Here is a 72,089-nt window from a genome sequence, read left to right on the forward strand (position 1 = left end):
CTACTCTGACAAAACTTAGGTTGAATTAGAGTCAGTCAAACACTGAGCGGGATTAAGGTGTGCATCTTACTGCACATTGTACAAAAGCTTCTTGCTATCAGTCTATTTTTTGCAGTACAGCTGCTCCCCGAGTTGCGAATGGTCGAGTTACGACCGTTCGCACTTACGACCAAAGCTCCCATGGAGCAGTCGTAAAGGCGGTCCCTGAGTTACGAATGTGACCCACGCTTACAAACAGCGCGGTCACGTGTAACTCAATGGGGTCCAAGTTACAAACTGATCGAGTTACAGGCAAGTGTTTGGTCTGTAACTCGGAGAGAGGCTGTAATGTTTTTTCTGTATTCACCAGTTTTGTTTTCTTGCCTCCTTGGACATGTTGGACTTTGTACATAATGGTGAATAAATGGTATATTTATCATCCTCTCTGATTGTAATGTGTTTTGAGTGATGGCAAATTGTCAAGCCATATTCAGTACAGGCTGATCAATTGATACTCATTAGTGAGATAAGCCTGTGAATTGTAAGCCCAGGACTTGCTAAGGGCAGGATCCCACTACTAATTGCTGCAGGACAGTGTGCGTTGCTGCAGAACTCTTAGTTGTGTATGTGCACATGACTTGTTTTTGTAAAAATCTGGCCCTGGGGCAAATAAACTAACATTCAACCAACGATTCAGCTTTTTATCTTGTAAAATACAACCAACTGATAAGTAAAATACAACCAATTAATAAGGAAAGTTTCCTTTTGAGGATATACTATTGCACCAAGATCTGAATTAAGGTTATATGCTAACTTATGAGCTCCCTGACGTCTGCACGGTGTTTGTGATGACTTTGCCACACACATTGGTGTCCTTAATCTGTTCTGTGGTCCTGGGGTTCTTTGTCACATGCACAAACATTATTCCTATTGCTGATCCACCCATAGTGGACTGATATTGGATGCCTTGCCCTCATGTGAACAGATACAACGAACAAGCATTGTTACAGTTACCTGTACATGATGCGATGTTTTTGAAAGGCCTGAACTTATGGAGCAGGCGTAGACAGTGAGGGATGCGTAAAACTAGCAGAGACAGGAAGTCTCTCTGTGCTGACCATGCCCTTAGCTTCTTGAGGAAGTGGCCTCCTGTGCATGTATTAAATATGGAGTACTCTTGAACTGTACTGCTGTACACTTTCTATCTAGCGCAGTTGTATAAGACCCCAGTTTGCACAATGGTATGGAACTGGGGCTTAGCCACGACAGACCCTGAATCAGGGAGAAAGTTTCCTAAATATGTAGTATTATTACACTAGTTTCATGTTGGTACCTGGTCAAAGTAGGCTTATCTTCTTGCTTAATTATCTTCTCTGTTGTGCTGTGAATAAATATTACTTAATGACAGTTAAGGACCATCTTATTCTGAGTTTGTACAGGTCCTAAGGCAATGAGATTCTGGCCTATGACTGGGACTATGAGGCAGTACCGCAATGCAAATAATCACATGCTGATCTACAGAAATATTTTTCTGCCTTGGACATCCCCACTAACGTGAGAGATCCAGATGGATCAGTTACTGAAAATGGAAGCATGTGAACTTGACAGCTTCAGTTTGAGTCTCCTTGTTTCCTGCACTGAGTGTTTTTTCTGCTCTTTACACTAAATGGTAAGCATGTCCACACAATAGTGTGATGAGGATGGATGGATGGATGGGAGGTTTTGACTTCCTCAGTCATGGCATACTGTTGCAGGAAGGAGGTTTGCTGGGAAGAGATGGGGTGGATCTGACCACAAAAGGGAAGGACATCTTAATGCAGTGACTCACCAATCTTATTAGAAGGGCTTTAAACTAAGTTGAGTAGGGGCAGGTGACAAAAGGCAACTAGGTTCAAAAGGTATCTTTAATAGAGGACTAGTTCTTTGGGGAGAATCAGATATGGAAAATTAGAGTAGAATTACAGGAGCAACAAGAGGGAAATCCCTGGGGGGAATTTGATCAATACCTTAGATCAGTGTTTCTCAAAGTGGTCCGTGAAACCACTTTGAGAAAGTTGCTAACCGGCCGCGCCGGTGTGTTTATTTACCAGCACTGAGGCCACGGAGCCTTGCAGGTCCCTTTGGCTCTGGTTAGCCAGTCATAGCAAAAGGAGCTGTGGCTGCTGCTTCCCATGGCTCCCTTTGGCTGCAAACAGCAAATCGGATCCAATGGGAGCCACGAGGCTTTGTGGCTGCGGCACCAGTAAATAAACACACCAGTAGCCAGTTAGCAGTTTTCTCAAAGTGGTTTCATGGACCATTTTGAGTATCACTGCTTTAGACGTCTGCTCACAAATTCAAGGAATAACAGGACTAAGCAGTCAGAATTGGGAGTACTAATAGACAAGTCATAACTGAGCTTAAGTGGCATCTCAGATACTTGATGGGATAAATCTCATAACTGCAGTATTGGCATAGAGGGGTACATCTTGTTCAGGAAGAGCATGTAGGAATAAAAGGGCGGTGGTGGTGTATTGTACACTTGTTCTGAGTTCCAGAAAGAGGCAAGAGGCAGACCAGTTGAAAGTCTCTGGGTAAAGACGAAGTGGGGAAAACACATCCAAACCAGGAGGAGGAGGGAGATGAGGCATTTCTAGAAGAAATAAAACAAATATCCAGAACACAGGCCCTTATAGTAATGAGGGATTTTACCTACCTAGACATCAGTGGGAAAAGTAATATGGGAAAACACAAACTATCCAATAAGTTCTTGGAATGTCATGGGGACAATGCTTTGTTTCAGAAACTGAAGGAAGGAACCCAGGGCACAGGCATTTAAGAATTGATTCTGACCAACAGGGAGGAGATGGTTGTGAACCTGTAGGTAGAGGCCTATTTGGGTGAAAGTGATTATGAATAAGGCTGTGAATCATTCATGGAGGTCACAGAAATCATGAAACAAAAACCAGGACTATGTAGCACTTTAAAGACTAACAAGATGGTCTATTAGGTGATGAGCTTCCGTGGGCCAGACCCACTTCCTCAGATCAAAGAGTGGAAGAAAATTGACACAACCATATCAATCAAAAAAATGAACACATATGAAAAGGACAAATCAAATTTCATGTGTTCATTTTTTTGATTGTATCCTTTGGTATATATGGTTGTGCCAATTTTCTTCCACTCTTTGATCTGAGGAAGTGGGTCTGGCCCACGAAAGCTCATCACCTAATAAACCATCTTGTTAGTCTTTAAAGTTCTACATAGTCCTGGTTTTTGTTTCAGCTACACGAGACTAACACGGCTACATTTCTATCACAGAAATCATGGATTTTGGGACTTTCTGGGACCTTTGTGATTTCCACAGTAGTTGGCGTGGTACATCTCAGGGCATCCCTGGGGCCAGATGATGTACTGGAGCATTGGTTGGAGAGCAGTCAGGGTACCCTGGGCAGTTCCCCCACCTGGAGTGGAAGTAGTAGTGGCACCCCAGCCTGCTCTCAGAGCAGTGGAGTCTGCTGGAGCGCTGCCTTTCCCCAGCACCTAAAATTTATTTAGGGCCATTTTTAGTAAAAGTCATGGACAGATGACAGGTCATCTTAACCATAGTTCTCTCCAGCACAGTGACAGAGTCCCTGTGTGCCTACCTGGTCATCAACAGTTTATGGAATTTGCTTTGGTCACAAGGATGTCACAATAGTGCTTGTGTAATTTCAACTGGAAGTTCTGGTTGACAGACTGAGAGGCCATCTATCTCTCAGTACTGGAGCTAGTTGGAGAAAGGATTGAGAGAAGGTGTTGAGGAAAGACTAAACCATGAATACATTTGTGAGTGAACAGGAGGTAATTGATAGAGGTAAGGGTCACTATTGTATTTTTTATATCCAACCTGTATCCACACATACACATTCAAGAGCATGGGTGCATAGAAACGTATAATATTCTCCATTTATATGACCAGATCATTAGCTGCTGTAAATCCAGTGAGCCTCTACTGACTTCCCTTTTAATTGACTTGAGTTGAAGGACTGGCCTACAGCCTCTGAACCTGGAAACTTTCCTGACAACCTGTGTCACTATTGGATGTTATGGGGAAGATCTTCTTTCCTTTCTCCAGTTGTTTTATGTTTAATATGGGTCCTTATTTTATGGCTTCTGCATCCTTGGAGCCAAAATCTAGTGGTGCAAAGCATCAGAGATGGGAGAAATTAGAAAACACAGAAGGACTTCTCTTCTAGCTGACTGTGTCTAGACTACAAAGTTCTATCACTTTTCTTCTGAAAGAGGCTTTTCTGACAGTTGGCCCGTCTACACTGGGCCAAATGTCAGAAAAAAGCCTCTTTCAGAACATCCCTTCTTCCTCGTAGAACGAGGTTTACAGAGATGCTGAAAAAACATGTCTGCTTTTCCAATATTTTTTTGGAAAAGCAGACGCATTCCTTGGACGTGGCAGAGCTTTTCTGGGATATCTCTGGTATCCTGGAAAAACTCTGCAGTCTAGATGTACCTGCTGTCTACTTAAGATATTAAGTGGATAGCTAGCATATTAAATGGAGGATAACCAAGCGTTTCTTAGCAACACTAGTGCTCTTAATCCTACACCATTACTATGGCAACTGTATGGGCAATGTAAGTTACAGTTCTGATTCCATCTGCATCTGGGTGTTGGAATCGAAGGGTAAGGATGGGTAATCGCCTAATCTTGAGCAATCTTTCATGGGAAGGGTAAATTCTGATCAATTCCTCCTCCATGCCTTGGAATGCTGTTACAATGGAGACAGATAAATATGGCATTTCAGATTTCTTGTTAAATATTAAGTCTCCAGGAGAATTTCTGCTGAGACACACATGGGAGATAAAATCCTGATTTTATTAATACATCAACTATTTCACAGTTTCAGAGAGTTTAAGGCTGGTAGGTCATTAGATCATGTACTTTAATCTTCTGTATGTCACAAACCATTACGTTTCACCTAGCAACCCTATGCTGAAACCAAAACTTGTCTTGGACTAAAAATTGTCACTCTTGAAGGGTATGTCAACACAGCAGTGTTAATTTGGAATAACTGATGTTATTGCAAAATAACATAGTCCGCATCTACACAGCAAGCCATTATTTCAACATAATGTCAAATAATGTCAAGCTGGAGGACTTCTTTCTCCAACTCCTATAACCCGCATTTTATGGGGAGTAAGGGAAGTAGGAGGAAGAGTGCTCTTTCCCCGACTTCCTGCTGTGTAGACAGCGCCAAAAGCCGAAATAAACTATTTCAACTTAAGCTGCACAATTGATAGCTCAAGTTGTGTAGCTTATTTCTGCTTTAGCCCTGCTGTGTAGATGTGCCCAAGGCCTAGGAGACTAAGATGCTGTGTGCTGCAGACAGAGGATAGGAGAAACTGAAATGCTACCAATGCCTGAGGCCTTTGCAATGGTAGAGAAATGATTAGGTCAGAAAAGCCCTGATGATCCTGGTGGTTGATCAGTGCCCCATACTCCCGAAGAAGACAAATTCCCAACCTCCCAAACAATAATCCCTGCTAGTCTGACCCAGGGAAAATTCCTCCCCACCCTCAGATCTGGAGATCAATTGCATTCTGACCAATGTTCTCTCCAATTCTACGTGTAGAATACATTTTATGTGCATTGAGGCATGTACGGATGTGTACAACCATTAGAAACACATGTCTGCCACCCAAGTGCTCAGTTTACAGGTAACACTGATCCTGACTATGTGAGCAAGACTTACCAAGACTTAATCTCTGAGGCTTCACATAAAGGTATGGGGCAATCACCCTACCCATGGAAAACACCTAGCTAGATAATTTCATGGAGGTTAGGTCCATAAAAGGCTATTAGCCAGGGGATAAAATGGTGTCCTTGGCCTGTGTTTGTCAGAGGCTGGAGAGGGATGGCAGGAGATAAATCGCTTGATCATTGTCTTCTGTCCACCCTCTCTGGGGCACCTGGTGCTGGCCACTGTCGGCAGACAGGATACTGGGCTAGATGGACCTTTGGTCTGACCCAGTACGGCCGTTCTTATGTTCTTATGTTGTGCATTGGGGGAAAATCTTTTAGGGTCTCTAGAGGCAACTGGACAAATACCTAGTCCATGTGTCTTCACTGCAAGTATTTAAATTACTATAAAATAAAACTGAAGCCTTTTTTCAAAACAGAGTGCATAAAGTTTGACTTCTAAATTCATACAGTGGGGTCTTTAAAAAGTGGCTTGATTTTCAAGAGATACTGAACCCGTAGAAGTTCTTTGCACTATCCATAGGTAATTCTGGGTGCTCAGCACTTTTGGAAATGACACCCTGACTAAGCAAAACACTTCAGCATGCACGTGTTTAACTTTAGATTTATTTGTTGGCATAGAGTTAGGCATGTGATTAAGTTGCTGAATCAGGATGTAGGCGTGTTAATATGGATTTAGGAGTTTTAGTTTAGGCACCCAGTTTTAAAAATCTTGGCTATAAATTATTCTGTGTGCTAGCAAAATGCCTAAATTAATAGTAAAGGTGGAAAAGATGATTTTATGTGGGGATCTTATTTAAAATGAGCAGCTTTTCCTTATTATAATCCGTCCCCCCACAATAGTTCTGCAAACAGACATGGTCACCATGAGGGAAGAAAAGGATTTGCATGATTCCCAGGTCCACTTATCACCATGTCTGGTCTCCTACAGAGTCTTTACTAGATAGTGAATTAAAGACACAAGCACCGAATCCCAGTATCAATGATAACCAGCAGAATCCTTTCCTTTAATTTCAGTTGTTTACAGCGAGGTTGTTTTACTCCTGGACCATATGGACGATCAAGATAAGGCCACTATTGCCCTTCAGATTGTCAAGATTGCTGAGACCAAACTGGCTGTCGTTGTGACTGTTCTGCTAGAAAAACTTCAGCAGGATGAGGTAGGGCAGTTTCATCAAATCACATCTGTTTTCCATGTTTCCACTCCAAATTCTGTTTGACTTCATGGAAGTAATTCAATACAGAACTTGGCTCAGCCCACCTTCAGTGTAATCAGTATTTACCCTTCTGTCTTCATGCAAAACTCATCATGCAAAATTCTGTTACAGGTCAGGATGATATAATAAAGACACACTCAGAGGAGCACTGTCCTTTTGTACACACTGGAGTACATGGGCTGTATATTATAAAAGTGCGCTGTAGGGGTATCTATAATCTCTTATAGCAGTATTTTGTCCTCCTTTAGCATCTTCATCCAAAAACCTCAAAGCACTTACCTACTTACTCATGAATTAGGTTTTACAGCACCTTTGGGAGAGTAATAAACATCCCCATTTACTGATGGGCTGTGTCATGGGGAATTAATTAACTTGCTCAACACCACATAGTGAGTTAGTAGAAGAATGGTGAATAAAACCCATGTGAACTGACTCTCTGCTCTAAACCCAAGACAACACTTCTTAATTATAATGACATATGATTGGGATATAGCTTTGAAGGGTTCTTAAATAATCCAAACCCCTTTTTCCTTTATTAATACTCGCATCCAGCAAAGTCCATTTCTCTATTAAGGGTCAACACAGAAGGCATTTTAGTTTCAAGTACCAGGAAGCCAAGACAAGCAGTTCATTTCTGGCTCGCTTGAATAGTGTGGGGCTCATGTATTCATAAGTTATCAATTATGATTTTCAATTGAAAATCCTCCTAAAATTTAAAAATGAATGGAAAGAGTCAGAGCCTCTCCCCACTAGAGCAGTGATAGCAGTTTGCAGCAGCATCCTTTAAAAGCACAACCACTGGAATGTGTAGCCAACCATTGGCTTTGAACATTCCAAAGTGCTTTATGACCTTAGCAGGCAGTTCACACCTTCAGCTGCCTGAATTCAGAGTTATAGACTCACAGGAGACAGATGTGAAAGGCTTGTTGGATCATCCGATTTCCCAGCAGTGCCTTTTTCATTTTTTGGGGCCAAACCAATTTTTTAAAAGCTCCTAGTGACTGGGTTTCCACCACTTTCCAATGAAGACTATGTAATAACTTGATAGATGTCTTATAGCTGGGGCATTTTTTCTGATGTTATAGTCTAAATTTTATGTCTCTGATACTTCCCCCTGCTGTGCAATGTACACGCTGCAGGGTAAGAAATCCTGACTCCTAAGCATCCTCACTCCACAGTGCATGCTATGCAGCAAGGAGGTGGTGGCTGGCTGGAGTAGGCAGTCATGGTTGTGCTGACTCTGTGGAGGAGAGCTGACCTGATCTGAGCCCATGGGAGTCCAGTTGTTTTCCCAGTGTGATGTGATTCGATTTATTTTAGATCCAAGAGAAACCGGGACACTCCAGGGATACTTAACCACTTTCTTATTTATTGCAAGCTTTAAGCAGTTATTACAGTTGTTTAAGTTTTACAAGCCTTAAAAACAATTACTACACAATTGAAACATTAAATGCCATACATTCTAAAGCAATAATATAGTGCAAAGCAATGCAAAAGCAATTAATAAAAGAGCTACTATAATACAATAATAAAGACTAGTTCACTTACACTTCACCCGTATGCTACCTACAGTAGCAGGCAGGAGGTCAGGGTTCCTTTTCTTCCCATCCATTGGAACACCATGCACTGGCTCACCGGTGTGAAGGGCCTATTTACTTCTAGTTACATCGAGCAGTATCTGTGGGTCAATCCTGCTCATTCCCTCCCACTGATTGTTCTTACTAAGCCCATTTTATAGCAAAGCGAGACTTGGTTGTTCTAATAATATTTACCAATTGATTTCCTATTGTGCAGGATATGTAACATGCCCAATACCCTATCTGGAGTACATTTTGTCACTTAGGATGTTGCTGCTATGTGCATAGTTGACAGTTGTATGGCTGCATCTGTAATTTGTGGTTATCAGAAACAGAAGTACCTGTACAAGATTGCTTGCCATGTGTTCTTGACATGGTCTCAGGTACCACGCTTCATCTGCATTGTTATGCAAAACATTCCTTCCTCTCACAGCTTCTCCCATGACCTTGCCTGCATGTTTATGTGCACCAGACTTGAGACAGGCCTGGGTTTTGCTTGTTAGAGATCCGCACGTATTAAAGGGAGACGTGGCCATGTATTGTCAAGGCAGGCTCCCCTACACCCACCCAACCTCACCCTGATGCATGAGGTCAGATCCCATAGAGGTTGCAGGTCTCTATTTAAAAGTCAGTTCTGCTGGCCTCCCTGCACTTTTTAAAATTTTCTCCTGAATTACTTCCAAGCTGTTGATCTTTTCTGGGGAATGTGGTGCCAAAAAAGTGAAATAAGCCAGAAGCAGTCACACCTCAGATGAACAATGAGAAACTGTTGTCTTCCTGCTTTATGACAAGATTCCTGTATGTAACAAACCCAACCCAGATGGCTGACTTTTTTTTTCACTGTCACTCCAGGTCACTGGTTGTTTCCCACTTTTCTCCTTCTCATTATGTCAGTTATATTGACCCCCTCTCTAGGTGCGCTAGTTTGCAGTTCTCTGAAATCAGTCTTGTTCTGCTCAGGTTTCTAATTTCTCTGTGCCCCTCTTTATTATTTCTCTGTCACAACTCATACCTACAACTCCTCCATATTTAGTATCATCTGTGAATTTCAACTTTGATGGACCCCATAAAAGAGACCTTCAAGTGTGCTACTGTCAATGTAGAGGTAACTCCTGAGCTAATTTTCCCTAAAAGCTGCAGAAGATTTACTGCAGGAGTTGGGTATTTTATAATTGTATTTACAAATTCTGCCTGGAGTGGATAAAAAAGGGCAAGATGCTAATAATAATAACAACAACAATAACAATAATCATCATAACAATAATAATAATAAACAAAATTAGATAAGGGGGCAGTGCAGGGCCCTTATTCTGATTAAAAAATTTGTAAATTGCTCATCTTCTTCTGAAGTGCTGCTAGCTGGGGTGATTGTGGAGGGCATAGCAAGTTTTACACAAATGAAGACAAGGGGTTACTTGAGTGAGTATGCAGGCTGTGGAATCAGTGTGGTCTAGTGGAGAGGACTCCAGATAGTGAATCAGAAGACCTGAATTATTTTCCTGGCTATTGATCTGCTCTTTTAGCCTGGGCTAGTTGTTTCGTGTTTAGATTGTAAACTCTTTTGGGCAGAAGCTTATTAGCATAAGTGTTACTATATTGCGTTACTATATTAGCTTATAGCATTACTATATTGTCATGAAGGAAACATTTTCCCCAATTGTTCTTTTATGTTTTGTCCCCAGAAAAACAGAGTAGACATTTACTGTATCCTGGAGAAAGTATTACAGCAGGATGCCCAGGTCCTAGAGAGAAGGCTACTGAGCAAAATAATAACACTTGCCTCAAACCACATGAGAGAGACTCAGGTAAGTTAGACTAACGGAAGTGCTGGAGCATAAGCTTTTGTGGTCAAAGACCCACTTCACTGCTTTTGCAGATTCAGACTAACACGGCTACCCCTCTGATACTCAGGTAAGTTAGTTTTCCCTATATGCTAATGAAAGGAATGAAAGCTTAAACTAATTAAAACATTTTTTGTAAACTATATACTGAAACTCCAGGATTAATGACTGCTAGGGGCCCACAGATCCCCACACCGTCCTCCAGAAATCCCAGGTCCTAAGCAGCATGTGACTAGTTTCATCTTGTTCAAGTTACACATATGCTTATGTGCTTTGTAAGGTCAGGATATTGTGACATATATCAGATGCAGAGAGGCCTACCGTTTCTTAACAAGCAAGTTTTTTGTGAAGTCTACTAGGGATTTCATTATTGATACTGATTTTCTGTGGAAGGTGCTCTGATACTATGGTGTTAAGCAGCAGGCGGAAACCTTAAAACAGAATCTGAGCTACTTCCAAAAGAAGCAGTATTTGGATTTAGGGTATAGTTTATTCAGGAAAATTCTCTGAATATCTTGAAGCTGCCCACCTCCTCTGAGGGAAAAATATCATGTCACTATGATAGCCAATCATCCACCACAAATAGCTAATAGCGAATAGTCTAAGCAGCTTGCAAACAACTGAAAGGCTGACAAGTGTTTAGCCAAACGATTCAATGATTATTTATGACTAATGATTCTGTTCACAGAAAGTTGGGTGGAAAACAGAAATAAAAACTTGATTCATTTGAGCAGCATTGGCTGGTGTAGTTGGCTTTAATCACTTCATTCTCTCTCTTTTTGTATTTTTTAAGGAAGCAACAAATGAACTAAAAGTGGCAGCGAGCAACACATTAGTGGCTCTGGCACGCTGCTATTTCAGTGAGGTGGTTAATGAGCTTCAATGTCATCTGAAACCACTGGAGCTGCCTGACGAGTTCACTTTGATTACACTGGGCAACCTATCATCAGCCCATAGTATGTCAACTTCCATCTTTTGTTTCAAAGTTATTGTCTTCCATTTAAGGACAGAGGTTCACGCTCTGTACAGCTACACAGAGTGCTATTTGGGGGGCATGAGATGAACTGCTGTGGCTGGTTCTAGTTGCTAGACCATGAGCTATCCACACCAAGGTGCAAGCTCTTATGCCCCATTTGAAGTTCTTAAAGGACAGGATTGAGGAAAATCAGGTCTAGTGGAGCTCTTCTCCATTCCATTTCTCATCCCTCCCCAGTGCTCTCTCTCCTACTCTGGGAGAGGATTGGGCATCTGGCACAGCTGCACATTGGTGGAGAATGCTCCTCCTCAGGGTAAATCCCCCACTGATTTTTTACTTCTGCCTTATCATTTGTATACGCAGCACAAAATGACCTAGGAGCCCATAGCATCCGACCCAGCGGTGTTTCTAAATGCGATAGTAAGAAGGCAGATAACAGTCAATTGTCTGTCTTCCTTTTCTTCTGGTCCTTCTTTTCAGCACTCAAGTGCATTCCTTTTGTGGGAATGACCATGTACAGCATGAGCTCCATGCGGATGTTAGTCGACGAGAGCAGGCTGAGGCAAGCATTTTGTGGTGGTAAGTGCCAGCACTTATTGTAGATGTCCAAAATGGATATTTAGGGGCCTTGGTACAGAGTTAAGTGACTGATCGTTTACAAACAGGCTCTGAACTGGATTGTACCAGGGGCTGAGTCCTCATGCTCCTGTGGCACTCAGTGGAGTTGAGAGTGCTCCTTACTTTGCTGGAGGTGCTGAGCATTTGTAAGTTCAGGCCCTTTATGACTTGTGGATATTTTAAAAATAAACAAAAGCTGATGCTGCCCATGTGCCAGGAAACTCCTGGGGGAAAATGTGCAGGCAACAGATTGAATTACATTTAAAAATTTCCCGTTTTCCACCCTTCCACCCATTCCTCCTCTTTAGTTTCTTAATTATCATCTCCTTTCACCCTCTTTCTCTGTCCTCTGGTCTTCTCCACTTCTCTCTTCCTTTGCGTTTTGGTTGATGCTCAAGTAAGGCCACGTCTACACTATGCAAAAGATCAACGCTACTGCAGTTGATCACCAGGGTCCAAATTAGCAGGTCTAGTGAAGACCCACTAATTCGAACTGAGTGGGTGCTCCCGTTGGCACCGGTAGTCCTGCTTCTCATGAGGAATAACACTCCTGTCAACCTTCCACTGTGTGGACAGTCTGAAAACACGATTTAAGATACGTCAACTCCAGCTACATAATTATCATAGCTGGAGTTGCGTACCTTAAGTCAACTTTCCCCTTTAGTGTAGATCAGGCCTAAGGGACTAATCCTGCACCTTTGAGATAAATGGGAATTTTGCCATCAGCTTCATAGAACATGGGATTGAGCCTTAATTTTCCTTTCAAGGGCAGGGGGTGCATCTAATTTTAGGGCAAAATGCTGTCAAATCTCAGTATAGCTAATAGGAGTTAGGGGCACTGAACATCTTTCAGACAAACTGTAACCCAATAGGAAATCATACAGTTTTAGGGATAAATAAGCAATAACTGCAGAGGACATGAATCATTCAGAAAACAGCTGGTCAAAATATTTTGGTTTTTTATTATATTTTTCATATTTTTTTCCAATTTGATGGAATATTAAACTGAAAAATGTCAATGACAGTTTTAATCAGGATGTGTTCAGTGTTTTTGTGCAGCTAAAAAGGTGGCTGAAATTTGTTGATTTTTGAAACATGTGAATGATCTTTGTAATTTGAAATTTTGAAAAAAAGAAGAGTAAACACTTTTAATTTAATTTAAACTACCTTTTCAATCAGCTCTAATTAAGAGGTAACAAGGGAGAAAAAATATGTTTTCAAATGATGGGAATTAAAAAGAGATGTAGAGAGACGAAAGAGAAGAAAGCCTTTTGAGAAACAAGAAAGGGAAAGGAGGGAAGAGAAATAATTCAAAACTGTTATTGGATTTCATCAGCTGTTCCTGAATTGGGCATGGAATTGTAATAAACTACAAGCCTGGGAGTATACACTGATGAAGCAACGTATCCTTATTACTATTGCATCCTTTTCATATTGCCTGTCTTTTTTCCTTCCATGCAGTTCTGGAAAAATGGTCAAGGGCAGTAAATGTATATTTTAGTAACTGGGAAAAGTGCCCATTTCCCAGAATGGGTAAATCTCAATTCTGTGATCAAATTCTTCCCCTCTATCGTCATGTGACAAGCAAATGGACCACATGTGAAGATTTGGAGGTGAGAATTGTAGGCTTTCTAAACCTTGATGAGAAATTGTATTGTTAAATTCTCTGTGTATGGCACTCTTTGTGATGATGGAGTTCAATGGCAGGTTCTTTGGGATGGAACAGAGTATGATGTAAAACATTTAAAAAAGATTATAATGTCACAAGCTCATGGAAATTCTGTCTGTACATAGTGTACATAGATTCCAGTTTTGTCACCTGACATGCAGATGAATATAGGAGAATGGGCTAAATTCATTCCTGGCAGATGTCTATTCAGTTCCAGTAGAGTTACAGCAGGAATGAGTTGGTTTAGTGTGCATACTAATCTGGGGAAATATCCCACTTGGGAAAGTTGTGAGGTGCAGTAGAATATAATTCTGAAACCAACACCATAGCTGTGTCTAGACTGGAAAAACTTGCCAGTTCTCTACACTGGCTGCTTGAATTTCCGGAAAAGCACTGACGATCTCATGTAAGATCGTCAGTGCTTTTCCGGAAATACTATGCTGCTCCCGTTCAGGCAAAAGTCCTTTTCCGAAAGACTTTTGCGCAAAAGGGCCAGTGTAGACAGCACAGTAGTGTTTTCCGCAAAAAAGCCCCGATCGCGAAAATGGCGATTGGGGCTTTTTTGCGGAAAAGCGTGTCTAGATTGGCCACGGATGCTTTTCCGCAAAAAGTGCTTTTGCGGAAAAGCATCCTGCCAATCTAGACGTGCTTTTCCGAAAATGCTTTTAACAGAAAACTTTTCCGTTAAAAGCATTTTCGGAAAATCATGCCAGTGTAGACGAAGCCCATGAGTCTTAATTCTTTACCAGGAAATATTGAGATAGGGCTGTTTCAACAGTGGAAAAGGGAAATTGCACTCGTCAGAAGTAGAAAAGATGGGCCCATTGCATGATATTGAATGAATTTGTAGGAACATAAATTCTGTGTCTCTGTGTAGCTCAAGCAGGCCATCATCAAAGCCCTTGGTCCCATGATGAGCCTCCTCCTGCATAAAGAAGAGTATCAAGATAAGGTGTTCAAACAGATCCCATGGCTCCTTAAGCAATATAAAGAGGATGTTAATGTTTTTCATGCCACCAAGGTGAGATACTTATTAAAATAACTATCAATGTGTGCGCATAGGTGAACTGCACTAGCTACTACAGTGGCGTTTCCTGGTCTACATAGTGACTTGTTAGATAATAGATAAACACACAAGTCTTGATTTTATAGACATGGTGACCCAGGTGACAAGTTTTGTAGGTAAAAGCCTCTCATGAAAAGTATCTTCTGTTTCCTGGAGATGCTAAGGAGGTAAGAAACAAAACACCTGCCCCTCCCCCCCATAAGATACTCCCTCCTTGTGATTTATTGGTACATCCTATCAACTCTGTGTCTCTCTTTTAGATTATAAATAAACTCCTCAGAGCAGGGGCTGCTGTGTGTTGTCTCTGGGCAGTATTAAGTAAACTGCCAGTAGCTGAAAATTAATACTAAGAAGGCCTGAAGTGCATTGCTTTAGATTATATAACTAGATAGATATAAAATCACTGTCTATTTCATCTACCGTTGTGTACAGGGCTGTTGTAGCTGTGTTGGTTCAAGGATATTAGAGAGACAAGGTGGGTGAGATAATATAATTAAAGATATTTTTTCACCCACCTTGTCTCTCTTATTTCATCTACCCTCAGTATCACATGACCAAGGTAATTCCTGCCTGCTGATAGTGAGAGGATGGAGTGAGGGCAGTTGGCTTCAGTAGTATGATTGAGCATGCTCAGTCTATGTGAGCTGGCTCAGTACAAGCCAAGCAGCAAATCCAGGGCCACAACCCTGCTGCCCTTCCCCCCTCCCCACTTCCCCCATGGTTTACTCCCAATCTATGTTGGCTTTCTGGTCCAGAATATGTGGTTGCTTTTGGGATTGGAAAGCCCATGACTTTGAGGGAATCAATGCCTCATGGACTTGACTAAAAGTATCAGAGGACTACACAAGAGCCTAAATGTAGTAAAATATGTAGATTTCATCAGAGATATCCTGGAAGCTTCAAGCAGCAAAGAAGAAAAGTGTGTAGGTACAGGAAGGAGTTAGACTGTCATCTCATTATCAATAGCCTGGAAGAGAACATAAAATCATCATTGATAAAATTGGTAGATGAAACAAAAATTGGGGAGTGGTAAATAATGGAAAGGACAACTCACTGATTCAGAGTGATATAGATCATTTGGTAAACTGGGTGCTAACAATAAATGTGCATTTAAATATGGCTGAATGTAAATATATTCATCTAGGTGATACATACATGTTGAGGGATGCTTCCTGAGAAGCAGTAACTCTGAAAAATATTTTGGGAAACTTGGTGAATAATCAGCTGAACATGACCTACAAATGCGATGCTGTGGCCAAAAAAGCTGAAGTGATACTGGGATGCATACATGGGGAAATCTCAAGTAGGAATACAGTGGGAAATGCAAAGTTCATTTCCACACTAGAACTGACCAACAGATATTGGTAGATACCCCTGATACCGGCTTCCTGTGAGAAGAGTGCCTTCCACACCCTGCCTGGCTTATAGCAATTCAGCAGGATGCCATTTGGGCTGCACAGAGCCTCAGCCACTTTTCAGCAGCTCATGAACCAAATATTGCAAACATATATGCAATATACAGCCGTGTGCATTAAGAATATTGTCATCCACAGCACCAGCTGGGGGGAACACCTCTGACATCTTAGCAAGGTATTGTAAGCCCCAATAGATGCAGGACTCACTGTGAATCCAGCCAAGTGCCATCTTAGTGAACACAGTAGGAAGGGGAAAACTATAGCTCCTTGATAAATAAGGTCTAAGGCTTGTGTGACTGCCCCACCTCCATGACAAAGAAACAGGTGCCACAATACTTCAGACACAGTGGCTATTACTGCTGCTTAGTACCCAACTTCATCACACTGGCCACCCTATTATTGGACCTGATGAAGAACACCCAATCACAGAAAGTCCAGTAATTAGAAAACTGTTAGGAAGCCTTCCAGGCCCTGTGAAAGCAGCTGAACCAAGAGCTGGTCCTATCCCATCCAACTTCACAAAGCCTTCTATCCTTCAAATGGAGGTCTCGGAGGTAGGACCAGGAGTGGTACTATCTCAAGAAGTAGGTGGGAAGGAGCACCAGATCCTTTATCTCAGCTGCAAGCTGTTCTCCTGAGAGACCTGCTGCCCTACTATAGCAAGGGAGGCCCTAGCCATCAAGTGGGTGATCTACACCCTGGGGGTATGTCTACACTACAAAGTTAATTCGAACTAACGGATGTTAGTTCAAATTAACTTTGATAGGCACTACACTAGCACTCCGCTAGTTCGAACTTAATTCGAACTAGCGGAGCGCTTAGTTCGAACTAGGTAAACCTCATTGTACGAGGACTAAGCCTTGTTCGAACTTACTAGTTCGAATTAAGGGTTGTGTAGCCACTTAATTCGAACTAGTGGGAGGCTAGCCCTCCCCAGCTTTCCCTGGTGGCCACTCTGGCCAACACCAGGGAAACTCGTCTGCCCCCCTCCCAGACCCGGATCCCTTAAAGGGGCACGGGCTGGCTACGGTGCCCATGCCAGGTGCAAGCCTGCCAGCACCCAGCCGGAAGACCCTGCACCTGGCACGGCTCGAGCCAGCCACCAGCTGCCAACCAGCCCTCCCTCTCTTCCTGGGACCAGGCTGGCAGCTCTCGGGAGCCTGCCCAGGACCGCAAGAGGCGGGCACCGGCCTGGTCTAGTGCGGACATCGTGGACCTCGTCCACGACCTCCGCACTAGGCTCAGGAAAATGGCCGTCTAGGGCAGGAGAGCTGCCAGCCTGGCCACCGAGGAGCAGGTGTGCATGAAAATGAAGGTGGTCCACTGAGACCCCCCCGACCCTGAGCCCTGAGCTTACAATGGCCGTACTGGGTCATACCAAAGGTCCATCTAGCCCAATAGCCTGTCTGCCGAAAGCGGCCAACCCTAGGGACCCTGGAGGGGATGGACCGAAGACAGTGACCAAGCCATTTGTCTCGTGCCATCTCTCTCCAGCCTTCCACAAACTTTGGGCAGGGACACCACTCCTACCCCCTGGCTAATTGCACTCCATAGACCCAACCTCCATCACTTTATCTCACTTCTCTTTAAACTCTGTTCTAGTTGTAGCCTTCACAGCCTCCTGCAGAAAGGAGTTCCACAGGTTGACTCTTTGCTTTGTGAAGAGCAACTTTCTGTTTCTAGTTTGAAGCCTGCTACCCATTCCTTTCCTTTGGTGTCCTCTAGTCCTTCTATTATAGGAACTAATGGAGAACTTTTCTTGATGCACCCTCTCCACCCCACTCATGCTTTTATAGACCTCTATCTTATCCCCCCTCAGTCTCCTCTTTTCTAAGCTGAGAAGTTTCCCAGTCTCTTTAGCCTCTCTTCATGTGGGACCTGTTCCAAACCTCTGATCATTGTAGTTGCCCTCCCCTCTCCCACCCTCTCTCTTCCCCTCTCCCACCTCCTTTTCCCAGTCTTCCCGAGTTTTGTTCAATAAAGAGAGATTCTATTTTTGACCACACGTTTTCTTTATTTTGTACATCAGGAAGGGGGGCTAGGGAAGGGTAAGTGGAAGGAGGTGAGGGAGGAATGGGGTATGAGCCCCCGATGGGGAGGACTGGGCTGGCTCTGCGGGCTTCTGGGGGTGGAAGCTCTCCTGCAGCCCCCCAATTGCTCCCTCTCCCCAGATAGCAGCCTGCGGCAAGTACAGCCGGGCTGATGGCCTAGTACTGTGATGTGCCCAGTGTGGGCACTCAGGGCACTCCAAGCCAGGCCTGCTTTACAAGCGGGGCACCCCTGAGAACTCTCTGTCCAGGGTGGGGTTCGGGTCCCTTTAAGCACAGCCCTCGGCTAGCCTGAGCCAGCAGCTCCACGCTCTAAGTCCTCATCTGATGCCCTGCCGGCATTGCTTCCGGCCATCCTTAACCCCGGTTCAGGGTCCACTTAATGTGGCCATGCTAGTTCGAATTAGCAAAACGCTAATTCGAACTAGTTTTTTAGTCTGGATCCGTTAGTTCGAATTAGCTTAGTTCGAATTAACTAATTCGATCTAAGTTAGTTCAAATTAGCGCTGTAGTGTAGACATACCCTGGGATATTATGTACTGGGGAAGCCCTTTCAACTGGTCACCAACCATGCACCCCTCAGATGGATTAATAACATGAAGGACACCAGTGCCTGAATCATGAGGTAGTACTTCCCACTCCAACCCTATGACTTCTGTATGTTATATTGGGCCAGGGAAGGCTCATGCAAACACGGACTTCTCCCAAGTGGAAGGAGACAATGAAGAGGAAGGTCCACCAATGGACACCCTCTTAAGGGGGAGTGTTTGTGACAGAGGATACCCACCATGCATGGTTCAGCGGGGGCTAATCATGATCTGTGGGCTATGCCCCTTCATACTTGCTGGGAATGCTCCAACTGGAACCAGGATATAAAAGAGAGCAGCTCAGTTCTGTCTAGGCTGACAGCTGAAGGGAGTAGAGGTGCTTTGCAGGCTTTTGTGGAGGGACTGCCAGTGCCCTAGGATGCAGAAACCAGCCAGCCTGTGGTTCCAGTTGACCCCCCCCCCCCCACAACCATCCAATGCCACAGATGGAGGAGAGACCACGGAGTTACTGAGATGACCTGCTGCAGAAGATTGGTGGGAAGTAATCTATGTGAACTAAGCATTATTGAGTTGAGGTATTAGCCTTTGACTCTGCATGTTTTGGAAGAAACCCCATTGAGCTGCAAGACAAGGCCCTAGGCTGGGACCCTGTGGAGTAGGTAGAGCCTGGTGGAGAAGGGCTGACCACTAGGCAACACTGGTTTGCCCCAAAGGGTGGTTGAGCACTAGGTTGCACGGTCGTACCTAGAAGGGCTTGGGTCATTGAGCTGAAGAGCCTCATCAAAGGGCTGCTGCACTGACCCTGACTATTAGGCAATGCTGCTCTAAGAACCAGGCCTGCTATGGTGGTTGGGGAGACTAGGCCACTTGGGCTGCCTTAGTTCTTTAAGTCCTCCACAACCTGATACCATCCAAACAGGGTGGACCTACCCTGTGACAGGTAACTTAATTACAGTCTATAATATCTGCATGGGGAAATATATGTAATGACCTAGCAGAGAAAGGCATGACATGATCCAGTGGCTACAAACTGAAACAGGATATATGCAGATGGGAAATAAGGTCTACCTTTTCAGTGGTGGGATATTAGCCATTCAAACCATTTTCCAAGAGTCAAGGTGATCATTTTAAAATCAAGATTGGATTTTTTTCTGAAAGTTCTGCTTTAGGAATTATTTTGGCAATTTCTAAGGCCTGTGTCATACAGAAGGCCTGACTAGTTGATGACAATCATCCCTTTTGGCCTTGGAATCTATGAATTCCATGAACCTGCTTCAGTCATTGCATATTGCTCCTTTGTATGCCCACCTTCTTACTTTCACCTTCTGTTGTAGAGTCTGAGGCAGCTCTTGGAAGTCTCTGGTGAATATAAGATCCTTCTACCTAAAAGGAAATTTCAAGCCATCTGCAGTGCTCTGCACAACCGGGTGAGGGGAACTTCTTCTTGTATCACTTGAGCTTAAGCACAGCAGATCTGAAGCATATTAAGAATAAACATCTTTTGAATGCTAGTGAAGAGCCCGGAGACCTTCTCATGCCTTATTGGTTTCTGCTGGCTTAAGAATAAGCAGATAGTGGTCTCATTTTATTAGCTAAAATCCAGCTCAGTTTGTAAAGCAATTTTAGCATAAGCCAGTTATTAGAGGGAGTTAGAGTTATATAGTAAAAACTGATCCCATCCAAATGGGGAGGACCTAGCCTGTGACAGGGTGACTTAATTGCAGTCTATAATATCTATGTGGGGAAACATATGTAATAATCTAGCAGAGAAAGGCATAACGTGAGCCAATAACTAGAAAATGAAGCTGGACAAATTCAGACTGGAAATAAGGCCTACATTTTTATGGTGGAATAATTAACCATTTGAACCAGTTACCAAGGGTCAAGTCTTGATTCAATTAGCTCTGCTGCTAAAAACACTTTGAAAGCAGGAACTTCTGTTATCCAATGTATCGGTCATTGTTTCTGATTCTTGTTGTGCAGTCAGTACCATTTATTTTGGGTTCAGAGCTCTATTTGGAAAGGTAGGAAGTGAGTGCTTAGAAATTAATTGAGCATCTTCTTTTCAGTTGCTTGTTCTGATTAGTTTTCCTTTGATCACTTCTCTTCTTCCCACAGATCTGTTCTCAAACTCAGCAGCTCATCATGGAAAATCATATGGAGCTGTTCTATTGTATCCTACTGCTAGGTAGGGGAAGAGACTCCAAATTACACAGTGGTTTCCTTGTAACTTCCTTCTTTTGTAGGTGTGGTAAGAATGAGCTTTCAGTTGTTAGTGAGGATGTGATTTCTTCCTTTGCAGCCCGTTCTTCTCCTGATGACCTCATAGCATTTCTGCACTCGCAGCTGAAGATTAAGAAGGAGACTGTTCGTGTGGAATCCCTGAATCTGCTCACAGATATTATTGGTGCTGACTGTAAGTAACACAGGAGTAACTGTGACTGCTGCGATCATCGCCATCGTGCTAGGGGTTGAGTTGGGGACATCCAGAGCTAAAAGCATGAGCTGCTATAGGTTGATCTAAAGAACCAAGGCTTTGCAGGCATGGTAGGGCTATAACATACTCATGATCTCTGCAAATGGGGCACAGAGGATCTGTAACACAGGGGCGGATATAGGGCAGGGCGAGCGGGGCGGCCGCCCCGGGTCCTGCGCTTCAAAATCCCCGCGCCTGCGCATGGCATCACTGTTCATGCACCGTGGCAAAGGGGTGGGGCCCGTGGAATTATGCTTCCCGGGGCCCTGCAAAATGGTCATCTGCCCCTGCTGTAACACATAGAATCATATAGTCATGGATTATTAGAACTGGAAGGGACCTTGAGAGGTCATCAAGTCCAGTCCCCTGCTCTCATGGCAGGACCAAGCACTGTCTAGATCATCCCTGATAGGTGTCTATCCAATCTGCTCTACTGGTGGTAAACACAGACTAACTTCACTGACATCCATTTGTCTAACTCTCTTACAATATTTCCATCAGGATAGTATGATGGCGCTATTTACAGAAGTGGAAATACTTCAGACTTAGACTGGTGAAAGTGAGATCAGAGTCTGGTCCTATATTTTCCCCGCTGATTCTGTATAAGAGTGAAGCTTGGTAGTACTCTTAAATAGGGCCCAGGACACATTCTAATGTGGAGCATGAGTGTTTGGAACAAAGATATACTATATTGCACACTTCTCCTTATCTTTCAGTGCCTGAGACAAGAGTTAGAAAGTTTCGCATTGTGAAGGCAGTGAAATCTGCTCTCAGTGATCAGAGTGCTAAGGTAAGATTGTGTGTGGAATAGTGGTATTGCTGTTAATATCTCGGAAGTATTTCACTCAGTGGAGAGTCTGGCAATGAGACACATTTTTAGGCTGAGATTATTAATAGGGTTTCAATTAATCACAGTTAACTAAAAATTAATGGGATTAAAAATTGAAATTTATTACATATTTTTGTGGTTTTTTACATTTTCAAATATATTGATTTCAATTACAACACAATGACAAGTGTGTACTATGCACTTTATATTATTTTTATAACAAACATTTGCATTGTAAAAATGACAAAAGAAATAATATTTTTCAATTCATCTCATACAAGTGATGTAGAGCAATCTCTTTAGCGTGAAAATGCAACTTACAAATGTAGATATTTTTTGTTAACTGTAACAAAGCAATGTAAAACTTTAGAGTCTACAAGTCCATTCAGACCTACTTCTTGTTCAGCCAGACACTAAGACAAACAAGTTTGTTTACATTTATAGGAGAAAATGCTGCCTTTTTCCTAATTACAGTGTCACCTGAAAGTGAAAACTGGCATTTGCATGGTACTTCTGTAGCCAGTGTTGCAAGGAATTTACATAACGGATGTGTTAATCATTTGTACTTCAGCCACCATTCCAAAGAGATAAAAGCAAAAGCAAAAGGACTCTCATATCCTGTCTCATATTGCATGCAGAAGGGATAATAATAACTCGTGCATAATCTCTACCCTTGCAGGTGAAGATGGCAGCTCTCCATTTCGTCAAGAAGCTGCTCAGTTCAGGAAGCGTGGAGAATTGTGCAGCAGGGGATATGGTTGCATACGTTTTCAGAGAGTTCGATGTGTCCACCAGAAATCTGGTAAGGAGAGTTCTTAACACTTAGGACTCAGTTCTGCCATTCTGGCATGCTGATTGTTCCCCTTGACTTCAGTGGGAGCTTTGGATGCTCAAGGATGCAGCTGGACTGAAGGATTAGAGCTAGAATCTGATCAGTGATATTCGTGTAAAGCCAGGGTAATGCCCCTGACTTCAGCGGCATTATTTTGGATTTACACAAGTGTAACAGAGACCAGAATCTGATTCTGGATATTTACATCTGACAGTGCGACCTACATTCCTTAGACCTCGGGCAAGTCAGTGAAAATTCTGACAACACAATCTTTCAGTGAAATGCTCTTGTATAAGGAAGCACATCTTTTTTATAAATAGACTCTCCAAAGAACACACTGGTGCCCAATCCTGTGGCTGCTGAAGCATACTTCAACTATTAGCAAAACACTGAAGTTATGCAGCCTACATCAAGATGTCTAGAACCTGGAAAAGTTTGCTGCACACTTCATACTCTGTTCTATGTGTACTAGTTCAAAATCTTTTCAATGGGTATTTCCAGCTATGGGCAGAGTCATGGACTCCAGACACAGAGTTCCACGATGGGATCCATGATATACATTAACTTTACAGTAAGTTGTTGGGGATCTTAGCTCTGCCTGGCCCTTTAGCTACGAAGTGGGAGCTTATGGCAGTACTCACCAACTGCCTCTTTTTCATGCTACCCATCTCAAAGAAAGTAGGAGGCAACTCTTTCTCATCAGGCCACATTTGCTCTTATTTAAACTGAAATCAGTAGAGCTGATCAATATTTAGTCTGGTGTAAGGAAGAACAGAATTTAGCCTATAGATAGACTCACATTCACTATGCACAGAATGATCAAGCTGCTTGGGGCATCAGAACAAACAGAATGGCTCCCTCTAGGTTCTGCATATTTATTTCCACTGGGCAGAGTCTGAGTGGCTCTCCTCAGAGATAAAAAGAAGAAATGTTCTTTTTTGAAAATTTTTCAAAAAATGAATACTGTTCAGGGAACTCTTTTATAGAATCATAGAACGATAGGGCTTGAAGAGAATTCAGGAAGTCATCGAGTCCAACCCCCTGCTAAAAGCAGAACCAATTCCAACTAAATCATCTCAGCCAGGGCTTTGTCAAGCTGGGACTGAAAAACCTCTAGGGATGGAGATCTCACCACCTCCCTCAGTAACCCATTCCGGTGCTTCACCACCCTCCTCGTGAAATCGTTTTTCCTAAGATCCACCCCCCCCACACACAACTTGAGACCACTGCTTCTTGTTCTGTCATCTGTCACTACTGAGAACAGCCTCTCTCCATCTTCTTTGTGTCCCCTTGTGCTGGGGTTTTCCTAAGCCTGGGTTCTGACCCACCAGTTAGGTGTTTCTGTTATTCTCTTCCCTTAAGAATCTCCATCATTCGAGGTTTTTAATGCCAGGCTTGGCAAAGCCATGGCTGGAATAATTTAGTTGGGGCTGGCCCTGCTTTGAGCAGGGGGTTGGACTATATGACCTCCTGAGGTCCCTTCCATCCTTAATCCATGATTTTATGATTTGTGCACTCCTAATGCAATGGAAAAGCTCTCCTAGGTCAATATTCAGAAAGGCTTTGTAAGAAATAGACACCGCTTCTACAGCCAGTGTTTTCCCACTAGCTAGTAAATTCTATGTATCTATCTCATAGCAGGGGACAAAACTTCCCTCCCAGGATGTTCAGGAAGAAAGCACTATCCAAACTATGTGCATTCACATCCTGCAAGGCCTGGACATATCAGTCACTGGAATGACCCAAGTAAGTGACATGTTGCTACTGCTTTGTGAAATAAAGACATTCTTCCGTATATCTACTGTACCTCTCCATAAGGAAGCTTCTTGCCAGTCAGGATAATGGAGGTACAGCATGTCAAGTTCATGTCAGAGATGATGGGACCTCTGTATCATGGAGGAAGCGATTCACAGTACAGACAAGATAAAAAGGAACTTCACTGGAAGGAACCATAATGCAGTGGTCTTCTTTTAATTACCACGATTGCCTGAGTGCAACGTCTCCTTAGATTCCCCATGAATCCCTTGGAAATGTAGACTTGGTGATCCTGTATTTAAACAGTTATTGGGGCCGTGATTGTGCCTTCTGTATGTCTGAAAAGTGCAGGATGAATTTATGGTGCTGTCTAAGTAGCTTTATAATACAGGGAAAGATGATTCATCTCCGGATGAGAACCAGTTTGCTAATGCTCTCCAAACAAGGCAGTGTACTTAAAATGTAGAGAGAGGGATTACTGGGACAGGTAGAGTGAGATGATGGCGGAGGGGAGGAGAAAGTGAGATCGAGATAAGGTAACGAGATAGGGAAGGGTCAGTGATGACTAAAAGGAGAAGGTGCATGACAGAAGGATTCAGCCAGTAGGAGGTGGGGGAATGAAAATAGCCAAGTGTTGAACTGTCTTGCTCTTCTGTGCAGGTGTTATGGCCAAGGCTTCTAACGTATGTGGTGCCAACTCAGTACACTGGCACTTTGAAGCCTCTCTGCAGATGCCTCCAGGAAATGGCTGAGAAAAAGATGCAAGAAGGAGGAGAAGCTGCTTGCCTGGACTACAGTGGACAAGGTTTATAACAGAAACTCTTTCATTTATTCTCACCAGCCACTATGAAATGACCAGATTCAGCCTGTTCCAATTCTCTCATCTTCAGTCAAGAGACTAAAAGGAATGCAGGATGGTCTTGGGATTAAAACATGGCAATGGGAGGGAGCTAGAAATTGGGGGTTCTGGTTCCAGATCACCACCAAAATTCTGATATAACATTGGGGAAATCACTTGCTCTCTCTCAGCTTTCCCACTTGTGAAATTGAGGACTAGTTAATGCCAGTTTCTTAGAGGTGCTATGAGGAGGAATTAACTCATGTTTGCAAAACACTTTTGAGATGCTCCGCCTGAAAACACTATGGAAATGCAAATATTATCAGCTGCATGCAACATTGGTGGGCATATTGGAAATGGCTAGGTGAACAACATCAGCGGGATTCTCCGAAGTCTGGCATAATTAATGATCTTCTATTTCTTTTCCCAGGGAAACTCCCTACACCTCAGGGATTGCTGGCACGACTCCTGGTAAGTAGACCATGGAGGACAGGTTTTCTGAGAAATGTGAAGTGGAACAGTTAAGTATAAAAATCAGTTTTCCAGCTAAATGCTTTAGGCTGAAGAATGTGTATGATTGGGTCTCTCTCCACCCTCCCCGATCAGACAGAGACACACTGTTCTACACCCTCATGCTAGTTAGAATATTTTCTTCTTTAGGAAGTCACTGCAGTAGAAGCAGCAGCTCTACAATGTGTAGTCTCCACAGTGAGAGAATCTGAAATATTTCCTCCTTCAGGAACAAGCTGGTATCTTGCTGCAGAACTTAGCCTGTGCTTTCTCCCTCGTTGACAGGTTGTAGCCTCATCTCCTTACGAAAGAGAAGGACACGGATATTCTGTCTTGCAGCTGCTAAAAGCCTTGCACCAAAATATCCATGCAGCAGTGGGTGAGATGTGGGGAGTAAAGATTCCAGCTCTGCTGCAGCACCTTGAAGGTAAAGTGCTAGTTGGGAGTGACGTGGTCCATGGAGGATAGAAGAGAAAGCAGAAAATGCAGATTCCTATTGACATGTGTGGTGCCATGCATGTTGCAGTCCGTGGGAATAGTGTGGAATTGAAACTGGGGCTCTAGACACCTCACTTTTTCTACAATTGTGAACCAGTGAGCTAACTCCAGTGTCAAACCGGGGGCCAACCACTTAGGATGGAATCAGGCCAGGAAGGTTTCAGTTGAATGACCATTTTACAGCAGTATCTTCCTGATCTTAGCTAGGTGGTTATTTAGGAAGCTCAATACACATGAAACTGGAGGTTTGTGAAACTCTTATGCACTGTTTTTGTGGTCACAAGTACAGTCTGATTTTTGCAAACTGAATTTTTCTGAAAAATTAAAGCCTAGGGCTACGTCTAGACTGGCATGATTTTCCGCAAATGCTTTAAATGGAAACATTTTTCCATTAAAAGCATTTGCGGAAAAGAGCGTCTAGATTGGCACGGGTGCTTTTCCGCAAAAGCACTTTTTGTAGATAAGCGTCCATGCCAATCCAGACGCGGTTTTGCGCATGAAAGCCCCGATCGCCATTTTCGTGATCGGGGCTTCTTTCCGCAAAACAATACCGCATTGTCTACATTGGTCCTCTTGCGCAAAAGCATTTGCGCAAGAGGGCTTTTGCCTGAACAGGAGCAGCATAGCATTTCCACAAGAACACTGATAATCTTACATGAGATCATCAGTGTTCTTGGGGAAATTCAAGCGGCCAGTGTAGACAGCTGGCAAGTTTTTCCGCAAGAGCAGATGATTTTGCAGAAAAACTTGCCAGTCTAGACTCAGCCTATGTTTCTTGTCAAGATTAGTTCAATTTAAAAATCCACAGTTTTTCTTTCTGTAAGGAAACTTAATCCATATATTAGCAATAGAATCCATGCCTGTCACAACAAAGCTACGTTGACCAAGTGGGTGCCCTACATATAATGTGTAATCTACGTATTGTAGGCCTGATGTCTTTCACCAATTTTACAGTCGTATGAAACTATTGACATCAGTGGGAAAAAATTTAGCATTGGTTGTGTCTATACTACGGGGTTATGTCAATATGGTTATAGTGACAAAGCTAGGACAATATAGTCTCTGCACTATGTAACTGTGAGCCAGCAAGCTAAGTTGCACAACTTCAGTTATGTGAATAATGTATCTGAAATCGATACACTTAGATCTACTTACCAGATGCTTTCCTGTCAACTCTACCTACTGTCCTCATTCTGGTGGAATTCTGGAGTTGATAGGAGAGTACTTGGTGGTCAATATATCGCATATATACTAGAGGCAATAAATTGACCCTTTCTGGATCAATCGCTGCCTGTTGATCCAGTGGTTAGTGTAGGTATACCCTAAGTGACGCACAATCCCAATGTGTTTCTGATATATATTGGACCCTACAATTTTCAAGTGGGCTTGCTATTAAAAAAAAAAGAGCTGTATCTTCCCTGGCTGCTGTTTCTGTACAGAGTCCACAGCACTATGTTCTGCAGACATTAAAGAAGGGTAAGTTAGAGCCGGCTGTTCAGAAACAGGGCCAGATTCTTAGTCGATGTAAATCAGTATAATTCCACTGACTTCAGTAAAGCTACACAAGTTTAGGATCAAGTCAGAATCTTGTATTATGCAGGAAAAATGTGCATGCACATTTAAGTCCAGTTTTCTGATGTTCTAAATAGGAATGTAAGTAACTAGTTGACTATCTGATAAGCAAAAGCTTATCGGATACATGACTAGTTCCTTGACCAGTTGCTTCCCCCCCTCTTGCTGCATCTAGCAGCGACAGCAAGTGGGGGGAGCAGGAGCCAGTGCTGGGGAGAGCCGGCTTAAAAGCTGGTTTCCCCCAAGCACCATCTCCGCAGGAGACAGGGTAGTAGCGGGTACTGGATGCGAGCCGGAAATCAGCTTATTCCTGACTTGTGCTCCATCCCAGATGCTGCGACTCTGCTTTTTAAATGTATTAAGAGCCTGCCATCTCTTAATACATTAAAAAATCAGAAGCTCAGCAGGGGAGAGCTAGCGTGAGCCAGCAGTCAGGTATCCCGGCTCGCGCTTCAGCCTTTTATATGTATTAAGAGCCTGTCAGCTCTTAATTCACTTTAAAGGTAGAGCCGCAGCAGGGTTAGCTGCCGGGACTGAGAGCTAACCCTGCTGCGGCTCCCCCGCTTATTGACTAATCAACTAGTCGATGGAAAATTCATCAACTAGTCAATTAGTCGATTAAACGATATTTAATGTCCCTAGTGCTAAATAGTTTGATGAGACGTCCAGTGCCCTCAGCTCCCATTGAAGTCAAAAGTAATTAGGAGCAGGGCTGTCAGGGGTTGTAGGGCTTGGGGCACTCCCCAGGGGCGAGGCTTAGGGCAGCCCACCAGCCCCAGGCCCTACCTTGCCTCTGCTTCACCTTTTCTCCAAACTCTGCCCCTGTTTTGCCCTACCCTATCCCTTCCTGCCCCTGCTCTGCCCTGCTGCTGAAGCCCCCTCTTCTGAGCTGAGGGATTACTGGGGGGTCCTGGTGCAGGATGGCAGTAGGATGGGCTCCTGCCTTCAAAATCACCAAAGCAACAGGAGTGACAATGGCTCGGCAGCCCGCTTTTCTGCGCCTTGCCCCACAGCCCTCTCCCAGCATCGCCGTGGCCATGGGAAGCGCATTGCCTTGGAGCCGGGGCACCTTGCTTCCTACTGCCACAGATACAATGCACACAGCAGGCTGGGAGAGGGCAGTGTGGCAGGGTGGGGCAGGGCAGAGCAGGCTGCTGGGTCTCTCTTGGACCCATCCATAGGACAACTGAGGTGGCCACCATGGGCTCTCCCAAAGTAGGAGCTGGGGTGGCAACCCCAAAGTATCCTATGGAGTGTCCAGCATCTCGCTCCTCGTGGGTTGACTGACTCTGAATAAAAAGGTATGTTACATTGGCATCAGTCCCTTTTATCATTGAAAGCTCAGGTAGTTTTAAGAAGATTGACTGCAGAGGGTATAATGGGGACAGCTATTCTTGCTGTTGTAAATTACACTGTTGTTTTGCCTCCTGCTTTATAGGAAACACAGAGAATTCTCTGAACCATGAACAGTGGGAGCACATGCTGCTTCAGGTACAGGATGACTTTCAGATGTATTAGCATACATCCCCGCACCCAAATGTATCAGCTGGGAAAGAATTAATTATAAATTATTCATTATTAGCAGAGTGGGACAAATCATTTTATTTGCAATGTTTGTTTGATGAAAAACTTTTTTTTTTTTCAAAAACATTTTCATGGAAACTTTTTATTTCGACCAAAAACAAAACAACCCCAACCCAAACAGAAAATATTTAGGTTTTTTTAAACGGATGGGTTTTTTTTTCAGTTGTTTTCCTGTTTATTTCTTTTTTTATCCTCTTTTCAATCAGAAAATGGAAGAGGGAAAAAAGGGATGGTGATGAGGGGTAAGAAAAGGAGAAAACAAAGAACTGAAAAATGGTTTTAGTTCTTCACTTTTTGTTTGTGGCATTGAAAATCAAGAAAACAAACAAACAAAAAATCCCACCTGTTTTGCGAAACAGACTTACCATTTTTCAGACTGCTCTAATTATAAATAGCTTCATAGTACCACTGGGAATGACACAGAACTTAACCTGAAAACCAGCATGCTAATGATCGTATTGCATCACTGGGGTACTTGTAAAGGAGTCTTTCTTACTTTTTGACATTCAAAAGAAAATCTATTATGTGAAAACCTAAAAAGCAGCAAAGACAAGACAAGGTTTGGTGACTTTCTCATGTATCTTTTTCTAGTTAGAGCTCTTTACAGTCTCGTGTAAATCGAGACAAGGAACATTTTTGTGGCAAGTGCTGAAAATGAAATGAAAGAACTTAGGGTATGTCTACACTACAAAGTTAATTCGAACTAACGGATGTTATTTCGAACTAACTTTAATAGGTGCTACACTAGCTCTCCGCTAGTTTGAACTAGGTAAATCTCATTTTACGAGGATTAAGCCTAGTTCGAACTAGCTAGTTCGAATTAAGGGCCGTGTAGACCCTTAATTCGAACTAGTGGGAGGCTAAGGCTTCCCAGGTTTCCCTGGTGGCCACTCTGGTTAACACCAGGGAAACTCTATTGCCCCCCTCCCGGCCCCGGAGCCCTTAAAGGGCCACGGACTGGCTACACAGTTTGTGCCAGTTGCAAGGCTGCCAGCACCCGTGCCAGCAGACCCTGCACCTGCCACACCATGAGCCAGCCACCCGAGGACACCCAGCCCTCCACTGCTCCCCAGGACCAGCCTGGCGGGTCCCAGGAGCCTGCCCGGGGGCGCAAAAGGTGGGCGCCCGCTTGGTCAAATGCAGAGATCGTGGACCTCATCGAGGTTTGGGGGGAAGCCTCCAATGTCCACGATCTCCGCACTAGCCACAGGAATGCGGCCGTCTACAGCTGCATGGCTGCCAGCCTGGCTGCCAGGGGCCACCAGCGCAGCCGGGAGCAGGTCCGGTGCAAAATTAAGGACCTGTGGCAGTCCTACTCCCGGGCCTGCCAGCCAGGGGCCGACCCGGAGGCCTGCCCCCACTTCCATGCCCTGGACCACCTCCTGGGGCTCATGCCGTCCCTGCCCCCCGGGACGTGATAGACCCCGGGGCAGAGGGCCCGCTCCAGGAGACGGAGGAGGAGGCAGAGAGCTCTGAGAGCCAGGAGCCTGCCGCCAGCCTACCCAGAACCCGGGACCCCCGAGGCACCCCACAGAGCCGTTCGCCTGTGTCGTCCGAGGCCGGGGAGGCGTCCACATGTGAGTACCATCGTGTTCCCCTCATGTGTACGGGGGGCTGGGGCGAGAGGGAGCCTCGGGATCGTGCGCCTGGGCCTTGACCACCAAGGAGCAGCAGCTGGGGATCCTGCAGGGGCCCTGGCCTTGCAGAGGGGAGCTGGGTTTCACACACCTGGGCCCCTGGAGAGCCAGGAACGAGGAGGAGTACCAAAGGCGGCACCTCCAGTTCATGGACAACCAGCTCTGCACCCGGGACCACTGGGTCCAGGAGGACCTGAGGCTGCACCGGAGGAGTCTGGAGGCCTTGGAGGAGCAGGGCCGTGCCCTGCGAGGCCACCTCCAGAGCCTGCTCGACCGCTTCCTATTTCCTCCTCCCCCTGCTCCTCCTGCTCCCCCTGTTCCCCCTTCTCCCCCTGCTCCCCCTGCTCCCCCTCATGCTCCCGCTCCTGCTTCCGCTCCTGCTTCCTCCACACCCCTGTCCCTCCTGCCCCCCTTCCACAACCATTTCCCGCAGTGTGGCGAGACGGGAGAGGCAGCCGGACTCCCACCACTGAGCTTTCCTTTCCCTTCCTCCCTTCCCTCCCCTTCCAGCTCCCTTGTCCCAGGTTCCCCCTCCCCTCTCCCATCCTGAAGTTCTGGGTCCACTGTCGGTCCTCCCAGCGCTCCAGGACGATGCGGTCCCACCAGTCGGTGCTGGTGTCCAGACGCCAGACGCGGCGGGGCACGCCGGTGCCAGGGTGCCGCCGCAGCTCCTCCACGGCCCCCAGGGCGGCCAGGCGGAGAGGCAGGGGGCTGATGTGCACCATGTGGTGCCAGGCAGCCTCGAGCCATTGGTGGCAGGCTTGCAGCAGCAAGTCCAGAAAGTGCACCAGAAGGTGCAGGGCGAGCTGTGGCTCCATGTTGCAACCTGCGGCGGCCCCCCCGAAGGGAAGCACCGACACAGACGGGCACATAGACCAACGCTTTGCTGTCCCTCAGCGAGGTTGGCAAGGAAGCAGGAAAAGCTGAGAACCGGCTGTCCAGGGGGGTCCCTTTAAGCTCGAGCCTCAGATAGCCTCAGACAGCAGCCACAGAAAACAACTACTGACCTGATGCCCTGCCAGAACCAGTTTCAGCTGCCCTTAAATGCCCCCCTGCGTCAAATCAGTGTGGACGCGCTAGTTCGAATTAGCAAAATGCTAATTCGAACTAGTTTTTAGTTCTAGATGCGCTAGTTCGAATTAGCTTAGTTCGAATTAGCGCTGTAGTGTAGACATACCCTTAGTGACAGATAAGCCTGAGACGGTCTGGGGAAATTCTGGATTACTCACCAGAATTTTCCATTCTTCTTCAAGTGCTTGCTCCTGTCCATTCCAATACGTGTGTGCATGTTCCATGCACATAATCACTAGGGCTGTGTCTAGACTGGCAAGTTTTTCCGCAAAATCATCTGCTTTTGCGGAAAAACTTGCCCGCTGTCTACACTGGCCGCTTGAATTTCCGCAAAAGCACTGACGATCTCATGTAAGATTGTCAGGTCTTTTGCCGAAATACTATGCTGCTCCCGTTCGGGCAAAAGTCTTTTTCCGAAAAACTTTTGCGCAAAAGGGCCAGTGTAGACAGCAGAGATTTGTTTTCCGCAAAAAAGCCCCAATCGCGAAAATGGTGATTGGGGCTTTTTTGCGGAAAAGCGTGTCTAGATTTGCCACAGACACTTTTCCACAAAAAGTGATTTTGTGGAAAAGCGTCCGTGCCAATCTAGACGTTCTTTTCCAAAGATGCTTTTAACGGAAAACTTTTCTGTTAAAAGCATTTCCGGAAAATCATGCCAGTATAGACATAGATTTTTTTTTTTTTTACTAGCAGTACTGTTGGATCAGATTTGGAAACTTCTAGAGTGGCGCTTTCAGGGTGAGCAATGTATGTTGATCCCTCCTGAACTGATCAGCCGTCCAGGTCCTTCCTACCGCCAGTGATGGTCTTTGGAGAATTTGATTTCATGTTTTGCAAGGCATCTCTTGCTGTAGTTGTTGTACGTTGTATTGTCCTTTCTGTCTTCCAAAATTGGTGTTATCCCTAAATGGGCCTGGTTGCCACAAGGAGCAACAATAAGTGCATCCAGTTCTGTTCCTTCCAGACCCACAGTTGTGGATCGGTAGCAGATGCAATCAAGATATCGTGGTCCAGTCACCTGGTGTACATGTCTCTGCTCTTTCCTCTAGTACACAAGGTTCTCCTCAAGATCTGGCAGGACAAGGCGGAACTCATCCTCAGAGCAGCAGTGTAGCTGCAGCAGCATAGGCTCAGCAGCCTGGTGAACCAATTTGTAGACAGACCGATAATCCTTCTGCTCCATATCCTGATTTCATCACCGAGGACCATCACCAGTTACAGCACCCTCACCCGGGGCACCTCCATTTCATGGTGCAGAAACTCCATGGTTAAACCAGCTCGAGCTACAGTGCTCAGACTCCATTAGAAAGGTTCTGTTGGGCAGGAGGCAACCCTCCCCTTGGGCAACATACCTAACAATCTGGAAGTGATTTTCAGTTTGGTCCCTCGAAAAGTACATCCCCCTACAAGAAACCTCCATCTCCCTTGTGCTTGACTACTTTTTATACCTTAACCAGTGCCAGGGACTGACACTGTCATCCATTAACGTCCACGTAGTGGTTATTTGCCTTCCATCCTGGGGCTGGGGAAAGATCTCTGTTCAGCAATGCTATGCTGGGATGTTTCCTTAAGGGTTTGGAGAGGCTGTATCCCCAGGTCAGACATCCCCATTTCACAGTGGGACCTTAACCTGGTCCTCTCTAGACTTATGGGACTGCTGTCTGAGCTCCTAGCAATCTGCCCTCTAGCTTGCCTCTCTTGGAAGGTGGTCTTTGTGGTGGCTATAACCTTGGCTAGTTAGGTCTCAGAGCTCCGGGCCTTTACCTATGAGTTTCCATACACTGTCATTTGTAAGGACAAAGTGCAGCTCTGTCCGCATCTGGTGTTCCTACCCAAGGTTGTCTCCCTCTTCCATCTAAACCAGGACATTTTCCTCTTGGTTTTCTTCCCAAAACATCATGCCAACCATGTGTCAGACAGACCCTACCCTAGCCTTCTACGCTGAATGCACAAAGCCATTTTGTAAATCACCACAGCTCTTTATTGTCATGGCTGAAGGAATGAAGGGACTTCTCATCTCATCCCAGTATATTTCATTGTGGATATTTCCTGTTATTACTTTGCCAAAATTCCAGCGCCATCAGCTCACTCCACCAGAGCACAGGCATCTTTGGCAGCGTTCCTCCTACAGATTCCCATTGAGGATATTTGCAGGGCAGCAACGTGTTCCTCTATTTGCACCGTCATGTCACACCACACCATCACCCAACAGGTAAGGGGTGATGTGATGTTTCAATTAATTCTGGCTCCCTCCTCCATGGGAACTGCTTGGGTGTCATCTATCAGAATAGACATGAGCAAGCCCTCGAAAAAGAAACAAACCAGTTACCTACCTTTTTGTAACTGCTGTTCGAGATGTGTGGTCATGTCCTTTCCAAATCCCACCCCTCCCCACTGTCAGAGTAGGCTGGCATGAAGGAACTGGATGGACAGTAGGTCAGCAGGGACCTATATATGTCTCCATGAAGGCTCTCTTGTGAGGTTTCCAGTATAACCTGGCTGCTGTTCAAAATTTGGATCTCCTGCTGACTTCAATGGGAGTTGAGGGTATGACTTTGGAAACTGACAGAGGTTGCGGGGTGCATAGAATTGCCAGGATCCTCTAGAGCTGATCTCTACATTTCAGTTCATCAAAGAGTATCATGTAAAGCCTCTGCTGGCCACACTGATCATCATAATCATTGCAAAATGTCTGGATGGATAATATATAAGGCCTTCTGGACAGGCCTTACAAGCTGCGTGTCTGCATGGCCACGCACAACAAATTTTAAGCCCACACACCTCGCCTGCAGAGCCACGCAGCAGCACTCTCCTCTCACTGTCCTGCTGGATCGGAAGGTGAGTGGTGACAGAGGCAGTTTAGCAGGGCTGCATGATGGCAAGCAGGCTGCCCTGCCCCTGTTTGCTCCGGCTGGAGCCAGGGCATGGTGAGGCTTTCGCTGCTCCAGTTCCAGCTGGAGTGGACAGGCCACCATGGCCCCGTTGGTGGGGCCAGATGGCCAGGGGTAGCTGCTTGGACGGCCGGGGCTCGAGCCGCGTGGCCAGTGGTGGCTGCCAGCAGCGACTGTTTGGGTGGCTTTGGCCGCCCTCCTAACTTTCCAGTAATAAGCTGAGGCAGGACCAATCACCTTCATCACAAACAAGTAACATCACAAATACCTCAGTCCTCTGCTATCCCTTCAGTGGAGTTTGGATACTGCAGTGGGATCTGGCAAGCATCTTGGGTTTAATTTCCTCATGTTGCGACGTATGGGCTCTGCTGAGCTACTCAAGCTTGGCTCCTGAATTGGCTTGTACTGGATACTTTGGGCACAGAAACCCAGTTTCGTCAGTTCTGTTGGGCCCTGAGGGATTGGCTTCTCTTAGTAGGGATCAAGAGTCCCTCAGGCTCTGTTCCTTCTTTCTGGTTTGATGGCTTTACAGGTCAAATTGAAGACATAAATTATGGTAACCAGCTGCCACTCACTCATTAGACCAAAGTGAAGTGCCTTTCAGAATATGCTATGAATGATGTCCTCACTATATTACATGCTTTGTATGAGCAACACAATAACCAATGAATACATTTAAATATCATCACTGGGCATCCAACTTAATTCATGATTGACCCAAATAAGGCAATTCATGTGTAGCAGAGCTATTTTTTATGATTCTCTGAAAATACGTGCAGCTATCACCACGTCTCTTAGTTGCACTTGCTTCACATTTTAAAGAGTCTTCACAACTACAGCTCTTTGAAAAAACCTGAATTTTTAAAATTTCAACTACTTTGGGGGTTTTAAGAGGTTTTTTTTAAATTGTACAAATGTGCTTTTTCAAGTAGGTTAGAATGCACACTATTTTAAGTATCACCATAATGTTTTGCAAACTTTAAAAAGAACAGACATTTCTTTTCTGCACACTTTTTAAAAAGTTATGATTTGAGAGAATATGATGGCAGTCTGAAGAAAGAAAAAGACTGCATATATATATACAGTATATATATGTATGTTAATAACTGGTAGGTGCCACAGCAGCGCACAAGACAAAACTCATTCCGTTCATGGATCGGAAATCTCAGGGTGTGTCTAGACTACAGGGTTTTTTCGATAAAAGTGGCCTTTTCTTGAAAAACTTCCTCTGCATATAGACTGTCACTGCATTCTTTTGAAATTAAATTGAAAGAATGCAGCCGTTTTTTCGACCACGGTAAACCTCATTTTACAAGGAATAAGGCTTTTTTTTGAAAAGAGGTGTTATTGAATGCAAATGGGGCTTTTTCGAAAAAAGGCTTTATTGAATGCAAATGGAGCTTTTTCGAAAGAGAGCATCCAGATTGCCTGGGTGCTCTCTTTCAAAAAAACGGCTCGCTTTTTTGAAATAAGTGGTTGCAGTCTAGATGTTCTCTTTCAAAAGAGGCTTGCAGTCTAGACGTAGCCTTAGAGGGAATACTACTTCTGGATGTATACTGAAAATTTATGCTTTTGAGGTCTATGAGTTGAGGCTGGTCACCAGAAGGTGAAAAGCAACTTTGTCTGGCTGTATGTAGACTGAGTAATTATTCACAATGGATGTTAATTCTACATGCAAGGCACTACATTTAGCCGTTTGGAATGGAAATCCATCAACCATATGAACTGCATTTTGCTTCAACTACCCCAGACTAACACGGCTACATTTCTATCACTATTCTGGATGTTAATTGACTGAGAAAATTCTAATTAAGTGATTGCAAAGTCTCCAGAGGCGACTCTATCCAAGAAAACCAAACAATAGGGGATACCTGTTTACTAGTGAGATGCTTGAAACTATTTTGGGAGGTCCAGAGGTATCCTGTACCAGTTATCCTTCATCTAGGGAATAAGCTGCCAACTTGCTTGACTTAGGAGGATCACATTTGGTCTGGGTGCTTCAAGCTGGGAGAGCTATCCTTTGTGAGACAGAGGAATGTTTGGTTATCTAAGTTTAACCTTTAGGAAGTGTGTGGTGATTTTACTTTTACGTAATCTTTGTTTACATTAATTCTGCTTGCTGCTTCTCAAATTTCCATTCTTTGTGAATGAAACTCTACTTATTTTCACTGTATATGCACCTAAGAGCGGTGTGTTAAATGGATCAGTGATGCTGAGGTGAAAATAGTAAGGTGGTAAGTAGTAAACCTGTGAATTCTGGGAGTGTCCAGTGAAACAGGGGCTGGACCTTCTGGGAATATGTAGAGGGTGTGATGATTGAAGCATGCCTATTGCTTATCTGCAGGACAGCAAAGCTGGGTCCGGGTGAGAAGGGTGTGCTTGCATTTCCTGTGTCTGGCAGAGTCAGGAGCTGACACCTGGCAGGCATAGAGAATGCTTCCTCATGCCAAGGGCAGGTGGTAGTGAGATACCTCACAACCCTGCATACCCGCAGAAAGTGTTATGAAGAGTCTGTAGCACTTCAGAGAAGGTGCTTGGCTCTTTGTTAATGATGGCCCATTGATCAAAGTTCACTAGACCTATCCTCTGTCTGCTATAAAATCAATGGTCAGATCTCATTCTCCAATTTGCTGTGCATCTGAGTTTGGGGACTGAGCAGAATCATAAGGCAAAGGTTAAAGAACAACCGGCAGAGGAAGTCTGGGTTGTCAATGCTCATAGTTCTCAATAGGGAAATAATCTTCCTATGACACCTGAATATTGGAATGGTTACAACAGAGAACAAGGAAGGGAAAAAACTCTCAAGCCCCAACCAAAAATTCTTTCAATAAACCAGCTCTTGTTTTACACACAGTTCCTCAGAACATCTCTGGAGCAGATAAATGACAATGCCTGGAGCAGCCAGCTAAGCTCTGAGTTGAGCCAGCAGATGGCCGGCTATGCCAGCCCCTCCAAAGAGAAGGTTTGTTCTCTGTTAAGGTTTAGTTTCTAGTTAATTGCTCTTGGAATTCTTGTTGGAGGGCTGCATGAGACTTCTCTCTGCTTCATTGGTTTTTTTGTGTATAAAATTTGTGTTTGCTTGTTCCCTGCTCTTCCCCTGCTGGCATTTGCTTGGAGCAGCTATTGGTACTGAATTGTTCCCTAACTGGGTGGCGGAAGATGATGGGATGTGCCTGCAGCAGGGATGCTTGGTCTTGGCTCGGTTGTTTTTTCCTGTGTCAGTGTGTGTTGCTGGGTTGGTTCTATACTGACAAGCATGTGGTGTTCTTGATATCTCAATGCTGGCCTCTTTCTTTCAGTGTTTCCTGTATAAGGCACTAGGAATTTGCTTGGCAGTTTGTCAGGACCCGGTCCATATTAAATCACAGATTCAGAAGTTTCTGAAGAAAACAGATTACATGGAAGTCCCTGATAGACTGGTAAGGACCCTGCCCCTCTCCCTACCTTATCATGTACCCTCTGAATGTCCCCTGGGCAACTCAGCTCTCAGTTTTCCCGGGACAGATGCCATTTTGCTTCATGTCCTCTTTGTTGCTATTTCACTCACCCTTTGCTCCCCCTCCCATGGGTCTCAGGCCTAATTGGCACTTTACACTACTTTGGGTGAAAGGAATTGACTTGTGGGGGTCTATTGGGCACCTGGTCAGATTCACTAACCAATATTTTTCTTGAGTAACAGGGAGTCATTTCCATCCTTGCATTCTCTGCCGAGAGCCACTTGGACCTCATCTTGAACACACTTCAGGAGTTTGGGGCAGCAATGAACAAACTTACGATTTCTGGGTTTATTGGTTGCCTGAAGGTAAAGGAGCCAGGGGGTTCTCTCAAACTTCCTCTCCCTCTAAACTAGAGACAGTATCTCCTGCCCCCGGTAGAGTCTCATTGGTCAGCTAACCCTGTCCCCCAATGGATGTGCTCTGTGTGATGCTTACATTTAAGCAGAGAGGAGCACAGTCTGGATCCGTGGCGCTCTCAACTGATTTTTAGCATCTGATGTTTCATGGCTTGAATGCCTCTCCTATGCACAGTGTGTAGGAACTATACCAGTTAATTATATGGAAAAGTGTTGAATGTATTTGTAGCTGTTTTTTAAATCCAGGTTAGTAGCTGTAAAGGAGGAGGTGTTGCAAGCAACATGTGACTAACCAACCTGCTCTCTGGACAACTGTTATGGACCCTGTGCTCTAGAGCAGCGGTTCTAAAACTTTCCGCACTAATATACCCATTTTAGAAATCTGATTTGTCTAGTGTGCCCCAAGTTTCACCTCATTTTAAACCTTCTTTCTTAGAAAATCAGGCATAAAAATACAAAAAAGTGTCACAACACACTATTACTGAAAAATTGCTTAATTTCCCATTTTTATATGCCATACCAATTAAAATAAATTAATTTAAATATAAATATGTTCCTTACATTTCAATGTGCAGTATATAGAGCAGTGTAAATAGGTCATTGTGTGTATGAAATTTTAGTTTGTAACTTTGCTAGTGCTTTTTAGGTAGCCTGCTCTAAAACTAGGCAAATATCGAAATGATCTGATCTGTCCCCCTCGAAAACTTCTGCGTACCTTTGGTTGAGAACCATTTATCCAGAGGATAAAACAGCATATTAGGTCTCTTGGCCACCATTGCCAGATTTGCTGTTTACTCACTGTGCAGATCTAGGCATATCATTTAGCACCTAATTCTGTGCCTATCAGTGTCAATGACAAATCTCCCATTTATTTCACTGGGGTAGGGTCAAAACATTGGGCTCTCTGTGTCAGAATTATCCAATCAGTATGTTTGAGACACCAATACCTCTGTGCCTCACGCAGTTATGGTTTGGCTTAAATACATTTTTCAAGTACAAGCTATTATCGCTGCCAAAAGCAATTCCTCAGTCAGCAACAGATCAGAATGTCAAGGCAAAATGAATCAGAAGTAATTGTCTCTTGTGACATTTCCAATTGTCCAGGACTACCATCATGGGAAAAGAGCCAAGACCCGCAGCACGCTGATGCTGACATACAGCAAAGTGGCTATGCATGCTCCAAAAGAGCATCTTCTGTCTCGGGTGGAGGCAGACATCACAGAGAACATCCTACACCATTATAGAACCGGTTGCCAAGTAAGAGTTTTTGCATAAGTGTTGGGGATATTACTCTGAAGTTAGATCAGTGCCTCCACTGGACCTGAGTTTACTAAGAGAGGGCTTATTTTTCTAAAAATCTCCTTTGAACAACCGTTTGTCATGTGCATCAAATCTAAAACCTTCATGGATGGAGTGTGAGCTGTAACAAATATCTTATTTGTTGCTGTTGTTTGTATTTTCTCTAGTTTTTCTGTGTTCTTCTGAAATTCTCTAGGTCACAGTTACATAGTATTTCAGATGCAGTCACACTCAGGCTGTGCAGTATAACACTCTAAGGCTATGTTTACACTGTGAACCTATTTCAGGGTATCAGAAGTATCCTGAAATAGCTATTCCGCATCTTTTGAGTGCGCCCGTTATTTTGAAATCTAACGGGCTCACTATCCCAACATCCCTGTGAACCTTGTTCCACGAGGGTTAAGGGACTTTTTGGAATAGTGCTTGTATTTAGTTTATTTGCTATCACTGTTTCTTGGACTATCTACTTCCCTTTCCCCATATCTGTCTTCCTATTTGTCTGCCTGCTCATTATTTCTGCTCCTTAGATATATGGCTGTCCACTTGCCAGCCCTGATTCTGGTCTCAGTGCATAGTTCTAATCTCTCCACATCACTTTGCCATTCCATTCTACTCTGTCTAAGGCTATGTCTAGGCTGCAGTACTTTTCCGGGATCCCAGAGGTATCCCAGAAAAGCAATACCGCATCCACTTTTTGGAAAAGTGGATGCGTTCTTTCACCATCCCTGTAAACCTTGATTTATGAGGAAGGAAGGGATGGCTTGAAAGAGCAGGTTTTTCCAAATTTCGAAAAAGCCTTTTTTGAAAGAAAAGCAGAGAAAGATTCATACTTTGCGTATCTTTTTCAGACTTTGCAGTCTAAACTTAGCCTAACTGAGACTCTCATTGTCAGAAAAAATTGATCACAAATGAACCAAGTCGACATTTTCCAGTAGTTCACAAATACAAATATTAAGAACTATGGCCCCTGATATTGTCCACTGCAACACACCCAGACTGGGCACATTTCCTACTTTTTTGGAAGAGTCAGTAATAGTGATTTCTCTCTACTTCATGTTCATTAACCAGGATATTTGTAGAATGTGCATAATGTGGCACAATAGAAATTGCTAGTAGCGGTTTTACATTTTGTTTTTCAGGTGTTGGGGATCAATGTTGCGAACAAGTTAAATTCTAAATAATCTGCCCTCGTATCTTGTGCATTTACTAGGCACAAGTTTCTTGTTTAAATTGCATAAAATTTGTTTTCCCTCCCACATCAAGCAGGAGTCATGACTACTCTGTGTAAATGGACCTGGGTTTACTTGATCAACCTGGGCCTTTTCTTTTTCTGAGATGGGTGTAGAGCTGAGGTTCTCTGTCTTCTGGGGTCTGCAGACACTTCTCCTGAGACTAGATCTAATTTCTACTCTTCTGGAATCTGATTCTCTCAGTTTCTCACCCACATCCTCTTGTTTTTCCTGGAAATGTAGGACATGGACCTGAAATCAACCCTCATCCAGAATGCAACAGAGATTAGCTGTGCAGTTTTGAAGACTGGAGACTCCCAGGCATTTGAATTCTCTTACAAACTGGAGCTCCTTGATTACATGATGGTGAGTGATTAGGAACTTTGAAGCCTGAGCTACAAGGGATTTTGTTATTATGTAATGAGACTGATTGTCCGGGTAGATGTTATTCTTTCCATTGGCTGTAGCTATACTACTGCAGTGTCATGATTTACTTGCCTGGCACCCAGAATGCTGGGTCCACTGTGCTTGGCCGGGATGCTGGCATATTGTGGGCTGCAACTGGAAGGAATGGATAGTGTCTGATGAGTTGCCAGGATACAGCTTGCTGACCTGTGTATAGCAGATGTCTCTATGGTCCATTTCTGAGGCAGAGAGCCACTGAAACAGTGTCTGTTTCTTACAGGTCTGGTATAAAGGCCTGTTTCAGAAGGTGAGGGGGAGGCTTCTCTGCCTTTCAAACCCACTTCCTATTTTTATGTCTCTGTTCATGCATTTCAGGACTTCATTAAAAAGGAACCATTGGATTCCCTGGTGTCTCCAGTTCGTTACGAGGCAATGTTTGCGATTGGACAACTGTGGTAGGATATTCTATGCCATATTTCTTGGCACTGTGATGTCTTCTCATTTGTTAATTCATGAGTGTCAGGTTGGGAGCAGGCTGATGCTCACATGGTGTTTTTGTTTTGAGGGTTTGAATGCGTCATGTCTGTTTGGAGATTTGTGCTTGAAAGGCACAAGAGTGGAGGTTGTGGGGCATGCCATACTACGGAGAAGAGTTCAGGTGGGGATGGAGGTGTCTGGCTAGCTGGCAGGGGGAAGGAAGCTGGTGGATTCCTCTAAAAAGGGAATTGAAGTTTTAGCTTTACTTCTAGATGAGCAAATAATTAACAGAGGTACAAAGAGGTGCACAGCTGCAAAGTGAAGGGCTGTTTGCATTTGGGGTTCTAGATTGGGATAATCTTTATTCATTTAACCCATTTTTTACTTGGCTATGGTATTGAATCTAACACGTGACTTCTCTTTCTGTCTTCTGACAGCAAACTCAAACCATCTCTGACCCTGGAGGAAAACCGTGAGATCCTTGATCTGTGTTTTAAAAGTGTATTTCCCCTTCCTCCCTTGGAGAAGATGAAAGAGGAAGGCAAGAAACTAGAGGATAATCTGCACATAGAGGTATATGACACCAATTCCCCTCTGGCAGACTCCACTGAGATCTCTGCCCAGCAAGCACTGGGTGATAGCAGCCTCACATGGCCTCCCTGCAAAGTCATGGCTAACTTCACCTCCACCTCACTCCTTCTCTTCTGGTTTCAGTTGATGTATGAGTGCTCCTTAGAAGCCCTTAGTGAGCTAATGAAGATCCTGCTTGAGGAAGAACCAACCCCAGACTGGTTCCAGGAAATGTTTCATGTGAGTAGCCCATAGGACCAGGGTGATAATTGTTTCTTGTGTTATAGCAGGGATGATGCTCAAGCTTCTGTTGTGGAGGAATTTTCCGCAGCGGGTGAATTTTAGGGAGAAAGCATCAATTTTTTCCTGAAGTAAGTGGGAATGTGTCCCATTGAAATCCATGGGAGCTGTTCCATTTTATGCCAGTGGTGGACTGAGATCTAGTTTTTCCAGTATAGTTAACACTACATGGACAGGAAAGAAAATCATCAGTGCAGTAACCAAATTCAAGAGGACCAGTGAGAACTGGTCACCTCTTGTAAAAGGAATGAATTAGTATTGAGTTAAGCTCTGTGTATGGAAACTCATTCACCAAAGACTTCCTGCTCTTCAGACATAAACAGAATAGTTTGAAGAGCTGAGGGGAGGGGACTTAGGTGCAACGTTGGTATGAAAATAAAGTTATAAAAGGAGCTGGGCTGGGGAGATTTCTCTGCTCCTCTCTGTCATTTGCCACTCAGCATGGGAGAAGCTGTCCAGGAAAGAGAACACAGCACCGGACCCCAAACTGCATGCAATGTGCTAGACAGCTGCCATCAGACAGTCTACAGAAGCCCTCACATACACAGAGCCAGACTCATCTCTCATGTAACTCCTTTGGCTTTGATGGAGTTACGTACACCAGAGGTGAATCTGGTCCCTGGGACTTGTATATACAAGGGTCTCTTTTTGGAGACATATAAATCTTTTGCTATATGGAAGTTAAATGCTTTGGAGAGGGATTTTAGTGACAATCAAACCTATTTAAAAGAAACGTTTGGGAGGGATTTTCTGGTACTAACTTTGTCCATTCTCCTGCTTTGCCAACAGCTACTAGAGACCTGGCTCAGTTCAGAGAAGGAGTGGGAGAGAGAAAGGGCCTTGCAGGCCAGTGTCTGGCTGCTAACTGCCTATCAGGAGATAGTTAATAGCACAGTGAGTATAGTTCTACTCTTCCTTGAGCTGACTTCCCCACTTAAATCAAATCTGACATTCAACGTGAATGCATGAGAAATTCTACTAGGCCTGCAGCTGGGGCCTCAAAGTGACTAAGATCCCTCTGCTTCCATAAGAGAAAGGTTTCCATAAGAGTGCTGTGACAGCACTCAGGCCAGACTGTAAGAAACAGGGCAGGCAGTTCCCCAGACGAGTGATTTTATAATTAGATTCACCAAACCAGTAAGAAAAGAGCTTCTACTCTGGTTAACAAAATACCAAACAATAGTACCCTTTAGGCATTCCAGATCTTGGTTCCCATCTAGACAACTAAGTCTAATATAATCACCAATCACAAAGGACTAGACACTTATCCTTAGGTTAATATGAATCACAGGTCTTCCCTAAATATCAGCCAATCCTTAATAACCGAATATCAGATTTGTTGTTAAAAGGAAAAAGAAGAGAGTTACAAATGGTTAAGTGATAGATATTTGTTAAAATGACTTTCACTTTTCATAGTTCAGGATCACAACCATGGTGGAATAAACGGCTGGCTTGTAAAAGTCTCTCTGGAATCATGCTAACCGGTCAACATCCAAAGCCAGTTTAGATGCAAAGGCTGTTAGTTTTTCCATGCATTTCCCAGACTATTCCAAATAATTATTTGGAATATCTATGTCCTATGGCTTACACGTCCCCTGTTCAAAGTTTAAGCAGACTGGAGAGAGAAGATCAGTCCCATAACTTGTCTTTTATAGCTATTCTAGCCGGTTGGCAAGCCTCCTCACAGAAATTGTCTAAGCAGGATCTCTCCCTGAGAAAGAATAGGTCATGCAGATCTCCTGTCGTGCTTTGTTTTGAAGTTAATTTTCTATTTCCTATGCATACACTGGTAAATGGGTGATACCATCTGCTTTGTCAACAAAACCCTGTAGTCTAGACACAACCCTACATGCAATAACACCTTCTGTCGACAGAAATCTGTCGACAGAAGGTGTTATGCCTCGTAAAATGAGGTTTACCAGCGTCGACAAAACTGCTGAGTTCTGTCGACGTTATGTCGACAGAACTCAGCGGTAGTGTAGACGCAGGTATAGTTTTGTCGACAAAACTCAGTAGTCTAGACACACCCTTTGAAATAACATATAAGTGACTTGTCTTGATACAATTGCAGTGCCGCTTGTTAAGTTATTGTGGGTCACACATAGGTTGGCTGTGTCAGTGTCATAGATGCCTTCTTATACTCTCAGGCTGTTAAAGTTGAATTTCTATTTCTATTTAATCAGATAAGAACATAAAACATGAATGGCCATTCTGGATCCCCCAGACAAATGGTTCATGTATCCTGTCTTCTGGCAGTGGTGGGTGTTATATGCATCAGAGGGAACAAACAGAACAAGGCAATTGTTGAGTGATCTCTCCCCTGTTGTCCAGTCCCAGCCCCAGGCAGTCAGAGATATAGGGACACCCATATCATGCATCTCTGATCATCTTATATGGCTCTATCATACCCCCCTGTAAGCATCTCTTTTCTAAGATGAATGGTCCCAGTCCTTTTAACTTCTCCTTGTACGAGTTATCCCATATCCCATATCATTTTTGTTGCTTTTCTCTGAACTTTTTCCAATTATAACCTAACTTTATATAAGTTGGAGGACTACAATTGCTTGCAGTATTCAAGGTGTGGGTGTACCATGGATTTGAAACAGTGGCATGATAAGAACATAAGAACATAAGAACATAAAAACGGCCGTACTGGGTCAGACCAAAGGTCCATCTAGCCCAGTATCCTGACTACCGACAGTGGCCAGCACCAGGTGCCCCAGAGAGGGTGGACCGAAGACAGTGATCAAGCGATTTGTCTCCTGCCATCCCTCTCCAGCCTCTGACAAACAGAGGCCAAGGACACCATTTTATCCCTTGGCTAATAGCCTTTCATGCACCTAGCCTCCATGAAATTATCTAGCTTCTCTTTAAACTCTATTATAGTCCTAGCCTTCACAGCCTGATCTGGCAAGGAGTTCCACAGGTTGACTACACGCTGTGTGAAGAAGAACTTCTTTTATTAGTTTTAAACCTGCTACCCATTAATTTCATTTGGTGTCCTCTAGTTCTTCTATTTAGGGAACTAATAAATAACTTTTCTTTATCGGCCCTCTCCACACCACTCATGATTTTATAGACCTCTATCATATCCCCCCTCAGTCTCCTCTTTTCTAAACTGAAAAGTCCCAGTCGCTTTAACCTCTCCTCATATGGGACCCGTTCCAAACCCCTAATCATTTTAGTTGCCCTTTTCTGAACCCTTTCCAAGGCCAAAATATCTTTTTTGAGGTGAGGAGACCACATCTGTACACAGTATTCAAGATGTGGACGTACCATAGTTTTATACAGGGGTAGTAAGATATTCTGGGTCTTATTTTCTATCCCTTTCTTAATAATTCCCAGCATTCTATTTTCCTTTTTGACCGCTGCTGCACACTGCGTGGAAGTTTTCAGAGAACTGTCCACAATAACTCCAAGATCCCTTTCCTGATTTGTCGTAGCCAAATTAGCCCCCATCATACTGTATGTATAGTTGGGGTTATTTTTCCCGATGTGCATTACTTTACATTTATCCACATTAAATTTCATTTGCCATTTTGTTGCCCAATCACTCAGTTTGGTGAGATCTTTTTGGAGTCCCTCACAGTCTGCTTCTGTCTTGACTATCCTAAACAGTTTTGTATCATCTGCAAACTTTACCACCTCACTGCTTACCCCTTTCTCCAGATCATTTATAAATAAGTTGAAAAGGATTGGTCCCAGGACTGACCCTTGGGGTACACCACTAGTTACCCCTGTCCAATCTGAAAATTTACCATTTATTCCTACCCTTTGTTTCCTGTCATTTAACCAGTTCGCAATCCAAGAAAGGACCTTCCCTCTTATCCCTTGGCCATGTAATTTACACAAGAGCCTTTGGTGAGGGACCTTGTCAAAGGCTTTCTGAAAATCCAAGTATACTATATCTACTGGATCCCCCTTGTCTGCATGTTTGTTGACCCCTTCAAAGAACTCTAACAGATTAGTAAGACAGGATTTCCTTTTACAGAAACCATGTTGACTTTTGTCCAATAAATTATGCTCTTCTACATGCTTCACAATTTTATTCTTTACTATTGTTTCTACTAATTTGCCCGGTACTGAAGTTAGACTTACCGGTCTGTAATTTCCAGGATCGCCTCTAGAGCCCTTTTTAAATATTGGTGTCACGTTAGCTACCTTCCAGTCATTAGGTACGGAAGCCGATTTAAAGGATAGGTTACAAACTACAGATAATAGCTCACCAATTTCCCATTTGAGTTCTTTTAGAACCCTTGGATGAATGCCATCTGGTCCCGGAGATTTGTTAACATTAAGTTTTTCTATTTGTTCCAAAACCTCCTCTAAAGACACTTCAATCCGGGACAGTTCCTCAGATTCATCACCCACAAAGGACGGTGCAGATTCAGGAATCTCCCCAACGTCCTCAGCCGTGAAGACTGAAGCAAAGAAATCATTTAGTTTCTTCGCAATGGCTTTATCGTCCTTGATTGCTTCTTTTATAGCTCAATCATCTAGGGGACCCTCAGTTTTTTTAGCAGGCTTCCTGCTTCTAATGTACTTAAAAAACATTTTGTTATTTCTTTTTGAGTTTTTGGCTAGCTGTTCCTCAAAATCTTTTTTTGCTTTTCTTATTACATTTTTACACTTGATTTGACAGTGTTTATGTTCCTTTCTATTTATCTCACTAGGACTGGACTTCCACTTCTGAAAAGATACCTTTTTGTCCCTCACTGCTTCTTTTACATGGTGGTTAAGCCGCGGTGACTCTTTTTTAGGTCTCTTGCTATGTTTTTTAATTTGGGGTATACATTTAAGTTGGGCCCCTGTTATGGTGTCTTTAAAAAGTTTCCATGCAGCTTTCAGGGACTTTGCTCTAGTCACTGTGCCTTTTAATTTCTGTTTCACTAACCTCCTCATTTTTGTGTAATTCCCCTTTTTGAAATTAAATGCCAGGGTGCTGGACTGCTGAGGTGTTCTTCCCACCACAGGAATGTTGAATGTTATTATATTATGGTCACTATTCCCAAGCGGTCCGGTAACGGTTATATCCTGGACCTGATCCTGCACTCCACTCAGGACTAAATCGAGAATTGCCTCTCCCCTTGTGGGTTCCAAGAAGCAGTCATTTAAGCCATTGAGAAATTTTATCTCTGCTTCTCTTCCTGAGGTGACATGTATCCAGTCAATATGGCGGTAATTAAAATCCCCCATTATTATAGAGTTCTTTATTTTGGTAGCCTCTCTAATCTCCCTCAGCATTTCAATGTCAGTATCGCTGTCCTGGTCAGGTGGTTGGTAATATATCCCTACTGCTAATTTCTTATTATTTATCATATTATTATTCATCCCTTTTCCTAGTGGTTCCTAACATACCATTAGCATTTTTAAGTGCAGCTGCGTGTTGAACAGATGTTTTTAGAGGACTATCCACAATGACTCTGAGATTTTTCTTGAGTGCTACAGCTAATTTAGACCCCATCAATTTGCATGTACAATAAGGATTATGTTTTCCAATGTGCCGTACCCAGGTACAGTAATGGAGTTCACAATAAGGAAGGCAAATAATGTCCAGTATAGCCGGAGAACTTTCATTCTTCATTCTTTTTAAATTAGCCTCAGGAAACTTTTCATCAGTTTGGATATCTGATTGGGCTATTAGCACCATATACCTGTGCTTCAGTAACAACATCGCGTCAGTTGGTGGTTGACTGTATCAACTGTCTTCTCAATATACAAGGTGAGGAGACCATGAGCAGGTGTAAGTAACCCTTCACTTTCTTTCATTGTTGTAATGACCCTTTTTTCCATCTGTAATTCTTTCTGTCTTGTTAGCGACACTTATATAACAGAATAATTGGGGCCTTGTAAGTACATTGCTGGAAGAGAACTGCACAAATAATAAATAATCTGCAAATATTAGAGGGTGGGCAAAATATAGCACACAGGCCAGATCTGCCCTTCTCCCCAGAATTTCTGTCTGGAGCGCTCAGCTGATTAGCAAGCATGCCAGCAGCATGTGTTCAGCTGCCCCTCTCCGACTTGCTCCATCCTATCTGCTGCTAGTGGTGTGTGGAGGGGAGGTGAGCAGGGAGGTGTGCAGAAGTCAGGGTGACCCCTTTGCCCCTGTCATCATCTCTGCAGAGCAGAGTTTGGGGAGAGGGACACATACAATAGTGCTGCTCCAGGTGAGTAACGGAGTGCCTATCTAAAGAGGCAGTGCACTGTTTCTAAGATTTCTCTGGCAGCCAGCATGTCCCTCTCTCTCTCTCTCTCTCTCTCACATACACACACACACACACACACATTGTCTCACACACACTCTCTCCCCCGCCATATGCCCATATGCCCCCCCTCTGCAGAGTAGGGTGGGGAGAGGGAGATGACAGAGCAGGACAGCTTTCCTTTAAAGAGACAGTTCATGATTTAGAAGTGAGCGAAGAGCCTGGGTTTCCTACCTAAGCTTTTGGTCAGCCCCATCTCTTTTACAATGAGAGTTCAGTGGAGGAATTCTCCTCCAAATCAGAACCTCAGATCAATCTACATGAGTTCTGCTTGACTATGAGATTAGATTTAAATACTGAGAGCAGAGTGGCTACTGAAACCAGATATACAGAGAAAAAGGCTCCACACAGAATACAGTGCCTGTTTAACCCTGTATGAATCAGAATGAATCACATGCCATTACTGTTAACTTTCAGACATAGGGGCTACGTCTAGACTACATCCCTTTTTCGGAGGGATAAGGGATCTTTCGGAAAAGGCTTAATTTTCCGCAAGATCAGCATCTAGACTGGCGCTTTTCTCCGGCAAAGCTCCGTGCCGAAAAAAGCTGCAGCCATTTTTATGCTAATGAAGCGGGGGAGATTTAAATCCCCGCTTCATTAGGAATTGCGATACATCTAATTTACATCCCTTTTCCGAAAAAGGGATGTAGTCTAGACATAGCCTGACGGTAAAATTCTGACTCCATTAAAGTCAACAAGAATTTCGTCATTGGCTTTAGTGGGGCCAAAATTTCACACACAGCTGGTAATAACATACCCCATAGATCCTCCTGTATGATTATCTATGGATCAGAGGTTCAGTTTTATTAAATGTTGCCATACTTTTTCTCCTTTTCTCTATCCTAGGTCAGTGCACAAACCTGGGATCAGCAGACGAGGAGCTGAGATGTCTCCGTGAGGCACTAACAACTCCAGACCCTGAGGCTCTGTTTCAAACCTCTTGCAAAATGGCTAAGGTAACAGACACTAGGTGACTGTCCTAATGGTTGTGCACCATTCATTTTCCCTTGTCCAGAGGACTGGAAAAGGGCAAATATAGTGCCCATCTATAAAAAGGGAAATAAGAACAACCCAGGAAACTACAGACCAGTTAGTTTAACTTCTGTGCCTGGGAAGATAATGGAGCAAGTAATTAAGGAAATCGTCTGTAAACACTTGGAAAGTGGCAAGGTGATAGGGAACAGCCAGCCTGGATTTGTAAAGAACAAATCATGTCAAACCAATCTGATAGTTTTCTTTGATAGGATAACGAGTCTTGTGGATAAGGGAGAAGTGGTGGATGTGGTATACCTAGATTTTAGTAAGGCATTTGATACAGTCTCGCATGATATTCTTATCAATAAACTAGGTAAATACAACTTAGATGGGGCTACTATAAGGTGGGTGCATAACTGGCTGGATAACCATACTCAGAGAGTAGTTATTAATGGTTCACAATCCTGCTGGAAAGGCATAACAAGTGGGGTTCCACAGGGGTCTGTTTTGGGACTGGCTTTGTTCAATATCTTCATCAACGATTTAGATATTGGTATATAAAGTACGCTTATTAAGTTTGTAGACGATACCAAGCTGGGAGGGGTTGCGACTAATCTGCAGGATAGGGTCATAATTCAAAATGACTTGGACAAATTGGAGAAATGGTCTGAGGTAAATAGGATGAAGTTTAAGACAAATGCCAAGTTCTCCACTTAGGAAGGAACAATCAGTTTCATACATACAGAATGGGAAGCGACTGTCTGGGAAGGAGTACGGCAGAAAGGGATCTAGGGGTTATAGTGGACCACAAGTTGAATATGAGTCAGCAGTGTGATGCCATTGCAAAGAAAGCAAACATGATTCTGGGATGCATTAACAGGGGTGTTGTGAGCAAGACATGAGAAGTCATTCTTCCGCTCTACTCTGCACTGGTTAGGCCTCAATTGGAGTATTGTGTTCAGTTCTGAGCACCGCATTTCAAGAAAGATGTGGAGAAATTGGAGAGGGTCCAGAGAAGAGCAACGAGAATGATGAAAGGTCTAGAGAACATGACCTATGAGGGAAGGCTGAAGGAATTAGGTTTGTTTAGTTTAGAAAAGAGAAGATCGAGGGGGATAGCAGTTTTCAGATATCTAAAAGGGTGCCATAAGGAGGAGGGAGAAAACTTGTTCATCTTGGCCTATGGGGATAGAACAAGAAGCAATGGGCTTAAACTGCAGCAAGGGAGATTTAGATTGGACATTAGGAAAAAGTTCCTAATTGTCAGGGTAGTCAAACACTGGAATAAATTGCCCAGGGAGGTTGTGGAATCTCCATCTCTGGAGATATTTAGGAGTAGGTTAGATAAATGTCTATCAGGGATGGTCTAGACAGTATTTGGTCCTGCCATGAGGGCAGGGGATCGGACTCGATGACCTCTCAAGGTCCCTTCCAGTCCTAGTATTCTATGATTCTATGATTGTTTTATGCTTTTGTGATGTCTTTCCACACTTGGAGCGAGCTATGGGAGTGAGGCATTCGTGGGTAATCAGTAACATGCTTTTCATAGATATATGCTATGAATGCCATGTAAAAAACAGATTCCAGACAGTTGCATGAACATGCCCATGCATGTGCGCGCGCACATCCATCCATCCATCCATCCAGGGGGAAAATATGTGAGCGGGACATCAAGCTGAGAAACCAGTCTTGTCACCTTGTGTGTTTACCTGAACCTATATTTGTGTGCATGCATCTCTTTGCATATTTTTATATTTTGTGAAAAGATGTCATGTACATCATAGAATATAAACTGGAAATTTACATCCTGTTTGTCCCATACAATGTTGTGCTAACTGTATAACCTAAGATCTAACCTGATATTATTAGTGTAGAATAGAGATGTGGTAGCTAGAAAGATTACAGAGAAAATTTTAATTGCAACTGCCTTGCCAGATATGAGCCCAATTAGCAATTTGCTGATGAATACATTATTTTCCTATACAGCTCTTAGGCCTCCTTTCTTAAAAGTACTGGAGCCGACTATCATTGCAATCTTTCCTGGTTTTGATCTGTCCACAGGTGGTTAGTAAGTACTTTCCCTCTGACCAAGCCACAGATTTTATTGAGGCCATACTGGATGGTATGCTGTCTGCTAGCCCCTCCTGTGCCACAGCAGCCGGTCTGTGGATGAAAATCATCCTGAAGGAGTGTGGAAGTGCCATGCTGGATGAGGTAAAATAGAAGCTGGAGAGGTTTTTCTGGCTAACCTGCAGGCTTTCAGGTCTTTGCCATCATTTGCAGTGAATACAAGTCTTGCTGTTTCTCCCCCTGGGATTGGAAGGTAATTCCATCTGTGTTCCTATCCTGAGTCAGGCAATGAGGGAATCAACAGCAGAAGACAGAGATAATCTAACGATACATCTGCACTAGCTCGTTAGTTCGAGCTGGGTAGGGTAATGAGGGCAAGCGGAGTTGCAAATGAAGCCCGAGATTTAAATATCCCGGGCTTCCTTTGCATGTTCCCTGGCGCCACCATTTTTAAATCCCCCTTAGTCCGAACTCCGTGCCCGCGGCTACATGCGGCATGGACTAGGTAGTTCAAATTAAAGATCCTAATTCGAACTACCGTTACCCCTCATGGAATTAGGATCTTTAATTAGAACTACCTACTCCATGCCTTGTGTAGCCGCAGGCACTGTGTTCGGATTAAGGGGGATTTTAAAATGGCAGCACCCGGGAACATGCAAATGAAGCCCGGGATATTTAAATCCTGGGCTTCATTTGCAACTCTGCTTGCCCTCATTACCCTACCTAGCTCGAACTAACAAGCTAGTGTAGCCGTACCCCAAGTGAAAAGGAAGATGCTTGATTATTTGTCTATCTTGTTGTCACAGTTTCCAGCCATGAAAGGCTTGGAAAAATTAGACTCCGAGTAAAATGCAAAAAGAGAATATCCGGCCCCAAGAGACAAGCTAAGTGAACTACATCTTAGGGCCTCAGATAATGAGGGGTCTCTAAAAATACCCCAAAATTGCTAGTTTTTACTTGCCTCTTTGCCTATGTACAGATAGATAGATAGATAGATAGATAACTTTATTATTTCTATTTTCATTGTCATTTCTGTTAGAATAATACATGTTGTTTTGGAAATGCAGTGAGGCCTCTTTAACTTGACATAGCTTAGGGCCTCAGCATGTTTTAACCCGGTGTTACAGCCAGGTATGGGCAGTGATATGTATAATTTTTGTGGGTTAAATCTATGCAGCCATGTCTAAATACTTGTTTTTTGAAGGGAGGATTTTCTACAAGAACAGCAAATTGCTAAACGACTAAATAAACGTTTTGGTTCTGCAGAATGAATGGAGAGAATGGAAAAAGGACATTTTTTCTGGTTTTATTCTGTCCAGGTGCCAGATATCCTGAGTATAATATATATACATATGCCTACCATCGAGCAGGGTAGCTTGAGGCAGTTCCTGGTGGAGTCAGTGTCCATTCTTGCTCACCATCACCTAGAGGCAGTGATCTTCAGCCTCCTCATCAAACATCTGCCGATGGACAGGTATATACTGCTCCTTACAGTGTTCATTTTGGTAACCATGGATCCCACGGCTTCACTGGAAGATGTAAGGCTTCATTTAAGCCACAGACAGTTTGAGATAATTCCTAAAGGTTAATAGCTTGGGTCTTTCTGCAGAAAGGTCCAAGACCATGTCAAGGTGGGTGCAGGGAGAAATTAAGTGTCATTCTGTTTCCATTAATTAATAGTTGCTTTGGCATCCTAAAGACTTCCCTTTACTGGCATCACTGGAGTGGATTTTTGCCTCTCCAGACCCCTGAACTAACATCACCCTGGAAATTGCCAGTGACTGTTCATTTTCTGGTAGCATGAAAGCTTCAAATCCAAATTCCTGGCTGATTAGCAAGGATAGGGCACCAGGCTTTTGGTATCAGCAAGCGCATGGCTGCTGGAATGGAGTTTTCATTCTTGGTACTTCAAGACAGGGCGGTAAGCATATCTATCATTTCATTCAAACATCCCTAGCTGAATTATCAGTCATCAGTGCTGGAATCTAAGAACATAAGAACGGCTGTAGTGGGTCAGACCAAATGTCCATCTAGCCCAGGATCCTGTCTTCAGACAGTGGCCAATGCCAGGTGCCCCACAGGGAGTGAACAGAACATGCCCATTCTGGCAAATAGAGGCCAGGGAATGCCATTTGTGAAGAGGTCATGGGCTAGCCACAAATATTTGTTCTCGTAGTTGTACATCCAGTTAGTAGGAAGATCATTTTTCTTTCTTCAACTTGTCTCCCAGGCCCCAGATCTTTGGGCATCATATGCTCATGATTCCATATCTACTGAGAAGTAGGAAAACAGGAACTGTGATTAGAGCTCTGTGTCCTTTCCTTCTGAAGTCTAGCATTAATGGTTATGGTGCAGTAAGACTAGGGTTGTGTCTATACAGCACCCTAAACTTGAAATAAGATGCACAATTTGCACTCCGCAAATTGCGTATCATATTTTGCATAGCCTATTTTGAAATGTGGCGCTTCTACACAGCACCAAATGTCGAAATAATGTGCTATTTCAAGCCATCCCTTATCCTTCATGCAACAAAGTTTCTTGGGATGGCAAAATAGTGTGCCCATTATTTTGAAAAATATTTCAAAATAACGGGCTGCTTGTGTAAATGTGGGGTAGCTATTTCGGGATACCTCCAGGATCCCAAAACAGTCATGCACTGTAGAAATGTAACCTGAAATGTAACTTAACTTAGTTCTGTAACTAGAAACTCAATATGTAAAACATGAGGACCATATAAGGAGGACAGCACTCTGAACTTGCTCATCATAGGGAGGGCTTGACAAATAATACAATCTACTCACCCATGGCGTGTAGATTTTAACCTGGAAGAGCCAGGTTCGGGCGACCTGTGCATGCGCAGAACGATCTGTGCATGCACAGATCGCCGGACAGCGCGGTTGGTGAGCCCTGATCATAGTCAAGGAGAAAATTTGTTCTTTACTTGAATATGATGCATATAGTCAGAGCCACAAAAGTCTCCAGGGGTCACATATAACTTATGTTAAATTGCAGTGACACCACTGAGCTGTGGAGATCTCTGGGGACAGATCCCTTGCTCGCCCCTCAAGTCCTGAAGGTCCTAATAGAAAAAATAAAGACTCCAACAAGTCAAGAAGGAAGGATGACCTCAGAGACAGAAACAGACCTGCATTTAGCAGCTGCTGAACCTCTCATAGTAAGTTAGACGACAGACATGTATTTCTCTGCCTTGTGACAAACATGCTGATGGAAAGCTAGATGAGTGGTATAATATTGTCATATGGGCACTTCTTTTCTGAAGTACTGTTTCCTGGATTCCAGCTGTGCTTTCTGTGGAACAACAGATGGCAGATTTAGAGCATGTGGCTGATTCACTTAATACTATCTGGCAATTAGAAAGTCTTTGAATCAGATTTCTTACAGTGCTTTGCAGATGTTTTGTACAACTCACAACATGCTTTGATAGGTCGTACACATTTTTACAGCTATGGGACGCTAAGGCACACATGGAGTGAATTGCTCTCGGTCATTCATCAAGTTAGTGACAGGAGTGAGAATTTAGTCCAGCAGGTATCAGAAGGGGAGAGAGTGTGATAGTGTTAGGAAGAGACCTCTTCTTTTACCATGCTCTCCTTTCAGGCAACATGTGCCATCTTTGAAGTGGTGTCAGCATTGCAGCTGAGCAAAACTGTGCAGGAGCTGTTCCCGGAGTTGTTTACTGTTCTCCTGCAGCAGATCAGCCAAACCCTAGGACAAAAGATGCCTTTGCCCAGGATGACCAGCCGAAGGAGGTTATTCAGAAAAGGACAACAACTATGTGAGGGCAACCCTTGCAGGTAATTAGAAGAAAGGGAGCAAAACAAAGAGAATCTCAGTCCATTTGTGTGACACTCCCCAGGAGTTCTCAGGGTTATGAGGCACCTTACCATCACCTGCTTTTAATATGAGAAAGTCTTGTTTGTGCTTGCTATAGGTCAGTTCCCTGAAACCACCAACCTCTGGCAACACAAACACTACTATCTAGGCCTCCTCAGGCCTCAGTCTCTTTGTCCTCTCTTTCTGACTACAGCTTAGAGAATCTCTATCAATGGATTCTCCTCTAAGAGAAGTCTCCCTGCGATGTACGTGCATCTCCGCACCAATCAGCGTTCCCCCATCTCTTAGTTTAAAAACTGCTCTACGGCCTTTTAATGTTTAGTGCCAGTAGTCTGGTTCCACCCTGGTTTAGGTGGAGCCCATCCTTCCTGTATAGGCTCCCCCTCTCCCAAAAGTGTCCCCAGTTCCTGATAAATCCAAACCCCTCTTCCCTACACCATCGTCTCATCCACGCATTGAGACTCTGAAGCTTTGCCTGCCTACCTGGTCCTGCGTGTGGAACTGGAAGCATTTCCAAGAATGCCACCATAGAGGTCCTGGATTTCAGTCTCTTTCCTAGCAACCTAAATTTGGCCTCCAGGACATCTCTCCTACCCTTCCCTATGTCATTGATACCTACATGTACCACAACCACCGGCTCCTCCCCAGCACTAGACATAAGTCTATCTAGATACCTCGAGAGATCCACAACCTTTGCACCAGGCAGTCATGTGACCATACAGTTCTCCCGGTCATCACAAACCCAACTATCTATGTTTCTAACGATCGAATCACTCACTACTAACACCTGCCTCTTCCTAACATCTGGCATTCCCTCCCCCTCAGAGGTATCGTTGGTGCGAGAGGATACCGCAACATCCTCGGGAAGGAGGGTCCCAACTACGGGATGGTTTCCCTCTGCTCCCATTGAATTCTCTGTTCCCTTGAGACTTTCATCCTCCTTAAGAGCACTGGGACTCTCAGACTGGAGGTGGGACAGTACTACAGTGTCCTGGAAAGTCTCATCAACATAGCTCTCTACCTCTGTTAGCTCCTCCAGTTCAGCCACCCTGGCCTCCAAAGCCCGAACTCGGTCTCTGAGGGCCAGGAGCTCCTTGCAACAGGTGCACACATACGCCATTCGCCCACAGGGCAGGTAATCATACATGTTACACTCGACGTAATAAACAGGATAGCCCCCACTCTGCTGCTGGGCTTCTGTCTCCATTTTTTTATGAATAAATTTAAGTAAAAACTGGGCTTATTAAATCTCTGGAATATAGATTATTATAAAAGTTAGGTTTAAAGAAGATCAGAAGTCACTAGTGCCCTCTAAACTCCCACTCCAAAGTCCCTCTCCAAGCTCCCTGTTCGCGGACTCACAGGCTTATATAGCTCTGGTAGCCCCTCCCCCGACTGAGGCTCAGCCAATTAACATAGGCTTCTAGATTTCAAACCTTTTAGAAGCTCCTTCAAACAAACAAACAAACAAACAAACAAACAAACAAACAAACAAAGAAACACAAGCTCAGCACACAACAAATAACCCCCCCCCCCCACACACACAAACACACTCCCTTTTCATCCATCTCACACACAACAGTCTTGAGCCCCCACTCAGTAGCTTGGGAAATTCACACACCTCTGGACGCCTCTGAGAGGCAATGCTTCCCCACTTGCAAGCACAGAGTCTGAGTGTAGAAAAGAAACTTTTAATGAAAGAGAGAGAGAGAGGTCACATGGCATTAGCTTGGGAAAATACCACAGCCAGAGTTCATAACCAACCCACGAGTAACCATCCCAGCTCAAATGGATTGAGCAATGTCCTTTGCCCCTCAGGCTCACTAGTCCAACAATTTAAGGGTCCCATTCACTTACCCAAACTTTCTCCATACCCCACTTCAAACGCCCCACTTACAGCTCTGTCAGTACAGTCCCAGACACATCACCCTGATGACTCCACCCATTGAGCCTGAGGCCATGCCACCTTCGTGCTGCTCTTGTGGTCTGCTGCTCCACCAGCCGCTCTGCTGGCTGCCTGCCACTGCTCCTCTCCAGCTGCCCTGCTGGCCACCCTCTGGTCTCTCCCACCAGCCCCTCTGCTGACCGCAATGGGTCTGGCTCCAGGCCAAACCAGTGACTTCACCTCTTAGTGATTTCAACTCTTTAGCTACCACCTAGGCTGGCAAAAAGTTTCTAGCTTCCACTGGAATAACAAAAAGACTCCTAATGGAGTCTGCTTTAGGTCTACCCTTAGAAGGCGGGGGGGGCGGGGGGGGGGGGAGAGACAGGTTGAACCAGCCTTACAGCTGACACCTGGCAGGCATGAAGCAGGCTGGCTCAAGCCCTTTGTCCCCAACTCAGTTCACTCAGCTCTGGAAGGGGGAGGCTTGTTTATCTGAGACCCCTTACAATGATGGTGTCTCTCCTGCAAGCACTGGTGTCATATTTTACAGTTCCTACATTTAGGGGTAGCATGGTTTGTGACCCCACAACAGCCAAATTAGTTACAATACATCACATTCCATTCTGACAACCAGTCCTCCATCAGCCCTGGCTGAATTGGATTTATATAACCACACCCCAGATTCCTTCCCCATCCCAGCATGAAGCAGTTAATTATCATACAGGCCTGTATTTATATATCAACAGTTAATTATCTTACAGGGCTAAACAATTTGAGTGAGCATGCCCACCCCCAAAATGTGGTGTATTCTCTCCTTTTCGCTGGCTGATTGCAAGCAGTAGTTCAGCCCCTGCTTACACTTATACTTTAGAACTCAGCTCTGGAAAACATACAACACTTAGATGTATTTATAGGGAAAACAAGAACTGGTATATTATCAAAGAACAGAGATGTCAGTGATAATGAGTTAGAATACAGGCAAAAAATGGTTAGAGCCCTGCGCGAATACAAACATCTACCCCTGGACACGGAGATCTGCAGATAGACATTGGGTTCTGCACATCCACAGGGCTCTGCTCCCAAGAGCCATTGTGACCAACAGAGAGGCGCATGGCCCTGTCATGCCTGGGAACCAGTGTCCTGCACCAGCAGCTCCTCCCATCCGCACTGCTGTGTGGTGTCAGTTGAAGGGCACACATTGCTCTGTGTCTCGCAGGTCCACCTGCTGCTCTTTTAAGGGTAGCCAAAACTACATCAGGGTTATTTTCAGGCCCCACTTTGCAGAACGCTACCTTCTGTGGCTGGTTTCCATTTCCTGTCATAAACTCTCCAAACTTCGGAGGAGTCGTTGCCATCCCTGGGCTTGTTCCCATATAAATTCCTGCTGGTTCTTTTGCTGCTAAGCCTAGCAGGCAAACAAGGACTGGTTTTCTGCATGGTGGGATTGTTGGAAGGTCTGCAGGGCCTTCTACTCCTGCAATTTTCAACTGGGTTTATTTCAAGGGCTAAGAAGCAGGGCTGGCATTAGACTAGCGGCAGCTCAGGGCAGAATGCTGAAGCTCTGAGCCCAGATGGGCTGGAGCATTGAGGCCCAGCACCTTGCAGTAAATCCTGAGCCCCAATGTCCTGTGGGGTTACAGACTGGAGCTGGAAGTCCTAAGCCCCAGTGCCTAGCATGACAGAGGCTTGGAACCGGGCTGTGGAGTATTAAATTAAATTAATGGAGATTGCCTATCTCCTAGAACTGGAAGGGACCATATTGGAGGGGACCTCAGAAAGAGAGGTTGAGAACCCATGTCCTACACCTCTCTTTGCTGCTCTAGAACCCTTTTGCAGTGTTCTCTCCAGTACCCAGACTTCTACATCTTCTCAGCCACGTTCTCAGTTTGCATAGATAAAAGGAAATCCTGGATGAGCCCCCCCAGCTGGGACAGGGTGGGAAGGTCTTCCACAAACACAGGTGTTCCGTGAACACAGCCCGTGTTGAGACTTTCTTGTCTGTACCTACCGATGTGTAGACTATTTCCAGTGTTTTAATCCACCTGTCCATGCATAGCACCGTTACATTATATCTCAGCTTTCTAGTCCCTCCTCCAGATGGAGGGAAAGTGTTTCCATTCAGAGAACTCCCTTTGAAAGGCTCTCCTAGCATTTTGCTCTCTGTTTCCCTCAAACACTCCTCTGTGTGTCCCTTTAGGCAGATTCCTTATTAATGGGATAATAGGTTTGTTGATTCTATAGCCCCACTCTAGCCAGGCAATCAGGTACATTTCTATCCAATTAGGCTTTCTCTGGGGAAGCTAATTAGTACTAGTAGTTACCAGAGTGCTGACCCCAAGTACAAGCTCTCAGCACCCTGTCACATCTCGCTGGAGATAAGGCCCCAAAATATCCATTAGTGATCACTAATCTCTCTGTGTCCCAGCTTTTGGGGTCTGATTGTGAATTTTTTCCATATTACTGTACTGTGCTAGTGCCCATACGCCTTGCAGATAGGAGAAAGTGACTGCAAAATGTTGTCCATAGCAACACTAGTAATATGAGATGTATGAGACTGAAATACCTCCTGGGATTAAGTCCTTCCAAAAACAGTGGTCCCCAGGATACTGTCAATGGATGAACTGTCAATGAACAACAGACCTGACAAGTAACTGGGGTTTCCTGACTGCTTAGGCTGTGCCTTTCTATTGGTTACTACAGTTCTGTGCCTCTTTTCCCCCAGGCTTTCTATTGAAGCATTAGAGGCTGTGCTTTTCAAGGCTGTGAATGAGAAGCTGATAAGAACACTCTGGAAGCAGAGAACTTGGATGCTTCTTGAAAATCCGCAGACTCACCACGAGGGGGTGTGTTTGCTGGTGAGGTAAGAGATCTAGGAGACAGCATTTCATCCTCAGGGATCGGCAACAAATAGAGTGACTGACAGGGAACTTTCAGGTATAGCTTTGTGCGGGGTGTCCTGGGTGAGAAACACAGAGCTTCCATGCGTAGCTTTTAGAGTTGTATGGTCATAGCAGCTAAGCTTTTGAAGTGCACAGTCTGCCCCATAAGTGGTTCCTTTTGTCTTCCAGTGTTCTGCAAAGATCTGGACTAATAACAGTGGAGATCATACAGAGCCTCAGGTATGAGCAGTTCCACCATTAGGCTGTTATCTGTTGTTTACCTTTCTCTGAGGAGTTGTACAGTTCAGTTCATAGGAATTCATTTTAGATAGTAGAATGTGTCCTTTGTAAGGAAATCTCACAAGGAACTTCATTACACCTTTCTTAATCATTTTCTCTAGCCTGGCCTAGCTGCCTATTCTAATTGCTGGTTAAGAGAGAGTGAGAAAGATATAGATAGGCTACGTCTACATTGGCAAGATTTTGCGCAAATAAGTTATGTCTAACCTACAGCACTAATTCAAATTAACTTAATTCGAATTAGTTAATTCAAAATAAGCTAATTTGAATGAGTGCATCTAGACCTAAAAACTAATTCGAATTAGCATTTTGCTAATTCGAAATAGCATGTCCACATTGAGTGGACCCTGAACCGAAGTTAAGGCTGGCCAGAACCAGTGCCGTCAGGGCATCAGGTTAGGACTTAAGGTTTGGAGCTGCTTCCTCAGGCTAGCCGAGGGCTGTGCTTAAAAGGACCCGACCCCCACCCCGGACAGACAGTTCTCAGGATTCCCCGCTTGCTTGTCTAACTCGATGGGGACAACAAAGCAGTCCTGTCTTGGAGTGCCCTGAATGCCCACACTCGGCACATTACAGCACTCGACCATCAGCCCGGCTGCACTTGCCGCAGGCTGCCATCCGGGGGAGGTCAATCAGGGGGCTGTCAGGATCCAGGAGGCCCTACAGGAAAGCTTCCACCCCGAGGAGCCCGCAGAGCCACCCCAGTCCTCCCCATCGGGGGCTCGTGCCCCATTCCTCCCTCACCTCCTTCCACTTACCCTTCCCGAGCCCCCTCTTCCTGATGTAAAAAATAAAGGACACGTGTTCAAAAATAGAAACTCTCTTTATTTAACAAAACTGGGGACGCGGGAGGGGTGAGTTAACCTCTGGGGGACTGGGAAAAGGAGGTGGGAGAGGGGAAGAAAGAGGGTGGGAGAGGGGAGGTGGAAACCTGGGAGGAGGGAGCTGGAAGGGGGAAGCCAGGGGAAGAAGGAGGAGGGGAAGTATAAAACTATGGTACGCCATATCTTCAGAACTGTGTACAGATGTGGTCTTCTCACCTCAAAAAAGATATGGCCTTGGAAAGGGTTCAGAAAAGGGCAAGTACAATGATTAGGGGTTTGGAACAGGTCCCATATGAAGAGAGGCTAAAGAGACTGGGACTTTTCAGCTTAGAAAAGAGGAGACTGAGGGGTGATATGATAGAGGTCTATAAAATCATGAGTGGTATGGAGAGGGTGCATAAAGAAAAGTTCTTCATTAGTTCCCATAATATAAGGACTAGAGGACACCAAATGAAATGAATGGACATCAGGTTTAAAACTAATAAAAGAAAGTTCTTCTTCACACAAAGTTCTTCTTATAGTCAACCTGTGGAACTCCTTGCCACAGGAGGCTGTGAAGCCTAGAACTATAACAGAGTTTAAAGAGAAGTTAGATAAATTCATGGAGGTTGGTTCCGTGGAGTGCTATTAGCCAGGGGGTAGGAATGGTGTCCCTGGCCTCTGTTTGTGGAAGGCTGAAGATGGATGGCACGAGACAAATCGCTTGGTCATTGTCTTCGGTCCATCCCCTCTGGGGTACCTGGTGTTGGCCGCTGTCGGCAGACAGGCTACTGGACTAGATGGACCTTTGGTCTGACTCAGTACGGCCATTCTTATGTTCTTATGTTCTAAGCGCAGGGCTCAGGGTCGGGGGTCTCACTGGAACAACTTGATTTTCATGCAAACCTGCTCCTGGTTTTGGATGTGGCCTTTGGTGGCCAGGCTGCAGCTATCCTGCCCTAGACGGCTGCATTCCTGTGCCTAGTGTGGAGGTCATGGACGCTGGAGGCCTCCCCCCCAAACCTCGATAATGTCCACGATCTCCGCACTAGACCAGGTGGGCACCTGCCTCTTGTGGCCCTGGGCAGGCTCCTAGGAGCCGCCAGCCTGGTCCTGGGAAGAGGCGGAGGGCTGGGTGGCAGCGGGTGGCTGGCTCATGCCATGCCAGGTGCAGGGTCTGCTGGCTGGGTGCTGGCAGGCTTGCAACTGGCACAGGCACTGTAGCCAGACCGTGCCCCTTTAAGGGCTCTGGGGCTAGGAGAGGGGCAGAAAAGTTTCCCTGGCTTGGCCCAGAGTGGCCATCAGGGCAACCCGATTAAGGTTAGCCTCCCACTAGTTTGAATTTAGTGGCTACACAGCCCTTAATTTGAACTACCTAATTCGAACGAGGCGTTAGTCCTCGTAGAATGAGGTTTACCTAGTTCGAATTAAGCGCTACGCTAGTTCGATTGAAATTCGAACTAGCAGTTTATATGTATAGCCGCTATTAAAGTTAATTTGAACTAACGGCTGTTAGTTCGAATTAACTTTGTAGTGTAGACATACCCATACTTTTAACGCAAGAGTTTTTGCGTTAGAATATTTGCACAAGAGAGCGTCTACACTGGCATGTGCTGTTGCGCTAAGAGGCGCTTTTGTGCAAAATCATCCGTGCCAGTGTAGACGCTCTCTTGCGCAAGAAAGCTCCGATGGCCATTTTAGCCATTGGGCTTTCTTGCACAAGAAATTAATGTGGCCTGTCTACACTGCCCTCTTGCGCAAGAACAGTTGCACAGGAGGGCTTTTTCCTGAGCGGGAGCATCATAGTTTTTGAGCAAGAAGCACTGATTTTATACATTAGAATGTCAGTGTTCTTGCGCAAGAACTCCCCGCCAGTGTAGACAGGCAGCTGCTTTTGCGCAAAATCATGCCAATGTTGCAGCCAAGTTAGCTGGTGAGAGAAAGTGTGCCGTGTCCCTTTTGGTATTCCCTTTGAGGTAGACAGAAAAAGTCCCTGTGTGCAGCACTGAGCTACTATTAATCTCTCCGTGCTGTGACTTCTCATGCATAAATGGAGATGTTAATGTTCTCCTACTTCTCCAGTGTGGTGTTAGGAGGAATTTGTAATTTGCAATAGAATGCTTTGAGATGGCGCAGTCATTTAGTAGCAGAGGCTGGCACACTGTCACGTAGGGTATGTTTATTCTCCGATCAAACTAGTGTGCTAAAAATAGAGTAGCTGTGGCAGGAGTAGCAGGAGGGGTTAACTATTCCAAGGATGAGCCCATCCAAACCCAAAAGTCTGTTCTCAAGGTGGCTAGCTCCTCCGACTGCTTCTGTCATCTTACCTGCACTCTATTTTTAGTAGTCAGAGTTAGTGTGGACTCAAACTATAGACCTAAGCTCAGTGTTGTTCACTGTTCCTTACTGGTGCTTCATCACTGGGAGGTAGGCAGGCCACCGCCACACAGTGCCTGCTGTTGCAGGTTCCTGATTGCCTTGCCCAGGAAGCACTAGATTCCTCCCCTTTGGCCCTGTGCCATCCGTTCCTTAGCACACCCATGCAAGCCAGGCAAGCATTGTGGCCTAATTAATTTATCCATGTGAGATCCTTGCTTAGTACGCACTTATTCCTGGCCCCAGCCCCTTTGTTCACACCACTAGATTAATACACTATCCTAGTATATCTCCAATAACTGACAGCAGTGGCAAGAGGAACATAGATTGTTTAAAGCAAATGAGGTTTTATGTAAACATTCTTAATTTTTTTCTCTTATTCTCTTCAGTGTGGACGCTAAACTTTTCTAGTATTTTCTTGCCTACAGCTCACCTTAGACCCACAATAGAAGCCAAAGGGCCAATGTTATCACCTTGCACTTAACAAGAGAAGGTTTTTTATTGATGTTTATTTTACACTGCTTATTTAGGCATCATCCTGGAACATACGGACACCAAAAATATGAAATGGCTGGACATGGAACATCTGTTGACCTGTAAGTAACAAATACAGGTGAAATCCTATTCATTAGTGAGTTATAAAGAAATTTAGCTGACAAGCAAGCAGTAACTGATACCACAGGTGTGAAGTGCATCAGCCACACATCAAAGGACAGATTCAGCTTTAGTCTGCTCTGAAAGAGGTACGTCTACACTACAGCGTTAATTCAAGTTAACTTAATTCGAAATTGTTCATTTGAATTAAGCTAATTCGAATTATGCATCTATACACAAAACCTATTTCAAAATAGCATTTTGTTATTTTGAAATAGCGCGTCCACACTGAGTGGACCCTGAACCGAAGTTCAGGCTGGCCGGAACCAGTGCTGGCAGGGCATCAGGTTAGGACATAGTGTGTGGGGCTGCTGCCTCAGGCTAACTGAGCTCCGTGCTTCACGGGACCCTACCCCCACCCCGAACAGACAGTTCTCAGGGTTCCCCGCTCGCTTGTCTACCCCGATGAGGGACAACAAAGCAGTCCTGTCTTGGAGTGCCCTGAGTGCCTGCACTCGGGACACCACAGCACTCGGCCACATGGAGCCAGAGCTGCCCCTGGGCACACCGGTGCGTCTCGTAGGGTTGTTGCCATCAGCCCAGCTGCACTTGCTGCAGGCTACCGTCCGGGGAGTCCATCGGGGGGCTGTCAGGATCCAGGAGGCCCTGCAGGAGAGTGTCCACCCCGAGGAGCCCTCAGAACCACCCCGGTCCTCCCCACCGGGGGCTCGTGCCCCATTCCTCCCTCACGTCCATCTACTTACTCCTCCCTAGCCTCCCTTCCTGATGTCAAATAAAAGACATGTATGTTCAAAAATAGAAACTGGGTTTATTGAACAACAGGGTGAACCTCTGGGGAGACTGGGAAAAGGAGGTGGGAGAGAGGAATAGAGTGGGTGGGAGAGGGGAGGGTGAAACCTGGGAGGAGGAAGTTGGAAGGGAGAAGCAAAGGGAAAAAAGGAGAAGGGAAGATCAGGGCCCAAGGTTGGGGGTCTCACCGCACCAACTTGATTGTCATGCAAACCTGCTCCTGGGTTCGCATGTGGCCTTTGGTGGCCAGGCTGGCAGCTATCCTGCCATTGACGGCCGTGTTCCTCTGTCTAGTGCGGAGATCATGGATGCTGGGGCATCCCTCCCAAACCTGAATAAGGTCCATGATCTCCACCCTGGACCAGGAAGGCACCCGCCTTCTCCAGCCCCTGTCAGGCTCCTGGGTGCTGGCAGACTGCTCCTGAGGAGCAGTGGAGGGTTGGCTGCCAGTGCCTTGCTGGCTCACGTTTTGTGGCTACTGGCTCAGGGGCCCCGGTGGCCACTGCTGGCTCTTGGCTGGTAGGCTTGGATCTGGCACGGGCCAGGGTCTATCCCTTTAATGGCTCTGGGGCCAGAGGGAGAGGAGAGCAAGTTTTCCTGGTTGTGCCCAGAGTGGCCACCAGGGCTCCCTGGGAAGGGCTGGAGGCCCCCTATTTTGAATTAATTGTCTACACAGCACTTAATTTGAAATAGCTATTTCAAATTTGGTGTTACTCCTCGTAGAATGAGGTTTACCAAATTTGAATTAAGCGCTCTGCTATTTCGAATTAATTTCGAAATAGCGGTTTGCATGTATAGATGCTATTAAAGTTAATTCAAAATAACAGCTGTTATTTTGAATTAACTTTGCGGTGTAGACGTACCTGGAGGAAACTGCAGCCAGTGTGATATAAGTCAGTGCATCTCCTGGCTATCCTGGCAATGCCTCTTCCCAACCTGTGTGATCCACTCTTTGGGCTCCATCGGCTCCCTGGGAGCCACTTTTTGCTACCCCAAACTCCACACCATCAGATTTATTTCTGTCAGGAGATGTAAAATAACTTAAAAGCAGAAGCTATTGAGTCAATGGAGCACCTTCCAATTGGATGAGTTTCTGGTAGGGTCAGGGTCTCCCCTGTCCCCCCTCCTCCATCTCAGTTTGGAGCTTGGAAGGATCCCAATGGAGGAACCTAAAGCTTTGTTTGGACAGAGAGCTGCTGTAGCTTGGTACTCACTGGTACTAAATCTCCAGCTACTGCAGGCATAGGTGACTATATGAAAAGTGAGTCATATTCTCTGTAATTCCAGCTCTCCAGGTCCTACAGAATGACCCAAGTCCCATTGTCCAGCTGGTGGCAACTCAGGTCCTAAGAGACATCTGACCTGGATGAGTGCTCGGGGAATGAAGCACAGACAACTAGATCAAAGAGCTCCTGCTACCTTGAATGGGAACAAGAGAGGGATTGCTGGAGGACAATGTGCTCTGTCTGTGCCAGCTTGTTTCCAGCTTGCACCTCATATACTTCGGTGGGAAGCTAGACATTGGTGGTATGCGGCCAGCTCTGCTATGGGGTAGGAGAGTAGTATAAGGGCCCTACCATCAATCAAACATTAGCCCCGCCACCTGACCCTGGAAGTCCCCCCCCCCCCCGACTCCCCGGAAGTTCCTTCTCCCTTGTCACCGGCAGTCCCGCCCCTGGAGGGTAGTACATCCGGGTCGAGAGGGACAGGTGACCGGAAGCAAAAAAAGGATGTCATGTGACCCCCGTTAGGCCCGTCCCCTGTCACCGGAAGTCCCGCCCTTGGGGGTAATACATCCGGGGTCAAGAGGGGCAGGTGACCGGAAGTAAGGGGTGTCATGTGACCCCTCTAAGGACTTGCCCCGCCTCCCTCTACCAATCAGGAAGGGCTTTCCCCGTAGGACCGCCCCGCGAACCGCTTTGACCAATCGGGGGGAAGTTCCGGGACCGGATGACCCGCCCAGAAGTGGGTCGTGTGATCCCTCTAAGAACTCGCCCCGCCTCCCTCCACCAATCAGGAGGGGGTTTTTCCCTGTAGGACCGCCTCGTGAACTGCTTTGACCAATCAGGGGGCAGTTCTGGGACCGGATGACCCGCCCAGCAGTGGGTTGTGTGACCCCTCTAAGAACTCACCCTGCCTCCCTCTACCAATCAGGAGGGTTTTTTTCCCTGTAGGACCGCCCCACAAATCGCTTTGACCATTCGGGGGGTGCAGTTCCGGGACCCGTTGACCAGACCAGAAGCTGGTCGTGTGACCCCTCTAAGAGCTTCCCGTGACACCCTCTGTCAATCAGAGCATAGCACTTCCCCATAAGTTCTAGCGCCACACAAAAGAGGCCATCTTGTTCCAAGAGCGCATGTTTCAGAGAGTGTGCAAACGCTGAGCGGAAACATGGACTCCTTCACCACCCCCACCAGAAGTTTGGAGTTTGTTTTGGTGACGAGGGCCTTCCACCACATGAGAAGAAAGTGCCACATCAGCAACAGTTCCGAGGACGAGGGAGAGGCGAAAAGGGGCCCTTTGCCCCCTCTGCTATTGGATACACCAGAATCTGATCCCGAAACCCAACTCCTCCCACGGCAGCCTGACGAGCTAGACGGCCTCTCGTTATCTGTCCCTGTGGAGGATGCTGCCCATCTCTCCCAGGAGTCGGACAAGGTGAACGGAAAAGAAGTCAAACAGGTAAATGAAAAAATCGAGGTGGGGGGCATCATGGGTGTTTTGTGAATCTAAAAACCAGCAGCTGTAGCTTATTCTCTTTTTTGACAATCTCTTGCCAGGTCGACGATGACTTTCTAGAAACCTTTGAGAAATTGCACATCGGTAATCCTGTGGGAGTAAATCTATCTTGTGCCCGCTTTTTTTGCTCATATCTGACACATGGATCTCGAGAACAAACGTGCAAGAATGAATTAACTCGGACTCCCTAATAGCGATAGTGGTGGGGGTGTCATGGTGCCCATTTGCAGATGGCTGTAAAAGGGTGTGTTAATCCAGATGCTTAATAAAACTTGTATGAAATGTGCTGGTGTGAATGTGTTCCTTCCATACTTACAGCATCTTTTACTAACACAAATAACAGTCATGTCTACGCAGATTGCTCTGTTAGAGAAAATATATTACACCCCCAGGGAAGCTGGCAGCTTTGGTGGGGTGAACCCTCTGTTTCAAGCAGTCAAAAAGCACAGTAAAACTTTGAACAGAAGACAGGTAACATCATGGCTTTCAGACCAAGACGCTTACTCTTTGCACAAGCCTGCTCAAATACATTTTAAAAGAGACAAGACCATTGTCTCAGACATGGATGCACAATGGCAAGCAGATTTGGTGGATATGCACGGGTTCTCCAAACGCAACAGCAGTTTTAAGTATATTTTAACAGTGATAGACATTTTATCAAAATATGCCTGGGCCTTAGGCCTAAAGGACAAGACGGGCAAGGAGGTAGCCAAGGCCTTTAAAGCTATTTTCAGCGAAGGTCGCGTGCCTCAAAAATTACAAACGGATCGGGGAAAAGAATTTTTAAACAAACCTTTAAGTGGATTGTTAAAGCGGCATGGTGTCCACCATTTTGTTCCTAACAATGAAGTCAAAGCGGGGGTTGTGGAGCGATTTAACAGAACTTTAAAATCTAGGATGTGGAGATATTTTACAGCCCACAATACCTTTCGCTACATTGACATATTATCTGAGTTTATAAAGAGTTACAGCTGGAGCTTTCACAGAACTATACGGACCAGACCTGCTGATGTGAACCCCGCAAATTCTCTGAAGGTCTGGAAAACTGTTTATGGAGATGATGTTAAAATAAAACAGGCTGTTGTTCCTTTTAGAAAAGGGGACCACGTGAGACTCTCTAAAACCAAAGGTGCCTTTAAAAATGGTTATGAACAAACATTTACCGATGAGATATTCATAGTGGATGAAGCCTTAACCAGGGGTGAGAGACCTGTCTACCGATTAAAAGATTACGAGGGTGAGACAGTGACGGGGTCGTTTTACCCTGAAGAATTACAAAAGGTGAACCCCAAACAAGACAGGATTTACAGGATTGAAAAAGTTCTAGCAGAGAAAGGGAAAGGAAGAAAAAAGCAGCTATTGGTGAAATGGCTGGGGTGGCCCAACAAATTTAACAGTTGGGTAGAAGCTTCTCAACTCTGTAACGTTTAAGCGAGAATAAAAACAATCCCACCTGCAAGGAGAGAAATGGAGGACGGGGGCTTCTACATCACTCTGCCCAGCAACGCCAGCTCTGGGGTTTTTCCCCAAAACACCAGCTCGGCCTTTACAATACAGCTAATAAAGTCGTTGGATCTCCCGGGGGCCTAGGAAGTGGGGTTAGCGGAAATACAATATCCAAACAGCTGGAACAACATTACTGAGGACACCCCTTTCCAAATCACCTTTGGAGATAAACCATGGAGTTATATCCTACGGCGAGGTTATTACTCAACTATACCCGAATTATTGGAACATATGAATAGCATTGTGGCACGTCATTCTGGACCGCCTGATGTTATCATGAATTATGACCCTGTGAGTAGAAAATGTAGACTTAAATCCACCGATGCTACTGCTACGTTTTCTACCCTCGGGGAGCTAGCTAACATTCTGGGTTTGGCCCCCGGGCACAGTGTCCAGAAGAGTCCCTTCTCAGCAGACATCACAGGGGGTTTCAACTCCTTGTATCTATACACGGATATTGTAGAACACCAGTTTGTGGGGGACTTTTCTGTCCCCCTGTTACGCTGCGTCCCTGTCAGAGGAAATAACAATGAGTTTGTTACCATCACCTACGATAAGCCTCATTACGTACCCATCAGTCAACACCACATCGACACCATCACCATTGAAATAAAGACGGATCAAAACAGATGCGTTTCATTTTGCTTTGGCAAGGTGATTGTGAAGCTGCACCTGCGTTCCCGGAAAGAGCGAGGTTTCTAAAAAGCAAAACACTATTATGGCGATCGTAAAAAATTACGGTGACTCCAAAGTCTACAGCAACTATTACAAAGCCCAGGCTGGATATGCCCTTCCTGGATATCATGGAGCCCCTGTGATGTACGGGGCCGGCGTGGGCGGTATATTCCGTAGCCTTTTTTGAAAAGCTGTACCGCTTTTGCGAAGAGGGCTAGAGATTATTAAACCCCACATAAAAACAGCCGCTCAAAACATAGCCAGAGATGTGGTAGGCCACGTTTCCCAGGCTGTCTTGGAGAAGGTGGGGAATCCGGCTAAACAGGAAGGGTCAGGGCTGATGTATATTAAAAGGAGGAAGAGAAAGAGAAATGCGTCATATCCGCGACGCACAGGACCCCCGAAACCCTTTAAAAGAAGAGCCTTGACACGCAGGACAGGCCATAAGCAAAAGTCCAAGAGGAAGCCAGGGAGAAAGAGGACACGCTCTGTACCTGGTAAAAGAGATATATTTTAGTCAACATGGCTTTCGTTCACTGCGGGTCGGAAGAGTGCACCAAATCTGAACTAGACTTGTTTCAGATAGCCCCTACTCAGACCAGCATTGAGAAAAGCATCTACATCGAGGTGCCGCCTCTGTCAGCCGTGACAGAAACTGCCCCCATCGACTTTTTTATAGCAGGGAATGGCATAGATTATATGGATTTAAACAACATCCTACTCTACCTTTGTTGCAAGATAGTAAAAGGCGATGGGACTGCACTCCCCAGGGATGCCGCGGTAGGCCTGGTGAATTACCCAGTGGCCTCTATTTTCAGTCAATTGGACGTTACATTGGGAGACCGCCTAGTAAGCAATTTTCCGCCTGACTGTTTTACAAAGACACTCCTGGACAACACGAAAAAACAGCTGGATGGTGAGAATCTAGGATTTGTGAGGTGTGCAAGGCTGACGTCCCAGAGCAGGACAATGGAGTTGTTGGGTCATCTACACAGCGACCTGTTTTTTCAAGAAAAACTTTTGTTGAACGGGGTGGATG

The 72,089-nt window shown here is 44.9% G+C and overlaps 1 protein-coding gene across 1 annotated transcript; it reads left to right on the forward strand.

Moving 5' to 3' along the window:
• The first annotated feature begins 19,782 nt into the window (after positions 1 to 19,782).
• LOC142824840 (maestro heat-like repeat-containing protein family member 2B) lies at positions 19,783 to 56,447 on the forward strand. The gene is made up of 23 exons (XM_089777815.1): positions 19,783 to 20,115; positions 20,807 to 20,876; positions 20,991 to 21,104; positions 21,881 to 21,954; positions 22,673 to 22,795; positions 25,241 to 25,385; positions 25,849 to 25,889; positions 26,214 to 26,355; positions 29,437 to 29,489; positions 38,481 to 38,600; positions 38,861 to 38,983; positions 40,139 to 40,291; positions 41,806 to 41,928; positions 42,343 to 42,422; positions 42,882 to 42,945; positions 43,159 to 43,254; positions 44,104 to 44,208; positions 48,913 to 49,036; positions 50,430 to 50,539; positions 52,620 to 52,772; positions 53,948 to 54,102; positions 55,641 to 55,803; positions 56,247 to 56,447. Exons 2-23 carry the CDS (start codon positions 20,834 to 20,836, stop codon positions 56,445 to 56,447), a joined length of 2,505 nt encoding a protein of 834 aa, XP_089633941.1. The 5' UTR covers positions 19,783 to 20,115; positions 20,807 to 20,833.
• The last annotated feature ends 15,642 nt before the right edge of the window (positions 56,448 to 72,089 follow it).

Source organism: Pelodiscus sinensis, chromosome 1 (genome assembly GCF_052426305.1).
Source record: "Pelodiscus sinensis isolate ZL-2025 chromosome 1, ASM5242630v1, whole genome shotgun sequence".
Taxonomy (NCBI): domain Eukaryota; kingdom Metazoa; phylum Chordata; order Testudines; family Trionychidae; genus Pelodiscus; species Pelodiscus sinensis.

What these genes read in the sequence shown, in the direction of transcription:
- LOC142824840 (XM_089777815.1), top strand. Translation starts at nt 20,834, where the DNA reads ATGGAAAATCATATGGAGCTGTTCTATTGTATCCTACTGCTAG. An exon ending in GAAGTGCCATGCTGGATGAG is followed by an intron (nt 52,773 to 53,947) that starts GTAAAATAGAAG and finishes TATTCTGTCCAG; the next exon opens with GTGCCAGATATCCTGAGTAT. An exon ending in CAGCTGCTGAACCTCTCATA is followed by an intron (nt 55,804 to 56,246) that starts GTAAGTTAGACG and finishes CTCTCCTTTCAG; the next exon opens with GCAACATGTGCCATCTTTGA.